Source organism: Trachypithecus francoisi, unplaced genomic scaffold, assembly GCF_009764315.1.
Source record: "Trachypithecus francoisi isolate TF-2019V2 unplaced genomic scaffold, Tfra_2.0 Lachesis_group12, whole genome shotgun sequence".
NCBI lineage: Eukaryota > Metazoa > Chordata > Mammalia > Primates > Cercopithecidae > Trachypithecus > Trachypithecus francoisi.
The window spans coordinates 116,598,978-116,650,480 of record NW_022681457.1 but is presented as its reverse complement, the minus strand read 5'-3'; the positions used below and the strand labels follow the sequence as shown (position 1 = coordinate 116,650,480).

Genomic DNA, 51,503 nt, shown 5'->3' with positions numbered 1-51,503 from the left:
CCTCAGTTGTGTGACCTTGAGCAAATTTCTCAACCTCCTTAACTCCGTTTCTCCAAGTACATCTTACAGGTACAGAAACACCATACGCCTTCCTCGTTGAGTGCGGATTAAATGAGACAATGAGCATGAAGTAGGTAGCTCAATGGCTGGCACATAGTTCTCAAGAAAGTAGGAATTGTTAATGATCAGACTTACTGGTTTGAAATGTTCCTTCCCTACCTCCCACACTGATCATCAGCAGAGAGACCACAGGGCAGGTCATGACAGAAAAGGAGAAAAATGCATGAGCTGCCTACAAAATGTGTTCCCAAATACTGACGGTCATCTGAGAGTCATCTTACCTGTGACATCTGTGGGATCCCTCCTTGCCCCACTTTGGCAGAAATTGGCTGAATGTGAGAGTGTCACACCATAAAAATCAGACTGCTGATCCCCTCCTAACACTTTGAAAGTCACCATCTAACCAAGTAACCCCCTCGTTTACATGTGGTACTCTGTTTAACATTGCAGTGTGACATTTAACTGGGCCGTATTTCATTTAACTAAATGCCAATCACTAATCTACGTTTTGGACATTCTGTAGGCAGAGACATTACTTCCTCTGCAAGTGACATATTTAGTTTCCCAGCACAGTAATTAGCTCACTTTCTCAGGCTTCCATGCCAGTAACATAAGAGTCTTTACTGAGCTAAAGGAGTCTCAACATTAGTTTTGCCAGCCCACAGTTAAAACAAAATCAACCACTTCAGAATTATGCTACTGAAGGCTATGCTCAACTTTAATCAGGCGTTTAAAAAATTCATGGCCGGGAACAGTGGCTCACACCTGTAATCTCAGCACTTAGGGAGGCTGAGGTGGGAGGATCGCTTGAGCCCAAGATTTCAAGACCATCTGGGCAAGATGCCCAGCCCCTGTCTCTACAAAAAATCCAAGAATCAGCTGGATGTGGTGGCATGCATCTGTGGTTCCAACTACTCGGGAGGCTGGGATGAGAGGATTGCTTGAGCCTGGGAGGTCGAGGCTGCAGTCAGCCATGTTTGCACCCGTGCACTCCAGCCTGGGCAACAAAACTAGACTGTCTCAAAAAAAAAAAAAAAAGGAAGAAAGAAAGAATTCATCTTACTGCATGCATTTTTGTGTGGTATAAAATCATCATAGTAAGCTAAGGCAAATTATATAGTTAACCAGATATACATATTATCTAAGCTAGCCAAAGGTGTAATACTCTTTTGGTATAATTTTCATTTGCTTTATAATATATATCATATTGCTTTATCCGTTGTAGCCCTGTAATCTTTCAAATGCAATGACATTTTTCTATTCCATAAAACCATTTCAAACTAAATCAGAGATGACCCCAACAAGACAGCAACACGTTAGCCGCATTAATAATACATTTCATTACATCCTAAACATCTCATTCTAAACCAAGAAATAGGCAGGGCGCGGTGGCTCACGCCTGTAATCCCAGCACTTTGGGAGGCCGAGGCGGATGGATCACAAGGTCAGGAGATAGAGATCATCCTGGCTAACACAGTGAAACCCCGTCTCTACTAAAAATACAACAAACAAACAAACAAAAATTTAACTGGGCGCTGTGGTGGGCGCCTGTAGTCCCAGCTACTCGGGAGGCTGAGGCAGGAGAATGGCGTGAACCCAGGAGGCGGAGCTTGCAGTGAGCCGAGATCGTGCCACTGCACTCCAGCCTGGGCCACAGAGTGAGACTCCGTCTCAAAAAAAAATAAATAAAATAAATAAATAAACCAATAAATAGATTTTATTTCATTTTGATTGACTATAGGTCTAATCTTGAATATCTCAAGCAGCTAAATACTTTAAGGCTAAACAGCATGAAGGCCCAACATTCTCAACAAGATAAAGAAGACATTTAGAAAGAGAAAGCCCTCAAAATAAGCTTCCTATAAAATATTCTTCCGTCCTTCCAGGGCGCATCTTAGAGCGAATCTCATCTGTGGGATATTCACTATTTATACTTGTTATCTGTCCAAAAGAGCTATTCTTTCAAGATTCAATGTCGCCACCCCTACCCCCAAACACCCAAACTAGTAGTCACTATTAAGACATATCTGGTGCTTGTGATGTCAGTAGGTGTTCTGAGGCCTGGGAAGGAGTACATTGTTTTTAAACTTGGAACAAAGAAAATGAGTAGGAAATCAAAGAGGAGGCAGAGTACGGAGAAGGAAGTACGAATCATAAGGAGAGGCAGGTGTCAGCGGTCGTCGACTTTGCTCACCTTTCCTCCTTGTTCTGCCCTTTCTCCAGGTGGCATCCACTCATATAATAAGGCTCAGCAACAGTTGTCTCCAACTTCAGACCACCTCCAACACTGTGCAATTCCCAGGACAAGAGTACAAACAGAGGCCTGCTTACCATGTGTCCAAATATTTAGAAATTGTTCATCAATCCAAATATGCTGTTAAGTGTGTTCTGTCCAGAGAAGAGACACACACACACACACGCAATGAACACAGAGGTGCATCTGTGACTGGGTGTCTGGTGCATGGTGCTGGCATAGGGACGCATAACTTGGCTCCATCTGCTCTCTGGACCCACACTGCCAGGCCTGGGTGAAGACTCCCCCGCATCACTAGATCCATGTCCTTGAAACTCCACTTGAGGGTGACTCCGTGCTGTGAGGGTTGTGGGCTGTGCTGTTGCCTCCAAGGACGGCAGGGAGTGTGTGAGCCACAGGAGTACCAGGCAGACAAAAGGCAAGTGCTGTGAGGGTTGTGGGCTGTGCTGTTGCCTGCAAGAACAACAGGGAAGGTGTGAGCCATAGGAGTACCAGGCAGACAAATGGCAAGTGGATTTGTCAAATCCATCTCAGATACTAAGGGTGTAACAGATTCTTGTATAATCTATCATAATGCAAGAATATCACAGTGGTATTTCCCAGCAGTCCCAAGCATCCACTTTTTTTTTTTTTTTTTTTTTGAGACAGGTTCTCACTCTGGAGACCTCACCCAGGCTGGAGTGCAGTGGTGCAATCTTGGCTTACTGCAGCTTCTGCCTCCAGGGTTCAAGGGATTCTTCTGCCTCAGCCTCCCGAGTAGCTGGGACTACAGGTGTGCACCAGCTAAGTTTTGTATTTTTTTGTAGCAAGGGGTTTTGCCATGTTGCTCAGGCTGGTTATCCACTTGCTTGATCCTATTTATGGTCCACTTGGCGGTTTTGGAAGTTCTTGTATATTGCCATGGAATTCACAGCAGCTATGCACAAAGTCTGAGGAAGCCTTTGTAATGTTAAACAATTCATATTATTCTTGAATATGCACATATGTAATATGTAGAATAAGAACTGCAGCATTAATTCTTTACTAGAATCACCTAGGACTGAGCCTCGGAATGACAATTTCAATTTTTATAAAAATATTTAAAACAATTTAAATTTCAAAAGGTTAAAAATCTCAGTTCTTTAATAAAAATAAGTTTTAAATACTTGATATTTATCCACTATAATTTGTTTTTAATTCTAATAATTTTGAAACTTTTAGAAAAATGAAAAAATGAACATAAAAACAAATTTAAAATTTTACATACTCAAATTCACATTTTATATTAAATACATACAAATGCTGTATATGTTAAGTATAACTATATTTTATTTCTTAATCCTTTAGGTCATTACTGTCCAAACACAAATTATGCGAAATTATCTATTGTAACAAATGAAAGCAAGAAAAATAAATTTTATGGGTAAAAATACGGTAATTTATGAACTATGTGTGTCTTTTTTTTTTTTTTTGCGACAAAGTCTCGCTCTGTCACCCAGGATGGAGTGCAGTGATGTGATCTTGGCTCACTGCAACCTCTGCCTCCTGTTCAAATTATTCTCCCCACTCAGCCTTCCGAGTAGCTGGGACTACAGGTGTGCGCCACCACACCCGGCTAATTTTTGTATTTTTAGTAGAGACGGGGTTTCACCGCATTTGCCAGGATGGTCTCAAACTCCTGAGCTGAGGTGATCTGCCCGCCTCGGCCTCCCAAAGTGCTGGGATTACAGGCGTGAGTCACCATGCCTGGTCCTGTATGCCTTTATTTACCACTAAGTTAAACATTTTCAGGTCATCAGAAAACATCTATACATCTGTAATATTAAACTTGGTCATCTTTGCCAACTTTGTCACATAAATATAATTGGTTATTTAGTTACTTTGAAGACTTCTCTGTGAAGTAGAATATTCTCCTTGTGTTTGATTTGCCACTATTAAATATTCAGACATGGTGTGTGGGTTCCATTTCTATATTTGCTGCAGGACCCAAAAGTGTTAGAGCCAGTGCTGAGAGACACGCACTTGGTAGTCAATAAACCTTTATCAAATGAACAAATAAATACACGAATGTGTTCACTCCAGTCCTGCAGTCTGCCTATCTCTTCATGACCTAACATTTCATTTTCACTCTCTTCCTGGGGAAGGCATTCTGGCATGCAGAACCCAACCTGAGCTGCCATTGTCCTTTCTCAGGTCTCATGTAAAATGCTTTTCCGATCACGGCTAACACTGGCTGAGGGCTTACTACGTGCACGGCACTGGTCTATGTGTCTACATGAGTTCCCACAATTATACCCTAGGACAGCCTTTGTCCCTATTTCACAGGTGAGGAAACAAGGGCACAGAGAAGCCAGGTAGCCTGCCCGGTGTCACCTGACTGGTAAGGAGACGAGAAAGGGTTAGAAACTTGGCTGTCTGGCTGCAGAACCCATGCTCTTAACCTGCCTGTGCCCAAGGCCCCATTCACTTGTGGGTCCTATGCTTGTGGAGCCCTCAGAATAGGATTTGTAATTCATAAAAGATACTACAAAAGATTACAAGAGAAACCAACTGAATTGAAATGTACCTGCCAAATATCTTAAAAGCCAATTTGTGATGCGCTAATGTATGGACTTAACATATATCTGGCATAATTTCAACTTAATCATGAGTTGACATGGTATTCTGGGATATCTGCAAGAACTGTAATGTGATATGAATGTGACTTTCAGTACTATTGGTCCCAAGCCATGAGTACTGTTCCTTCAGCTATGCTTTGTGAATTACTATATTCAAAATGGGAGGAAATGTTAGATTTCCATGAGAGGGTAGTGAAAATAAAGATGGAATTTTATATCTAAGTTCACAGACTCCCTGATTTTTATCTGTGCACTCTTGGGTGTCTGTGGACCTTAGGGTCACAACCCCTGTATGAAGTCTCTTTGCTGTCGCTCATGCGCTTAAACAGTTTGAGCTCTGGGAACTTGCTCTTACTCTAAGAGCAAGCTTCACTTTGATTATTTCTCCAGATGCTGTCATTGTATCTTAAGGCAAAAACTCTATGTCATTTCTGTCACTCGCCATCCTCACCAAGATGGCACGTGTTTATGGTGTATCACTTTCTGTGGTCCATTCCTCTGGTCCTTTCGTCACTGAATGTAAACAGATTGTGACTACTGATAAATAAATGTTTTCTAATAATGATAGCTAATAATTATGGGTGGCTTCCTGCATTGCAGATGTTATGCGAAACACTTTCAATGTTTTCTTTAGCCTCAGAAGACAGATTTTGTTTCCTTCTGAAGAGGCTAAATAAAATATTTGAAGTGTTTAGCACAGGCCGGGTGTGGTGGCTCATCCCTGTAATCCCAGCACTTTAGGAGGCTGAGGTGGGCGGATCACCTGAGGTCAGGAGTTTGAGACCAGCCTGACCAACATGGTGAAATCTCGTCTCTACTAAAAATACAAAAATTAGCTGGGCATGGTGGTGGGCGCCTGTAGTCCCAGCTACTTGGGAGGCTGAGGTGGGAGAATCACTTGAACCTGGGAAGCAGAGGTTATAGTGAGCTGAGATCACACCACTGCACTCTAGCCTGGGCAACAGACTGAGACTCCGTCTCACAGATGCACACAAAAAAATGTTGAGCATCACATCTGCAATGCAGGAACTCCATGAGGTAAGAATTATTGTTACTATTCTAATGTGAAGAAACAGAAGCCAAGGGAGTTATACTCCTGAGGTAAGGATTAAGGGCAGCATTTGAGGGTTTACTCCAGGCCAGTGTTCCAGTTTTACCTATATTAATTCATTTAATCCTCATAGTGACCCTGTGAAGCACACAGGCTCTGTGATCCCCGTTTTATAGATGGGGAACCTGAGGCATGAGGGATAACGCATTTGTTCAAGATTACTTAGCTAGCATGGGACAGAGCTGGGCTTACATCCAGACAGGCTGGACTCAGAGCGAGAACAGGCTCTGCCACCACACCATACTGCCACATTTAAGGAATGGAGACAACACGGATGGAAATGGATGTTGTCTCATTCCAAAGCTACCTTAACATCTGGCCAAGAGGTATGACTAACATAGGAGCTAACTGTAATGGTGCATTCCTGTGAATTAGTAACAAGATTTGTTGACTCAGCAACCAAGGGTAAGACTGTCAATTCAGTGGTTTAAGAGCTGAGTTGGAAACCACATCAGAGCTCACCTACATGAATGACTACCAAGAAACTGACGATCAATTTAAACTTTGAGAAATGTGATGAAGAGCAGAATGGATAGCCTCAGAGTAGTCACTTTTTGGAGGAAGTCAGACTCGCTTAAAATAAGAGCACATAATCAAAAACCATTAAGTAAACACGTGCTCTTTATTTTTAAATTCGGATGGAGAGAGAGAGTTGCTACATGCCATTAAGGGGAAAACTATTCTTTGGGGTGCAAGTGACAACTGTGATCAAAGCAGTATCACCCCAAAAGGCAACATTATCCTGAAGTAACATGACTTTGTACTGAAGGCCAGCTTCTGGCTGTGGGGTACTAGCTCCCCATCCCCAGCATTCACCTTAGCCCTTGGGAAGGAAAGTACTATTAAAATTAAGGAATACACAAATTCATCCCAACTACTGTCAATTAGCATTCAAGTGTTCTTATTCAACAAGTCAAAAGCAAGGCAACACCAGGAGATGGATTTTGTTTCCCTCTGAGCTTTTTAATGATGATCAGCATTTTCTACCAAATAATTCCACGCAAAAGTCGTTCTCCACAAGATCGTCTCCTGTTCTTCTGTGCTTCCACAGGCGGGAGCCACTGCACCCGGCCACTCCCTCATCTTATTTGGGTTTTCTCCTCAGAAAACAGCATTGTTTGACCAGTGTCTACACGAGCACCCTCCCCCCATCATTATTCTCCATTTTCTCTCCCTCCTTTGTTTTCCTTCATAGTACATACCACCACCTGGCATGCTATTTAATTGTGCTTTTGTTAATTGCCTGTCTTTCCTCATGGAACATAAGCTCCATGAGAGGGGACGCTGTTCACTGCTGCATCCCTGGCACCCAGAGCACTCCTGAGAACACATGACAAGCGCTCCATAAATACTTCTGGAATGAGTTTTACTGTCTTGTGAGGCATATATAGATAAAGTGCCATCCCAACAATCTTCCCAGCCTTGAGTGGAAGGAACTAAGACAAGGCCACACAGCCCTACAGATTCTATAAGAGGAGCGCAAAGTGCTACGGGAATAGAGAAAGTTTCCTGGAGGGATTGGCACTCTAACTGGGTAATATATTACCCATCCTGGTAAAAGGCTGATAAAGGCCGGGCGTGGTGGCTCACGCTTGTAATCCCCGCACTTTGGGAGGCTGAGGCAGGTGGATCATGAGGTCAGGAGTTCAAGACCAGCCTGGCCAACATGGTGAAACCCCGTCTCTACTAAAATTACAAAAATTAGCTGGGCATGGTGTTGGGGGTCTGTAATCCCAGCTACTCAGGAGTCTGAGGCAAAGAACTGCTTGAACCCAAGAGGCAGTGGTTGCAGTGAGCTGAGATCGAGCCACTGAATTCCAGCCTGGGCAACAGAGCGAGTCTTCGTCTCAAAAAAAAAAAAAAAAAAAAAAAAGCTAATATGGAAGTAGAGGAGGTATTCCCAGCAGAAGGAAATGCTTTTGCCAAAGCACAAAGGAAGTGAAGTTCCAGGAAGTTCCCGGAACAGAGAAACTGAGTGAGGGAGTGTTAAGAGGTACGAATGTGGTAGATAAGAAAGAAGGGATTTGTTGAAGCACATTGTAGCAGGATTCAAACTTTGAATCCCCTACATAGGAATCACTGCCGAATTCAGCAGATTCACAGAACTACGGACATATGAAAAGTCACCAGAATATAGTTCTCATCCTGGGTGTAGGCACTGCTTACCAACCTCCAGAGTAGGTGGGCCTCAAGATAAGGAAGGGATCTCCAGGATACAGTAAAGGATAGGGAGTCGGCCAGAAAAGTTTTGCTACATTCAAGTGTCCACCGCTGGGTGGAATATGGATTTTGCCTTGCCCGTTGAGAGAAATACTGGCGTAACTCCTTGATCACTGTATGTTTCCAAAGTATTGGACTTTGAAAGCATTATGGAAACAGAATTAGAGAATTATAACAGGAAATATTAAGGGACTCAACATGTCAACTCTTTTGAGTTTGGTGTTTTATGTAAGATCTCACTAGGTCCTCACTCACCTCTGGGCAGACATTGCTATTCACATTTGCAAGTAAGTTATCTTAAAAGGCTTTTTGATAACCCCTGACTGAAACCCTAAGTAATGGGATCTTACTCTCACTTCAAGAAGTAAGATGCTCGCTGGGGGCGCTGGTTCATGCCTGTGATCCCAAAACTTTGGGAGGCCAAGGCGGGAGGATCGCTTGAGTCCAGGGGTTCAATATCAGCCTCGGCAACATAACAAGACCCCGTCTCTACTTCTCAGAAAGAAAAGAAAAGAAATAAGATGCCATGGAAGGGATGGCAATAAGTGTTTTCCATAAACAACCGGAGAGAAACAAACAGAAAACGCTGTCCAAGCCACAGCCTTGCTTCCACACTGGGCTTTGCAGATTTTCCAATGAGCCACCGACGAGGTGGTTAAACCATCAGAGACTGCATCTGATTCCCCAAGACACCAAGGCTCTCGGGATGGGAACATGCAAATCATCGTCGTTCTTTGCTGGGCCTGTGGGCTGCGGTCACCAGGACGAATCTGGCCCCAGCAGGTGCCAAAGGGCTCGACCTCCCGCCTTGCATCCGGCAGGCCGTACCCACCCCTCGGAAGTCGGCGAGGTAGCTGAGGCAAAGCGACTCCAGGGTGCAGAGACCCACACGCGACGCTCTAAAGGAAGTGACCTTTAGGGGCTGTTACTCTCAGGCCAGGCCCAGCAGCACCCGGTGCATTTACGACGGATCTGACCTGCAAGCTCCGACGCGACCGCGATAGCGGCTGGGAACACGCGACAGTCCCGCCCACTGCCACCTGGCTCGGCCAATCCCGGGTGCCGCGTGCTGCGGCCGCCGGAAGTAGACCTACGACATGCAGGTCAGCCGCTCGGTTTCCGGCGTCCCGTGGGAGTTGTGTCTGGTAGGCCACGTCGGGGGTGCTTTTCACACTGGTGGGCGCAGAGGCAAAGCCGTTCCCGGGGCCTCTCACAGACTTCGGTGTCAGAATTTCCCCCTTGCGCCAGCGCCGCCTCAAATGTCAGGGCTCGCCCACTCTTCTCCAGTCTCTCCGACCTAACCTTTCGGGGGCTCCAAAGGGGAAATTCGCCGTTTCTGCCGGACCTCTGTGGAGCGTGCCTGAACCTGGCCTTTATGGGATGTTGTCAACTACCTTTATTCAGTGCCCCAGAGGGCTTCTTTATGCCCAGTAACTACAGTTCAAATTCCTCCTCTGCTTCATTTTGTAGTTCGGTGAGATGAATTTGACGTGAGAAATAAGATTAAAATAGGAATAAGAAATTAGTTGAAATCACATTGTAAACTGTAGAGTTCTGCAAATGTAAAATATTAATTTATAGCAATAAAGAAGGCTGTCAAATAATAGAGAGTAAAAGCAGGATAATACTTGGTCAGCATCTGCTGTGTGCCAGGGGCTGTGACAGATGCTGGGGATGCAGCAACTACCAAGACAAGAAGGTTCTCCCGGTGTTCACAGGACTGGGGAAGACGCAATAAATAACTAAGGGCAAAATGCTAGAATGATGCGCTCTCTCTAGATGAAATATAGAAAATGATTTATTTTTTATTTTTATTTTATTTTATTTTGAGATGGAGTTTTGCTCTTGTTGCCCACGCTGGGGTGCGATGGCGCGATCTCGGCTCACTGCTATGTCCACTTTCTGGGTTCAAACAATTCTCCTGTCTCAGCCTCACAAGTAGCCAGTACTACAGGTGTGCACCACCACGTCTGGCTAATTTTTTTGTGGTTTTAGTAGAGACAGGGTTTCGCCATGTTGGTGAGGCTGGTCTGGAACTCCTGACCTCAGGTGATCCACCCGCCTCAGCCTCCCAAAGTGCTGGGATGACAGGTGAGAGCCACTGCCCCGGCTGAGAATGATTTAGAGTGTTTACTTAATGAGATGCCAAATTTAAGAGCGACCCATGGAAAAATAATAACGTGGCAGCAGTTTTTTTTTTTTTTTTTTTTTGCCGCTAAGATCAGGATAATTCTGAGGGGTGTTGTTTTTTTGGAACGATGACCAGATGGCCGTGGGTGGCTATTAATAACACTGTCAACGCCATTTCTCTGTTATTGCCTTGTGACCTTCACAGGCAGAGCAATATTTCATCATTAAAAGTTGCAACTGCTAGGAGAAGCTACGTTCCTTGAAGACGGAGTTTTTGGCCAGGCGTAGTTGCTTATGCCTGTAGTTCCAGCTACTTGGGAGGCTGAGGCAGGAGGATCCCTTAAGCCCAGGAGGTGGAGGCCAACCTGGGCAACATAGCCAGGCCCGGTCTCTAAAAAAGAAATAAAACCGGCAGTTTCTTCCTTTATACCTCCCGCGATGCATAAAGAGTTGTCAAATGTTGAGTTAAAAAGGTAGTGGATAGGATGGGGGAGGTTCTGCCTGGAAATTGGAGACCGAACTAGGAAGCGTCTTCGTTGTCAGTACTACAGCAGTATTTTTTGGTAAAATTTTTTTCGGTTTTATCCTCTAAATGTGTGATGGGAAATATGCATGAACTGTAGAGTGTCTTGAGTGTAACTGACTTTTAATACTGACAGTATATGGTGGGTAGAGTGTGAAATTTAGCATCAGAAATCTGAATGTGACCAAGACTGCAGGACCTTACACAGTCATTTCACCCTTCTGGACCTCAACCTTCACATCCGTGGAAGGAAAATTATAAGACCTGCCAGGAAGTCAATATATAAGGTCTAAAGATGATAAATGAGAAATAAAATATTAGCATACTGTTTCAAAAGACTGATATACTACCAGAAGAAATAATTGAAAGAGTTGAAAATACTTGCTTCTGGGGAGCAGGGCTAAGGGGAAGGACTGAGTTAGAGGGCTGCTGCTGCATGGGTTCACTACTGCTCCGTAGCAAAACCTGGCTGCTACAGTTCACCACTGGGTTGTAGGAACTCTGCTTCAGGTTGTTAGCTGTGCAGGTTGGCTGGGGCCACTCTATTCCACATGTTCATTCTGAAACCCAGGTTGAGGGAACAGCAACAACTTGCCTGGGGGAAAAGCTCTTCCTACAGCAATTCAACAGTATAAGAGCACAACCTAATCATCAGGGCAGACTTTTCAAGGCTTTGTTCAGGTGTCTGTTCACATTCCATGGACCAAAACAAGGCCAAACCCAAAATCAAGGGACAGGACGTAGACTCCACCCATGCAGGGGGAAGGGGAGTGACTAATTCTAAAAAATAATCCAATCTGCCACAAGTAATACTTGACTTTTTCAAACCGTGCTGTGTATTCACTTGGTAAGAATCAATGCTGACTGTGGTCCATTTCAGGTCTTGATGGTGATGCATATGTCTCAGGAATGTTAACTCCAGTTCATTCTCTCTGGCTCTCACTGCTGAAACATCTGTCATCTTTACACTATTGTGGCTGTTTCATGCTGTAGCAGACCAGGAGTTGGAGCATTTCTGCTGTAGCAGACCAGGAGTTGGAGCTTGGTAAACTTTTAGGAGTTTACCATTACAGGCGCGGTAGCTCACGCCTGTAATCCCAGCACTTTGGGAGGCTGAGGCTGGTGGATCACTTGAGATCAGGAGTTTGAGACCAGCCTGGCCAACATGGTGAAACCCTGTCTCTACTAAAAACACAAAAAATTTAGCTGGGCGTGGTGGCGCTTGCCTGTAACCTCAGCTACTCAGGAGTCTGAGGCAGGAGAATCACTTGAACCCCGGAGGCACAGGTTGCAATGAGCTGAGATCATGCCCCCACACTCCAGCCTGGGTGACAGAGAGACTCCGCTTCAAAAAAAAAAAAAAGAAAAGCGTTTACCACGCGGACTGGATCAAAAAAGCCTGTCTTCTTTTGGTTTTCCTTCCATCTAACTGTATTCCTCCTTGGTTCAAGAAGCGCACATCTGACCACTTGTCTCCTCTCTCTGTCATTCCAATTTCCACACTCCTTCACAGCTGCTTCCTTTGCAAATAGCCAAAAGTGAAGTCATTCCAGAACTCCTAAAAGTTTCTTCTTAAATGTCATATGATTAAAGACATTTCAAACTTTTGCACAAGTTCAGTGTTCATCAGTTATTCACAATTTTTTTTTTTGAGACACAGTCTCACTCTGTCGTCCAGCCTGGAGTGCAGTGGCATGAGATCATGATCCACTGCAGCCTTGACCTCCTCAGCTCAAGCGATTCCCCCCCAGTCCCCCGTCAGCCTCTCAAGTAGCTGGAACCATAGGCATGTAATTTTTTAAGTTTTTTGTAGAGACAGGGCCTTGCCATGTTGCCCAGGCTGGTCCCCAACTCCTGGGCTCAAATAATCCTCCTGCCTCGGCCTCCCAGAGTGTTGGGATGAGCTGCCCCGCTCAGCTCCAATTTTTAAAATTAAACAAAATAAACAACACACTCACCGCCATTGTAAGAATCACATGAAATATACCAAAGTGCTTTGTAAACTAACAAAAAATTTATTTCTTGAAATAAATGTGCCCGGGCGTGGTGGCTCACACCTGTAATCCCAGCACTTTGGGAGGCCAAAGCGGGCAGATCACCAGGTGAGGAGATCGAGACCATCCTGGTTAACAAGGTGAAACCCCATCTCTACTAAAAATACAAAAATTAGTCAGGCATGGTGGTGGGCCCCTGTAGTCCCAGCTACTCAAGAGGCTGAGGCAGGAGAATGGCCTGAACCTGGGAGGCGAAGCTTGCAGTGAGCCAAGATTGTGCCACTGCACTGCACTCCAGCCTGGGCAACAGAGCGAGACTCCGTCTCAAAAAAAAAAAAAAAAAAAAGAAATATGGCCAGGTGCAGTAGGCTCACAACTGTAATCCCAGCACTTTGGGAGGCTGAGGTGGGCAGATCACTTGAGGTCAGGAGTTCGAGACCAGTTTGGCCAACATGGTGAAACCTTGTCTCTAATAAAAATACAAAAATTAGTTAGGCAGTTAGGCATGGTGGTGCACGCCTGTAGTCCCAGCTACTCAGGAGGCTGAGGTACGAGAATCACTTGAACCTGGAGATGGAGGTTGCAGTGAGCCGAGATGGTGCCACTACGCTCCAGCCTGGGCGACAGAGCGAGACTTTGTCTCAAAAACAAAAACAAAACGAAGAAAAGAAATGCAATTTTTTTTTTTTTGAGACAGAGTCTCACTCTGTCACCCAGGCTGGAGCATAGTGGTGCTATCTCAGTTCACTTCAACCTCTGCCTCCCAGGTTGAAGCAATTCCCCTGCTTCAGCCTCCTGAGTAGCTGGGACTACAGGCATGCGCCACCCTGCCCAGCTAATTTATATATATGTATATATTTCTTTATGATCTGTGGTTTTCTTTTTAATTATCCTTAGTCTTGTGATCACACATAATTTTAAAATTTGTGTATATCTCCGCTACTTTAATCCTTTTAAGTCGGCAAAAGCACCATTCCCAATCACAAATACACAGTTCTACAGTTTTATGTTTCTGAATGGCTGTTTAAAGACAATCCTAAATTATAACTTAGTTTGACTTAGATTGTAAAGAATTTGAGTGAAGTTTAACTTGCTACTATTTTAAAAGCATGTGACCTTATAGATTTATAAGATGTGAGAAGTGTTGAATAATCTTTAATATTACACATAAATCATACTAAAATGCCTTTCAGTAAGTAAAAGGAACCATTTTAAATACAGGGAATTATAATTAGATTGGCATCGTTAAGGCCAAAACTCTAGACATTGCTACCTTATTTATCTTCAACCCTTGCCTTTACGAGGCAAATGAACACAAAACACAGGTGAATCTTGCTTGGTTCTGAGACAGTGAAGGAATTTCCCCAGTATTTAAATATATTCACATAACCAGCTATATAAATGTAAATATAAAACCAATCTCCAGTTAAGTTTTAAGATAGCACTTACCATCTTAGTGAAAAATTGAACATTACTAACAAAGTCTAATCATATCTTTAGAAGGGGTAAACAGTGATAGCATTTACTGAATTGGAATTACTATTAAAATTCAAAAACTGAACATATTCATTTAACCACAAGCCAGTCTTAGTTTTAAATCAGGACTGCCCAACAAAATATTCTGTCAGTCATTCATGATCCGAATTTTGGTGTATGAGATCTATTAAAGTATGGTACACATAAAAAAGTCATGAGACATTTGTTTTGTAATAAATAAGGCAGTGGCCAATTACTACTCATTAGTAGCTTTTTTGAGATAAGTTATCAAGTCTGCCCTTTCTTCCTTCTTCCTAATGCCGACAAAGGTCATTTTTGTTCCAGGGATGTACTTCTTGGGATTCTCCAAATACTCCATCAGTGTATCCTCTCCCCAGGTGATGCCTTTGTTCTTATTGGCGGCTGTGTAAGAGTATCCAGGGGCCTGACCTGTCTTCTGCCTGAAGAGACCATGGAGATTTGGCCCGGTCTTGTACTTGCCTCCCTTTTCAATGGTGTGGCACTGGGAACACTTCATAAAAAAAATCTTCTTGCCTTTCTCAACATCACCCATATTTAATTCTCTTTTTAGTCGCTGGCGCAATGAAGATACCCGCTCTGAAGCAGGACATCCCCACTCTCTAATTTTTATATTTTTAGTAGAGACCAGGTTTCACCATGTTGGCCAGGATGGTCTCGATCTCTTGACCTCGTGATCTGCCCACCTCAGCCTCCCAAAGTGCTGGGATTACAGGCATGAGCCACCGCGCCTGGCCAGAAACGCAATTTTAATATCTAAATTGAAACCTTAAAAACACTGATGTATTTAGGCCAGGTGCTGTGGCTCATACCTGTAATCCCAGCACTGTGGGAAGCTGAGGTGGGCAGATCACTTGAGGTCAGGAGTTTGAGACTAGCCTGGCCAACATGGTGAAACCTCATCTGTACTAAAAATACAAAAATTAGCCAGACATGATGGCAGGTGCCTGCAATCCCAGCTACTCCAGAGGCTGAGGTGGGAGAATTGCTTGAACCTGGGAGGTGGAGGTTGCAATGAGCTGAGATTGCACCATTGCACTCCAGCCTGGGCGACAGAGCGAGACTCTGTCTCAAAAAAAAAAAAAAAGAAAAAAGAAAAGAAATTACTAGAAGAAAACACTGGGGGGCCAGGCGCCATGGTTCACGCCTGTAATCCCAGCACTTTGGGAGGCTGAGGCAGGTGGATCACCTGAGATCAGGAGTTTGAGACCAGCGTGGCCAACATGGTGAATCCCTGTCTCTACTAAAATACAAAAATTAGACAGGCATGATGGAGGGTGCCTGTAATCCCAGATACTCGGGAGTCTGAGACAGAGAATCGCTTGAACCCAGGAGATGGTGGTTGCAGTGAGCCACGATTGCGCCACTGCACTCCAGCCTGGGCAGCTGAGCGAGACTCCACCTCAGAAAAAAAAAAAAAAAGAGAGAAAACACTGGGGAAACATTCCAGGGTATTGATCTGGGCAAAGACCTCAAAGCACAGACAACAAAAGCAAAACCAGACAAATGGGATTACATCAAATTAAAAAGCGTATGCACAGCAAAGGAAACAACAAAGCAAGGAGACAACATACAGAATGGGAGAAAATATTTGCAAACTATCCATTTGATGAGGGACTAATGACTAATATATTAGGAGCTCAACAGCAAGAAAACAATCCGATTTAAAAGTGGGCAAAAGATCTGAATAGACATTTCTGAAGAGATGCAAATGGCAAGAGATATGAAAAAGGGCTCAATATCACTAACCAGAGAAATGCAAAGAAAGATAGTAAGATACCATCTCATCCCAGTTAAAATGGCTTTTATCAAAAAGGGAATAACATGCTGAGATGGATGTGAAGAAGGAACCTCATACACTGCTGGTGAGCATCTCAATTAGTGCTGCCACTAAGGAAAACAGTATGGAATCCTCAAAATATTAAAACCAGAACTACCATATGATCCAGCAATCCCAGTACTGGGTATGTATCAAAAAGGAAGGGCCAGGTGCAGTAGCTCACGCCTATAATCCCAGCACTTTGGGAGGCTGAGGCAGGTGGATCACTTGAGGTCAGGAGTTCCAGACCAGCCTGGCCAACATGGTAAAACCGTCTCTGCTAAAAATACAAAAATTAGCCAGGCGTGGTGGCACACACCTGTAGTCTCAGCTACCCGGGAGACTGAGGCACGAGAATTATTTCAACACAGAGGCGGAGGTTGCAGTGAGCCAAGATGGTGCCACTGCACTTCAGACTGGGTGACAGAGAAGATGGAGTCTCAAAAAAAAAAAAGGAAATCAATATATCAAAGAGATATTTGCATTCCCATGCTTATTAGCACTGTTCCCAATAGCCAAAATATGGAATCAACCAAAGTGTTCATCAATGGATGACTGGATAAACAAAATGTAAATATACACAATGGAATACTATTCAGCCATAAAAAATAAAATCCTATTTGCAACAACACTGATGGAACTGGAGGTCATTATGTTAAGTGAAATAAGTCAGGCAAATAAAAGTATCACATGATTGCACTCATAAATGGGAACTTGAAAAGCGGATCTCATGAAGATAGGTTGGTGATTACCAGAGGCCAGGAAAGGTAGCCAGGAGAAGGGGATGAGCAGGCTGATTAATAGGTACAAAAATAGGTAGAAGTGCTGGGCGAGGTGTCAAGAGTCCCAGCATCAGAAAGTGGTCGACTTGCTGGTTGGTAAGAATAATTTATCGATAGCAATATAGGTTTGAAAAAGGTAATTTTTATTAGAAAGAACGCTGCAGAAGACTGCAGCCTCAGCAAGAGAGGACTGAGCACGCCGTGGTGGATTTTTCATGTCCCTTTTCCAACGTCTTATCTTTTGCAAATTCAATCCAAGTTGGGTTCATTTAGCCAGGATCCTTCTAAGTTCATTTAAGAATTTTGGGCTCGGCCTGGCGCGGTGGCTCAAGCCTGTAATCCCAGCACTTTGGGAGGCCGAGACGGGCAGATCACGAGGTCAGGAGATCGAGACCATCCTGGCTAACACGGTGAAACCCCGTCTCTACTAAAAAAATACAAAAAACTAGCCGGGCGAGGTGGCGGGCGCCTGTGAGTCCCAGCTACTTGGGAGGCTGAGGCAGGAGAAGGGCGTGAACCCGGGAGGCGGAGCTTGCAGTGAGCTGAGATCCGGCCACTGCACTCCAGCCCGGGAGACAGAGCGAGACTCCGTCTCAAAAAAAAAAAAAAAAAAGAATTTTGGGCTCTGTTTCCTTTGATTTAACCTGGTACCAGGTGCCAACTTTAGATAACAGGGACATCTAATTCTAAATTCCTCAGATAAGGGGCCTGCTTGATGGTCACCAGGTGATCTGTGGTCTCAAGAGGGAGTAAGACCTAGTGTTGGATAGTTCTGTAGGGTGACTATAGTTAACAGTAATCTGTTGTATATTTAAAAATGTTATTATAGAAGAGAGTAACTGGAATGTTCCCGGTATAAACACAAATGTTTAAGGTGGCATCTCATTTACCCTGATTTAATCATTACACATTGTATTAAAGTATCAAAATAGCACATGTACTTAGAAAACACATACGTCTCTTACATATCAATAAATACAACTTGAGATTATGATGTAAATACATCTGACCAACTTGGTACTTATTAGACTTATGTGCTCAGCATTGCTCTAATCCTGTGGATGCGGCAGCATCAGGATCGTTAAAAAAAAAACAATGCTGAGGAAAAAAATTCACACCGGGTGAATGTCACACCGAGACATCCGGGTGTGAATAAATGCTCAAGAGTCTCGGGAGACCAGGCGTGGCGGAGAGGCCCAGGGAGGCTGGACCAGAGCCCTCACAGACCAGGGGCGAAACAGGAAGGCGCTCCAGAAAAGGAACAACGCAAAGGGAGCAGGCGTGCACGGAGCGCGAACTAAGGAACCCCTCTGACAACAACGCCAGTCCGTCGACAGCTCCACGGACCGGCTCCTCAGGGAGAGTGGCTGCCGAGACAGTTAAGCCCCGCGGGCGACGGGGCAGGCCGGACTGTGCCATTCGTGGGGGATTCCATGCGGGAGCGAGCCGCCTGGCTGTCCAACTAGAAACGCCCCGGCGTCACCCCCGCCTCAGTCGGAGGTAGGCTCGGCCGGACGTGACGCAGGTGATGCCACAGCGGCTTGAGTCTGCGCAGTGTGGGGCTGAGGGAGGCCGAGCGGCGCGCGTGCGTGCTGGCGTGCGTTCACCTTCAGCCTGGTGTGGGGTGAGTGGTCCCCTCCGGGCCGGGGCGCTGCGTCTGCAGGAAGAAGGGCGGGGTGAGGTCAGGGCCAGCGGGGGCGCGGCGCGTGTGTGGGCCGTGGCGCTGGGCGGCGTGGGGGCGCTGGGCGGCGTGGGGGCGCTGGACGGTGTCTCGCTGGCTCAGAACCGGCGCGGGGCCTGGGTCCAGGCCGCCCTCGCCTCCAGCCTCCCAGTTGGGCCCAGTCGCTGGTGTTGGACTTGACTGACCGCCAGCGTGGTGGCAACGCTGAAGCGTGCAGAATCTTCTGCCTAATCTCTCGCCGGCATGGAACTGGCTAACCGTTTTATGAAACTCTGTTTTGCCTGGACGGTGAATCCTCCAGATAATCTCTAAATAGGCAAAAACAAGATTGGGAACCTCGTTGAGTAGCTGTCGTTTGCAGGGAGAACTCTGCACGGAGAGACAGAATGTAGTTGGCTTGACTTCAGTGAGGGGATTTCCATCTTTCTCAGTCATAAAGTGCTCCGACATTTAACACTGTTGACCCCCACACACAATTTTTTAGTAGTTATTGGAACTGAGAAAACAAAAATCCCCTCCAAAAAATTACAGGTTAATTGCGAAGGACCCTATTTAAATTTTTGCCCATGAAATTCAGTTTAGTCGTTTCTCTGAAACAGTACTTCAAAAAAGACTGTCTCCCCGCATTGTGTGAAATGCAAGAGACCCACGTACTTTAGAAAATTCCACGTACGTTGTGAAATGCAAGAGACCCACGTACTTTAGAAAATCCCACGTACGTTGTGTGAAATGCAAGAGACCCACGTACTTTAGAAAATCCCACGTACGTTGTGTGAAATGCAAGAGACCCACGTACTTTAGAAAATCCCACGTACGTTGTGTGAAATGCAAGAGACCCCACGTATTTTAGAAAATCTCATTTGCAACATATTATTAAAGTTGGAATTAAGAGAACATGGTAGAAGAAAATCTAAGCAATACTACACTTTTGAGCAGCCTCATTGTGTTTTCATCTCAGAGCAATAGAAACTATACAAATCAACGTTAAGATAACTAAACTGCTGCTTTTTTCGTATTCAGTTGTCTGTGAGAACCATTTCCCTAGGAAGTACTTACTCTGCTTGAGTATGTTCCTAAACTTTAAATTTTGGGGTATCTCAGGGTTGCAGTGGAAGTTTTTTGAAATCTTTTTTTTTTTTTTTTAAGCCTTTTAAACATATAACATAAAAATGGCTTCCAAAAGAGCTCTGGTCATCCTGGCTAAAGGAGCAGAGGAAATGGAGACGGTCATCCCTGTAGATGTCATGAGGCGAGCTGGGGTAAGTCCCCCATCGATTTTTAGCCATTCCTGTTTTAAATGTTTTTGGATTTTTAAATCATTTTGAATAAAATAGGATTAAAAGTGCTTTATGAAAGATTTCAAATGTACACAAAATTTCAGAGATTACATAAGAATAAATACTTGTTGATCCACTGCCCCCATTTAGTGCTTGTTGATGTCTTGCCATGTTTCCTTCAGACCCATTTCTTTTTTGTTTTGCGCTCTGTCATGCAGGCTGGAGTGCAATGGCAGGATCTCGGCTCATTTCAGCCTCTGCCTCCTGGGCTCAAACCATCTTCCCACCTCAGCCTTCCAAGTAGCTGGAACTACAGATGCATGCCACCACACCTGGTTAATTTTGGTATGCTTTGTAGAGACAGGGTTTTGCCATGTTGCCCAGGCTGCTCTCCAACTCCTGAGCTCAAGTTGTCCACCTGCCTCAGGCCTCCCAAAGTGTTAGGACTACAGGCGTGAGCCACTGCACTGTCCTTAGACCCATTTCTTTCCTTTTTTTTTTTTTTTTTTTGAGATGGTGTCTCACTGTGTCGCCCAGCCTGGACTACAGTGGTGTGATCTCTGCTCACTGCAACCTCTACCTCCCAGGTTCAACAGATTCTCCTGCCTCAGCCTCTTGAGTAGCTGGGATTACAGGTGTCTGCCACCACACCCAGCTAATTTTTGTATTTTTAGTACAGATGAGGTTTCACCATGTTGGCCATGTTGGTCTCGAACTCCTGGCTTCAAATGACCCGCCTGCCTCAGCCCTTTACAGTGCTGTGATTACAGGCATGAACCACCATGCCCGGCCCCTCAGACTCATTTCTTAAAGAACAAATGCTTCGAAGAAACACAGTTGAAGCCTCCTTTGTAAATTTCTCCAGTCCTATGCTGCTTCTTCCTTTCTTAAAGATAACTGCTGTCCTTGCAATCTTGTGTATCCATGCATGCATGTCTTTTTTTTTTTTTTTTTTTTTTGAGACAGAGTCTCGCTCTGTCGCCCAGGCTGGAATGCAGTGGTGCGACCTTGGCTCACTGCAACCTCTGCCTCCTGGGTTCAAGCAGTTCTCTGCCTCAGCCTCCCAAGTAACTGGAATTACAGGCGCGCGGCACCACGCCTGGCTAATTTTTTGTATTTTTAGTAGACGGGGTTTCACCATCTTGGCCAGGCTGGTCTTGAACTCTTGACCTCATGATCCATCCGCCTTGGCCTCCCAATATGCTGTGATTACAGGTGTGAGCTACCACATCTGTCCCCACACATGTCTTTAAGGTAGCATTTGACCGTGGTTCTCATTTTGTGTGTTTATATATTCTCTGTCTCTCTAACAATAGTGAACACTGAAGTAGAACTCAGTCTGTGCCAGGCATCATTCTAAGTGCTGATATACCTTACAACAACCCTGTGAGTTAAATATCGCCATCCTCATTTTATGGTTGAAGAAACTGAGGTACAGAGACATTAAATAATGTACCCATGTCACACAGTAAGTCCAAAAGCCAGAACTCAGACCAAGGCAGCCTGGCCCCAGAGTCTGTTAACCCTATACTCCTCTGGTTCTCAGAAATGAAGATATTATGTCGATTTAGTTATTCATTTAAAATTGCTGCTTGGTGTTGCACTGAATGCCACAATCTACCCATTCCTCTAATTACAGCGTTACAATTCTGTAATAAGTATTCTTGTGTCGGTTTCCTTGTGCAAATATGTAGAAAAATTTTGAGGTTATATATCTAAAAGTAGAATTACTAGGCCGAAGGACAGCCCGTAGTCAGCATGACTAGGTTTTGCCAAGTTGCTCTCCAGTGTCCCGGTTTGTAGTCCCACCAGCAATGTAGGAAAATTCCCACTTTCCCACTTTCCCAGTGCCAGCTCTTGGTATTGTTGACTTTAAAAATTTTTGAAAGATAAAGCAGTATTTCATTGTTTTGACTTGCATTTCTATTTTACAAAAATACCATGAGGTTTAAATGGCAACAGTAAACTTGCAAGGTGAGTTATTAATAGGATGATCATATAACTGGTCACCCAAACCAGAACGTTTGTGGGAGAAAGGATGTCCAGTCACACAGAGTACAGGGCAGCAGCTATAAGTAGAGTCTGTCCAGGCAAACCAGGGCAGATCTAGTTATTAAATATATTTAGCCAATGTATTAGTTCAAATTTGGTATAGTTGTGGTGCAGTATTTCCTGCCATGTTACTTTCAAACACAGGGCAGCTGTGTAAATGTTACTCTAACTGGGTGTGGTGGCTCATGTCTGTAATCACAGCTACTTGGGAGGCTGAAGCAGGAGGATCATTTGAGCGCAGGGGCTGGAGGCTGCAGTGAGCTATGATTGTGTTACTGCCCTCTAGCCCAGGTGACAAGGTGAGACCCCATCTCTATTTTTTTTAAAGACAGTGTTACTCTGAATTTATGTTTCAGTGTTCTTAACTATGATAACATCTTTCTTGTAGATTAAGGTCACCGTTGCAGGTCTGGCTGGAAAAGACCCAGTACAGTGTAGCCGTGATGTGGTCATTTGTCCTGATGCCAGTCTTGAAGATGCAAAAAAAGAGGTTTGTAATCCATACATGGAGTTATTCCTTCATACGGCTTCTTTGTTTCTTGAAATGTCTAAGACTGTTATTAGCACAGACTCATTTTAGAAAATGATTTTGCTTGAATGTCTTCCCCTGACAGATTAAGAGGGTGAGGATTTTGTCTTTCTATTCTGTATCCGTAGAATGTGGCAATTGCTTGATACTGAATGTGCTCAGTAAGTGTGTGGCTGGGTAGATAGGTGGCCGGTAGGATGTGTGGCGAGATGGTTGGGTTGGTGCTTGGATGGATGGCTGCATTGTTCTCCCATCAGTATTCTTCTGGCTTACAGAGGCATCTTTGCCTCCTATTACACATTTTTACCTGCTATAAATCAACTGCCACATTTTCCCTTCTTTTTTTTCTTTTTTAGAGGCATGATCCCACTCTGTCCCCTAGGCTGGAGTCCAGTGGTGTAGTCACAGCTCACTGCAGCCTCAACCTCCCAGGTTCAAGCAATCCTCCCACCTCAACCCCCCAAATAGCTGGGACTACAGGTGTGTGCCATGCCCGGCCATTATTCTTTTTTCTAAAGATACTTTCAGAGTTCCACTTTAGTTGTGTTCCTTTTTCAGTATCTTTAGAATTATGACTCTTACCTTTAAGGACGATGGACACTTTTGGAAGCTAGCATCCCTTTCCTCAGAAACATGCTCCCCTACAGGCGCTTTTGCAGACTCTGTCGTCTGTCAGGGTGATAGGTGTGTGGACTGTACCCTCTGACAGCAGAGTCATGGCGGGAAAGGAGGCAGAGTTCGCTCACGAATGGCTGGTTGTGCACTGCTGAGGAACCTGGAGTGCGATTCCCTGTGCTGTCCTCAGATACATAGGAAGAAGTTTAATCCTTTCTAATAAGTTCAGATTTTTCATTACTGGATTGTAGAAAATTAGACTGTTGGTATTTACATATGATTTGTTGAAACAAATTAAAAATGACAAGCAGAAGTAAATATTCCAGGCCAAGTGCAGTGGCTCACCTGTAATCCCAGCACTTTAGGAGGCCAAAGTGGGAGGATCACTTGGGGCCAGGAGTTTGAGACCAGCCTGGGCAAGATAGCGAGACCCTTTCTCTGCAAATTAAAAATGTTAAAAGCCAGGCATGGTGGTGCACGCCTGTAGTTCTAGCTACTCAAGAGGCTGAGGCAAGAGGATCAGTTGGGCTCAGACGATTGCTTGAGCCCAGGAATTTGAGACTGCAGCGAACTGTGATTGTGCCGTTGCCCTCAGCCTGGGTGACAGAGTGAGACCCTGTCTCAAAAATAATAATAATTTTTTTTTTCATTTCTGTTTGTGTTTGTGTCATACAGTGTCTGGCCGTTTTAAAACAGTGGTTACCTTTATTTTCAATCGACAGATAATAAGTGTACATATTCATGGGATACGTGATGTTTCCATGCATAATATATAGTGATTGGATCAGAGTAATTAGCATATCCATCATCTCAAACATTTCTTTGTGTTGAGAATGTTCAGTATCCTCCTAGCTATTTGAAGCTATGATTGTTAACTACAGTCATCCTATAGGGATATAGAACACCAGAACCTATTCTTCCTATCTGGCTATAATTTTGTATCTTTTAACAAATCTCTCCCTATCCCCACTTTCTTCTATCCTCCCCAGTCTCTAATATACTCTGTCCTACATTATACTTCTATGTGATCAATTTTTTTTTAGCTTTCACATATGAGTGAGAACATGGAGTGTTTAATTTGCTGTTCCTGGCTTCTTTCACTTAATGTAATGTCCTCTAGTTCCATTCTTGTAGTCACAAATGACAAGATTTCATTCTTTTTTATGGCTGGATAGTATTGCATTGTGTATAAATGCCATATTCACATTTTCTTTATGCATTCATCTGTTGTTGGACCTAGGTTGATTTCATGTCTTGGCTAGTATAAGTATTGGTGCAGTAAACAAGGGGGTGCAGGTGCCTCTTCAGTATACTGATTTCCTTTCCGTTGGCTACATGCCCAGTAGTGGGATTCTGGACCATATGGTAGTTCTGTTTACTGTAGTTTTTTGAGAAAGTGGTGTTACCTTTTGTGTGTTTTTGTTTTTCAGTGCAGATTCTAAAAGGAGTAAAATGAATTCTATACTTTACACATTTTCTTTTGAGTTTTGAGCTTTGCTTGGTTTTGAATCAACAGTAGGATGTTTATGGTCTTAAAAGTGATTCTAAGCCAGCCACAGTGGTTCACACCTGAAATCCTAGCACTTTGTGAGGCTGAGGCAGGAGGATTACTTGAGCCCAGGAGTTTCGAGACTAGCCTGGGCAATGTAGTGAGACTCTGTCTCTACAAAAATAAAAAAAATTAGCTGGCTCTGGTGGTGCATGCCTGTAGTCCTAGCTACAGGGGAGGTTGAAGTGGGAGAATTGCTTGAGTCCAGGAGTTCAAGGCTATAGTGAGCTATGATTGCACCACTGCACTCTAGCCTAGGTGACAGAATGAGGCCCTGTCTCTCAAAAAATTTTATAGGTTGCACTAAATACATAATACATTTTTATTTTGTGATTTGTTTAATAACTAGATTTTTTTTAACCCATTTTGAAGTCCTAAAGTATTGTTGGCCGGGCACAATGGTTCATGCCTGTAATCCCAGCACTTTGGGAGGCCGAGGCGGGTGGATCACGAGGTCAGGAGTTCGAGACCAGCCTGGCCAAGATGGTGAAACCCCATCTTTAGTAAAAATACAAAAATTAGCCGGGTGTGGTGGTGGGTGCCTGTAATCCCAGTTGCTTGGGAGGCTGAGGCAGGAAAATTGCTTGAATCTGGGAGATGGAGGTTGCAGTGAGCTGAGATCACTGCTCTCTAGCCTGGACGACAGAGCAAGACTCTGTCTCAAAAATAAATAAATAAATAAATAATAACATAAAATAAAGATAAATAAATAAATAAAAAGTCCTAAAGTATTGTTAAAAACAATTTCCATTTTGTAATTTCAGGAAGTTTGAAATTAATTAGATTTCTAGGATTTTTTTGGGGGGGATACTCAAATTCTCCCCCATTACATTTTTCATAAAGTTAAAAAAAATTTTTTGTGCCTTTTACTTAAAATTTGTTTCTCTATTAATTTTTTTTTTTTTTTAGAGTCTTACTCTGTTGCCCAGGCTAGAGTGCAGTGGCGCAGCCTCAGCTCACTACAGCCTCTGCCTCCTAGGTTCAAGCGATTCTCCTGCCTCAGCCCCCCAAGTAGATGGGACTACAAATATGCACCACCACGCCTGGCTAATTTTTGTATTTTTAGTAGAGATGGGGGTTTCGCCATTTTGGCTAGGCTGGTCTTGAACTCCTGAACTCAGGTAATCTGCCTGCCTCGGCCTCCCAAAGTGCTGGGATTACAGATGTGAGTCATCGTGCCTGGCCTGTTTTTCTATTAATTTTTTAAGTTGCTCATATACATTCTTATTGAACAATATTTGAAACAATATAGACACATATAAAGTCAAAATGTTAAGTGTCCTATTCTCATTCTACCTCTGCCCCCTCCCGCACTACTCCTGTTAGCAACTAGAGTGCCTTCCTTGGTCCGTGACTACGTGTATACATAATATGTCAGGTGGGGGTGCTTGTGATAATTGTACTCATACACTCATACATCTACACACAAATACATACATCGTTGTCTTTTACAGGAAGGAGATTATATTACCCCTGCTACTCTGCAGCGTGGACATCCTTGCATGTCACTGTATACAGGTTTTTTGCATTTTTTGCTAGTTAAAACAACATTCCATCATATGGATACACCTTAATTTATTAGCTGTTCTATTGGCAGATATTTAGGCTATCTCCTGTACTTCCCACATTTAAAATAGGAAAGTGTTACTGGACTGTCACTTTAATGCACAGTTGAAATGAAATGTTTTTGTTTTCTTTATGTTTTAAACTGTTACAGGGACCGTATGATGTGGTGGTTCTACCAGGAGGTAATCTGGGTGCACAGAATTTATCTGAGGTAAAAATTCTACTCAATTATACCTCAAGAAAGCTGGGGGGAAAAAAACTAAAGAATTTCAGCATCTGCTTGTGTTCTGTTGATTTTGTTATTATTCAGATGTTTCAGGGAGGAGGCCGTGAAAAAAAATAGAAACAACTAAAATTAACAAAATGGTGTTGTAGCATTAACTCAAAAATTTCTTTCTTTCTTTTTTTTTTTCTTTTCTTTTTGAGACAAGAGTCTTGCTCTGTCATCCAGACTGGAGTGCAGTGGCCCAATCTCGGCTCACCGCAACCTCCGCCTCCTGGGTTCAGGCAATTCTCCTGTCTCAACCTCTGAGTAGCTGGGATTACAGGCACGCACCACCGTGCCCCACTAATTTTTGTATTTTTATTAGAGACGGGTTTTTATCATGTTGGCCAGTCTGGTCTCAAACTCCTGACCTTGTGATCCACCCACCTTGGCCTCCGAAAGTGCTGGAATTATAGGCATGAGCCAGCACACCCAGCCTCAAAAAAACGTTTTTAATATTTTCTCTGGAGGTCAGGCGCAGTGACTCACGCCTGTAATCCCAGTGCTTTGGGAGGCTGAGGCAGGAGGATTGCTGGAGGCCAAGAGTTTGAGACCACCCTAAACACATCGAGACCCCATCTCTACAAAAATTTTTGTTTTAATTAGCTGGGCACGGTGGTGCACACTTGTAGTCCCAGCTACTCGGGAGGCTATGGTGGGAGGACGGCTTGAACCCAGAAGTTTGAGGCTGCGGTGAGCTGTGAATGCACCACTGCATTCTAGCCTGGGCAGCAAAGCAAGAACCTGTCTTATCCCAAAAAAAAAAAAAATTGCCATGGAAGTAAGCTGAATTGGTGGAACCGTTATGAACAGATTTCGGTGAATACACTCCAAAGTAAGATGATTTAGTTTTTTTCCACCAGCAGAAGTATGATCAGATTTTGTGTTTTGGGAAGGGCAAATTGTCTACTCAGAGTCTGAACTGGGGGAGGCCGTGGGGCTAGGGCTGCCAGCAGGAATGACAAATGCCATCAGCAGAGACCACTGTTCCTCATTTTAAGTTGTATGCGAGGAGTCAGAGGCCAGGGTGAGGGGCACACCAGCAGGCAGAGTGGGGGCTGCCAGAAGCACTCCAGAAGTGGATTGAGTCAGACATGAGGGATCATTTCCTGCTAGATTCTCTTCCTCTCTCTGCCGTCTGAAAACACAAAACGCCACATTCCCTCCCTTCTGTTTCTTTCTCCATGGAGTACAAAATGGCGAGGGTCAAATTCCTTCTTCTGATCTTTAAATGTGGAGGAATGCATTTCTCTTATGAGAAATGCCTTGCTTGGGTTTAATAATATAATATAGACATTTTGATCGTTTTTATACCAATGATTTAGAAATATTATTGGAAAATAGGTCAGAGAGCTTGTGGTTTAAGCTAAAATCAGATTCTTCCAAAGTTTCCTAGTGAGTGATTGGTTAGTGGCTTAATGATAACTTGATGTATTTTTGGTTTTCTTTTCACTAGTCTGCTGCCGTGAAGGAGATACTGAAGGAGCAGGAAAACCGGAAGGGCCTGATAGCCGCCATCTGTGCAGGTGACGTGCAGGGGCAGCCTGTGTTGCAGCGTCATTGGTGGGTGGGGTAGCCTTTCATTCGGTGGTTTGATTTCAAATAGCTCTTGCCCTTCATAAAGCATGCAGGGCATCTGTGTTGGTGTATTTAGTTTGGGTGGCATGAAGTTGGTGTCATTTCAGAAATGAGGACAATTGTTCCGTTTTCTGCCTCTCCATGCCTTTGGTCTACGTGCTGTGAAACTTAGTGTTTTCCGTGTTTGGTTGACCTCGGAGGAAAATAAGGCCCTCTGGAATTCAGTAAACAGCTTGTTACAGCAAGTCTCTGTGCCAGAAAGTCTTTGTGCCAGCACACAGTCAGCAAGAATCTGTCAAACATCAACACAGCAGCTCTGCCCTGTGCTTGCCCTGCAGATTCAGAAGCGCCGTGGTGCTTTCTGCTGGCTTCCGGGCGTTTCTGATTCTCTCACTGTCGAGTGATCTTGAGCACCCCATTGTCTGCCACACAATTTAGAATAAGGACGTTTGTTGCTTCACAGGTGTCCCTCATCTTTATATCCTAGTAATAATTTATTTTCTCATAGCCATTTTAAATCCATTCTTGTTGCTTTCATATCAGATGATGTTCTGCCATCTTGGTTTTTTCCCATGCTACAATTTTTGCCAGCACCTTCCTTGTTGTGTAGGTCTTCATTAAATATTTGTCAGGGCCGGGCGCGGTGGCTCACGCCTGTAATCCCAGCACTTTAGGAGGCCGAAGTGGGTGGAACACCTGAGGTCAGGAGTTTGAGACCAGCCTGGCCAACATGGTGAAACCCCATCTCTACCAAAAATACAAAAATTAGCCAGGCGTGGTGGCAGGCGCCTGTAAGCCCAGCTACTTGGGAGGCTGAGGCAGAAGAATCGCTTGAACCCAGGAGGCGGAGATTGCAGTGAGCCGAGATTGCGCCGTTGCACTCCAGCCTGGGGTACACGAGCGAGACTTCGTCTCAAAATAAATAAATAAAATAAAATAAAAAAATAAATATTTGTCAGAAGAGTGAATGAATAAACGAATGAATGGATGATTTGGTAAACATCAACATCAAAACATGTTGCTATGTTGTTCAATACAGTAGGCTTTTTAAAAGAAGTTTTGGGCCAGAGGTCCTAGGGACTTGATACATTCAATCAGTGGTTCTCAATGTTCTTTTGGTGCACTTGCAAGGTCAAAGCAGATACTACTGAGGGACCAGGTGTGGTGGCTCATGCCTGTAATCCCAGCACTTTGGGAGGGCAAGGCAGAAGGATCTCTTGAAAGCCAGGAGTTTGAGACTAACCTTGGCAACATAGCCAGACCCCATCTCAACAAACAAACAAACAAACAATTAGCCGAGCACAGTGCTGCATACCTGTAGTCCCAGCTACTCAGGAGGCTGAGATGGGAGGATTGCTTGAGGGTAAGAGTTAGAGGCTGCAGTGAGCTATGATTGCACTCCAGCCTGGGCAACAGATTGAGACCATGTCTTTCAAACAAAATGTTTGCTTTTTTTCTTCTCAGTCTTTCAGGAGTGACATCAGAGTGGGATGATACCATCGTTTGAGCATCTATTACTGTGTTTTAAAAATTTCCCAGTTTTATTAGGTTGGTATAAAAGTAATTGTGGTTTTTGCCATTAAAAGTAATAATTGGCCGGGCATGGTGGCACATGCCTGTAATCTCAGCACTTTGAGAAGCCGAGGTGAGCAGATCATTTGAGGTCAGGAGTTCAAAACCAGTCTGGCAAACATGGTGAAATCCCATTTCTATTAAAAATACAAAAGTTAGTTGGGCATGGTGGTGCACACCTGTAATCCCAGCTACTCTGGAGGCTGAGGTAGGAGGATCACTTGAGGTCGGGAGTTCAAAACCAGCCTGGCTGGCCAACATGGTGAAACTCTGTCTCTACTAAAAATACAAAAGTTAGCTGGGCGGTTAGCTGGGCATGGTGGTGCATGTCTGTAATCCCAGCTACTCAGGAGGCTGAGGCAGAAGGATCTATTGAACCCAGGTGGCGGAGGTTGCAGTGAGCCAAGATGGCGCCACTGCACTCCAGCCTGGGTGACAGAGCAAGATTATCTAAAAAAAAAAAAAGTAATAATTTTTAATATGGCAGATGTTCATAGATATAACCCACATAAAAGCTAAAGGGATTCTGAGACCTAAATGTTTGAGAACCCTGGCATTAGGGGCTGGGAAGAACCACAGAGGTCGACCACCCTGGCAGGTCTTGTACGTGGGCTTGCTACAAGAGTCATCACTAGCCTTTTGACCTGCCCTGAGGCTCAGGTAATTATGTCTGCCAAAGGGCACTGCAGTCACTGCAGCCCAAGCAGGTGTACGCCTCTTTGGAGAGAAAGTCACAGATCCTTGAGTTTGGTTTTCTTTGGCTCTGCTGCTGTGAAGCAAGCCTCAGTCCTAGATGCTTTGACCAAAGGAAGAAAGTAAGAGTTTGGGCTGAGTTTGTTTCCTTATGATTCTGCTGAAAGTAAAAACCGCAAGTCAGTTTGTCCTGTGCCACAAAAGTAGCAAAATGATCAGCCACGGCCGGGCGGGGTGGCTCACGCCTGTAATCCCAGCACTTTGGAAGACTGAGGCGGGTGGATCACCTGAGGTCAGGAGTTCGAGACAAGCCTGACCAACATGTCGAAACCCTGTCTCTACTGAAAATACAAAATTAGCCGGGCATGGTGGCGCATGCCTGTAATTCCAGCTACTTGGGAGGCTGAGGCAGGAGAATTGCTTGAACCTGGGAAGTGGAGGTTGCGGTGAGCCAAGATTACGCCATTGCACTCCAGCCTGGGCAACAAGAGCAAAACTCCGTCTCAATAAATAAATAAATAAGGCCGGACGTGGTGGCTCAAGCCTGTAATCCCAGCACTTTGGGAGGCCGAGGTGGGCAGATCACGAGGTCAGGAGATCGAGACCATCCTGGCTAACACGGTGAAACCCTGTCTCTACTAAAAATACAAAAAATTAGCCGGGCGTGGTGGCGGGCGCCTGTAGTCCCAGCTACAAGGGGGCTGAGGCGGGAGAATGGCATGAACCCAGGAGGCGGAGCTTGCAGTGAGCCGAGATCGCGCCACTGCACTCCAGCCTGAGCGACACAGCGAGACTCCGTCTCAAAAAATAAATAAAATAAAAAATAAAAAATAAATAAATAAATAAAATAATAAAAACAAAAATTAGCGGGACATAGTGGTACATGCCTGTCATCCTAGCTACTTGGGAGGCTGAGGCAGGAGAATCGCTTGAACCTGGGAGGCGGAGGTTGCAGTGAGCCGAGATCGTGCCATTGCACTCCAGCCTGAGCAACAGAGCGAGACTTCATTTCAACAGCAACAAAAAAGATCAACCACATCTGGCTCACTGTTTTGTGCTGAGGCTAGATCGAATGCCATGCCAAGAAGCATGGGCCTTATAATAATTAAAATCAACATTAAAAAATAAACAGGCTGGCTGTGGTGGCTCATAGCTGTAATCTTAGTACTTTGGGAGACTGAGGCAGTAGGATCACTTGAGCCCAGGCGTTCAAGACCAGTCTGGGCAACATAGTGAGACCCCCATCTCTACAAAAAAATATTTTTAAAAATCAGCCTGGCGTGGTGGTGCACACCTGTATTCCCAGCTACTCAGGAGACTGAGCTGGGAGGATCACTTTGAGCCCAGGAATTTGAGGTTACAGTGAGCTGTGATGATCACACCACTGCACTTGAGCCTAAATGACAGAGCAAGATTCTGTCTCTTTTTTTTTTGAGACGGAGTCTTGCTCTGCCACCCAGACTGGAGTGCAGTGGCTGGATCTCAGCTCACTGCAAGCTCTGCCTCCCGGGTTTACGCCATTCTCCTGCCTCAGCCTCCCGAGTAGCTGGGACTACAGGTGCCCGCCTCGTCGCCCGGCTAGTTTTTTGTATTTTTAAGTAGAGACAGGGTTTCACCGTATTAGCCAGGATGGTCTCGATCTCCTGACCTCGTGATCCGCCCGTCTCAGCCTCCCAAAGTGCTGGGATTACAGGCTTGAGCCACCGCGCCCGGCCAAGATTCTGTCTCTTAAGAAAAAAAGTAAAAATAGGCCAGGGGCGGTGGCTTACCCCTGTAATCCCAGCACTTTGGGAGGCCGAGGCATGCAGATCACGAGGTCAGGAGATCGAGACCATCCTGGCTAACATGGTGAAACCTTGTCTCTACTAAAAATACAAAAAAATTAGCCGGGCATCGTGGCGGTCACCTGTAGTCCCAGCTACTCAGGAGGCTGAGGCAGGAGAATCACATGAACCCGGGAGGCGGAGCTTGCAGTGAGCCCATATCATGCCACTGCACTCCAGCCTGGGTGACAGAGCGAGACTCCGTCTCAAAAAAAAACCAAAAAAAAATATGTATATAAAGTAAAAATGGAAAACACACTAGCAGTGTGTTTATACCATTGAATATCCTGCACCACTGTTGTGGGCACTACACAAAAAAATAGGAAAAAATGTGATGATGAGCTGAACGAATTGAGATGAGGGTTTTGGGAATGGAAAAGAGGAGTGGGAATGGAAAAGAGGGAATACAGGTGTGCACCACCACGCCAGGCTGATTTTTAAAAATATTTTTTTGTAGAGATGAGGGTCTCATTATGTTGCCCAGACTGGTCTTACAGATTCTTACAGATTCTTACAGATTTCTTAAAGATTTGGATCTTTTAAATTGGCAAACAGAAAAATAAGATTTTTTTTTTTTGAGACGGAGTTTTGCTCTTGTTGCCCAAGCTGGAGTGCAATGGTACAATTTCGGCTCACTGCAACCTCCACCTCCCAGGTTTAAGTGATTCTACTGCCTCAGGCTCCCAAGTAGCTATAATTACAGGCGCCTGCCACCATGCCTGGCTAATTTTTGTGTTTTTAGTAGAGACGGGGTTTCACCATGTTGGCCAGGCTGGGATTCGTGGGAATCTCGAACTCGTGATTTCGTGATCTACCCACCTTGGCCTCCCAAAGTGCTGGGATCACAGGTGTGAGCCACCATGCCCAGCCAGGATTATTCTGAAGTGTTGCAGTTAGGAATTGGAAACATTTTGAACACAGAATATTATCCTAGTCCTTAATATTGAGTGAATGAGGAAGGCAAATTGGAAGGGAGTCTATGTTGAGAAGAAAATTAAATGAGATTTACTTTGAGTGGGGGAGGGGGAGGAAGTGCGGATTTGGAGGAGTGGACAATTGTCAGCTGAGATGCCCAGGTCTAGGAATAAGGCCTCTGGAAACAAGGTCTTGGCCACCTGGAGGAGCTGGGGAGTTGGCAGAGGTGGTCATTTTGCAAGTCACCACAGGGTGGCGCTCTTGGCTGCAGAAGGGGACGTGGTCTGCAGCGCCCTTTGCACTGTACTGCAGGGTGCAGAGCGTTTTCATCCATCAGAATCCCAGGTCCTAGGAGAGTGAAACATCTCTTCTCCAATATTCCAAATAGGGTTCTGAAGCCCCAGAAAGCAGTAATTATGAGCTTACCATGATGAGTAAGAAAGACATCAGTAAATTCCTGCATCCAACTGTAACGTAAATGTATGCACATCATTGTAGCAGTGATTTTATTATCACATTGAAGGGAGCAGCCTAAAAATTCTCACTGATCCCCTTCCTCACTGTACAATCATCTATTAAAGTTTACTTTAAAATACAAGATGATGTAGGAATTTCTTCTTAAACTCTTACCAAATAAAAATTAAAAGCCATTTATAAATCCATTCAAATAAAAATTATTATTCAATATTTACAGACTTTAAAAATATGCTACCATACATAGCTGTCTTGTGTGTAAAAAGTAACGTGGAAAAGAGACATTTGAGGCTTTTGATTGAAGAGCTATAAATCAGTACTTGGTCTGAAACTGACACCTGATATTAGGCAGAAAGCTTATGTAATTAGGTAGTACTTGTGTAATCTTCCTGTTTGTAACAGTTACAGTCTGAGTAGCCTGTGAATATATTATATAACTCCTTCCTTGGAGTCTTGTTGAAAAATGAAAGGTCAGTAAGACCAAGGCCTCTCAAGTTTGCTGACACTAAGAGGGTACAGACTATGCCATAGGATCTTAGCCATCCAGGGCACCCTAAGTGTTTCCAAAGTCAAGGTGCTGTTCTGAAACATCCTTCTAAGTGTCGTGTGAGGCTTTAGAATGTTTATATGTGTGGCTTAGAGAAAAAAGGTAGAATGAATACTTTGTAAAAAGCTTTAAGATGAAATAACAATTAAAGGTATATAAAATCTTTGTTTTTAATCCTTATTTGAGGACCATTACATACGCAATATGCTTGTGACCCTCCCTGAAGTTGGCCATTTTCAGTGAATACATTTAAATACAAATCTCAAGTTAGGACCTGTCAATTTGGAAAGACTTCATTAACTGACACTTCCATGTGGTTCTTTGCTTAAGTAGCTTTCATAAAGTGATGCTAGTGCCTTTATATCTCACACTTCCAAGCACTTCACAGGCTATCTCCTTCAGGGACAGTGTGCTGTCGCTTTTAATCCTACCACCTGGTATACCTGGATGGATAGGTGGATGAATGAGTGTTAATTTCCCATTTTCTTTTTCTTTTCTTTTTTTTTTTTTTTTGAGACGGAGTCTCGCTCTGTCACCCAGGCTGGAGTGCAGGGGTGCGATCTCGGCTCACTGCAAGCTCCATCTCCTGGGTTCATGCCATCCTCCTGCCTCAGCCTCCGGAGCAGGTGGGACTACAGGTGCCCAACACCACGCCCAGCTAATTTTTTGTATTTTTAGTAGAGACGGGGTTTCACCATGTTAGCCAGCGGTCTTGATCTCCTGACCTCGTGATCCGCCCGCCTCGGCCTCCCAAAGTGCTGGGATTACAGGCATGAGCCACCGCGCCCGGCCTAATTTCCCATTTTCACATAGAAAATAAAACTATAAAAGAGCAATAAAATCCGGAAGTTCAGAGAGTACCAGTTGCCTTTAGGATGTAACTAAGTCTTTCCTTTTACTAAGAGTGAGGTAAGACGTTCAGCCTGCCCCACAGTAATCCTCCCTTTCCTTTGGACTCCTGGTATATGTGGTCCCTGTTCTGGGGGTGGAGGAGGTGAGAGAGGTGAGCACATTGTTTATCTGTGTATGCTCTGCTGGTATCAAGGTCAATCTTCTTGAGTAAATGGTTATTGAGGTATTTTGAGTTTCTGTGCTTTTGCCAGATGTGCTCAGCAAATTGTTTGTTATAAACATACTTTATCTCTCGTACTAGGAAGTGTTTCATTTCAGAATCGTAGCTGTATGTTTGGTAAGAGCCTCTGGATTTTGAAGAATACTTTGCTATTGCAGTTTTTGTTGTTAGAGAAGGGGTCTGTGTTGCCCAGGCTGATGCTGAATTCCTGGGCTCAAGCAGTTTTTCTACCTAGGCCTCCCCAATTGCTGGGATTACAGGCATGAGCTACTGTACCAGGCACTATTGCAATTTTTTAAACGTGGGGTTTTTCTATATCCGCACTTAGATCTTTTTATTTTTATTTTTAGGTCCTACTGCTCTGTTGGCTCATGAAATAGGTTTTGGAAGTAAAGTTACCACACACCCTCTTGCTAAAGACAAAATGATGAATGGTGGTAAGTATATGCTTGTTTTTGTTTGTTTGTTTGTTTTTTGAGACAGAGTCTCGCTCTGTCGCCCAGGCTGGAGTGCAGTGGTGTGATCTTGACTCACTGCAACCTCCACCTCTCCAGTTCAAGCGATTCTCCTATCTCAGCCTCCTGAGTAGCTGGGATTACAGGCGCATGCCATCACGCCCAGCTAATTTTTGTGTTTTTAGTAGAGATGGGGTTTCACCATGTTGGTCAGGCTGGTCTCGAACTTTTTTTTTGAGACAGAGTCTCGCTCTGTCACCCAGGCTGGAGTGCAATGGCGCATTCTCCGCTCACTGCAACCTCCGCCTCCCGGGTTCAAGCGATTCTTCTGCCTCAGCTTCCTGAGTAGCTGGGATTACAGGTGCGCCCCACCACTCCTGGCTAATTTTTGTGTTTTTTAGCAGAGATGGGATTTCTCAATGTTGATCATGCTGGTCTTGAACTCCTGACCTCGTGATCCACCGCCTCAGCCTCTCAAAGTGCTGGGATTACAGGTGTGAGCCACCACGCCCATCCTTGAACTCTTGACCTCGTGATCTGCCTGCCTCAGCCTCCTAAAGTGCTGGGATTACAGGCATGAGCCACCACGCCCGGCCCATATGCTTGTTTTTTTTTTTTGTTTGTTTGTTTTTTTTGAAATGGAGTCTCTCGCTCTGTTGCCCAGGCTGGAGTGCAGGGGCACGATCTCGGCTTATTGCAACCTCCGCCTCCCAGGTTCAAGGGATTCTCCTGCCTCAGCCTCCCAAGTAGCTGGGATTACAGGCATGTGCCACCACAAGTTTTTTGTAGACTGGGCGCAGTGGCTCCCGCCTGTAATTCCAATACTTTGGGAGACTGAGGCGGGTGGATCACTTGAGCCCAGGAGTTTGAGACCAGCCTGGGCAATGTGGTGAAACGCCATCTCTACTAAAAATACAAAAAACATTAGCCAGGCGTAGTGATGCACACTGGTAGTTGGAACTGCTCAGGAGGCTAAGGTGGAATGATAGCTTAAGCCTGGGAAGTCAAAGCTGTGGTGAGCTGTGATCTCACCACTGCACTCCAGCCTGGGGAACAAAGCAAGACCCTATCTCAAAAAAATAAAAAAAGTTTCTTGTATAACTATAGAATTTTATCTATATACATACTATCCTTTTTATTTTAACTAAAATGAGATCTACTAAATGTATTGTTCTGCAGCTTGCTTTTTTTTAACTTAACATTATATCTTATATTATCTTTTAACAGCACATGTAGATTTAGATTTGCTTCATCCTCGTTAAGTGCAGCTGCTAGTCCACTGTTAGAATGTGCCATGCTGTATGTAACCTTCTCCTGGGGGTGGGCATGGAGGTGGTTTTCTGCTTTTGCCCTTGTAAACCATGCCGTAGTGAACATCCTTGAATGCCGTTGTGAGCATATCTCAGCTCCTTTTTAAAAGTGATGCACTTTTCATTATACTGCATGTTTTTTAATTACTAAACTTTATTTTTTTAGAGCAGTTTTAGGTTCACAGCCAAATTCCTGTCTACCTTCACCCACTACCCACTCCCCAGCCACCTGCCCCTGGCCATGCATAGCGTCCCCTACTATCAACATCCTGCACCAGAATCTGCACCCACGTTGACACATCATCACCCAGAGTCCGTAGTTTACGTGAGGGTTCTGTCTTGCTGTTGTACATTCTACATACACTTACATTTGATCCAGAGCAGTGTTTTCCTGAAAATCCATGGTTTGTTAATTTATTTAATTTATTTGAGACAGAGGCTTGCTCTGTCACCCAGGCTGGAGTGCAGTGGTGTGATCTCAGTTCATTGTAACATAACCTCCACCTCTTGGGATCAGGCAATCCTCTCACCTCAGCCTCCCAAGTAGCTGGAACTATGGGCATGAACCACCACACTTGGCTAATTTTAAAATTTTTTTGTAGAGACAGGGTCTAACTATATTGCACAGTCTGGTCTTGAACTCCTGGCCTCAAGCAATCCTTCTGGCTTGGCCTCTCGAAGTACTGTGCCCTGCTCATGGTTTCATTTTAGTTGCTAGAAAGATACTGTGTTATCATTATAACTATCTGAAAATTGGTACTTTTTGCTGGGCGCGGTGGCTCACGCCTGTAATCCCAGCACTTGGGGAGGCCAAGGCGGGTGGATCACGAGGTCAGGAGATTGAGACCATCCTGGCTAACACGGTGAAACCTCATCTCTACTAAATATACTAAAAAAATTAGCCAGGCGTGGTGGCGGGTGCCTGTAGTCTCAGCTACTTGGGAGGCTGAGGCAGGAGAATGTCATGAACCGGGGAGGTGGAGCTTGTAGTGAACGGAGATCGCTCCACTGCACTCCAGCGTGGGCAACAGAGCAAGACTCCGTACCCCCCAAAAAATAATAATAATTAGTACTTTTTTAAAAAGGCTCTGGTTTCTGGGCATTTTAAATGTAGGAATTTAATTTACTTTAAGCTCATGGAAGGATTTTAGAGGGTTGAAAGAAGTAGAAAGAACAGAACTGGGCTCCCTTTGTGATGTCTTCAGAGAGAAGACTCAAGCAGAGCACCCTCCTGCACTACCTGAAGGTGTACCTGTTGCATCTGTTTTCCTTTAGTGCCTCAAAAACATTGAGTTTGGTCAGGCATAGAAAAATACCAGATTGTTGATGCTCACACTAGGACTTTACAAAGCACGTTCCCCTACGTTATCTTGGTGGAGCTTCCTGGTCCCCAATGCCCAGCAAGGCAGGTGGCATCATCCTGGCTTCACAAACAAGGAGAGACTGAGGCCAGATCTCAAGCCCAGCCCTCTGCCTTGCATCCAGTTTTGCCTTCCTGCCCCTCCCCTGCTCTGTGGTAGCAAAAGGCTCCCACACACATTTAAGTTACCAGGTGTTGGATTTAGTCAGTAACCTCTATTATAAGAAGTGGATACTTGAAATGTCTACCCCTTCAGGACACTTTGAGAGGTAGGGCTGCAGGCATCACCTGGGAGTCTGCTCTGGGTGAGGCCCTTGTCCTCATTGTCCTCAACTTGAAAGATCAGTGTGACAGTTTCTCCTCAGATAAGCAATCCCATCTGAAGGCCATAGTCTTTTTTCTTTTTTCTTGTTTTAGGTAGATTCAGGGTCTCACTGTGTTGCCCAGGCGGTACTTAAACTCCTGGGCTCAAATGACCCTCCCACTTTGCTCTCCCAAAGTGCTGTAATTACAGGTGTGTGCTACCAGCCCCAGTCCCCATAATCTTTTAATTCCTCTGATTTTAGAATAAGTTGGTTATAAGTGTAATGTGTGATTCCGTTTCTCATTTGTCCACTGTTTGATGGCATCCGCATGCCTGGTCCCATACCTGAGCACTGAAGAGCAGGGTTTCTGGAGCCTGGCATCTTGGGGTGGCCCTCAGCTTCCCTACTCACTGTGGGAGGTTTCCTTAGTTTCTCTGAGCCTGTTTCCTCATCCGTTGCCTGAGGATAAACCTGCTTCCGGATTGTTGGTGAAAAAACTGCCCTCACCTAGCCTCTGTAACGCCACTGCATGCCACCACTGCTGAGTACTGTTTGTTTGCTAGGTTGATGTCATTCTCATTTTACCAAAAAGTGAAGCTCTGAGAGGTCAGACAGCCACCAAATGGCAGACCTGGGATTTGAACCCAGAACTCTGCTCAGGGGTCAACCGAATGTTCCCCGAAGGCCAGGTGGTAAATATTGCAGGCTTTCTGGGACTTCAGCTCTCTGGCAGCTACTCTACTGTTGCAGCTCCACAATAGCTACAGACAGTACTAAAAACGCAGGGTGGCTTTGTGCCAGTGAAGCTGCATTTGCAAAAACAGGCAGTAACCTGGCCTTGGCCCTGACTCGTAGTTGCTGACCTGTGTCCTGTGCCCTCCCATTGTCTTTTTTTTTGAGACGGAGTCTCGCTGTGTTATCCAGGCGCTCACTGCGCTCACTGCAAGCTCCGCCTCCCAGGTTCACGCCCTTCTCCTGCCTCAGCCTCCCAAGTAGCTGTGACTACAGGCTCCCGCCACCACGCCTGGCGTATTTTTTGTATTTTAAGTAGAGATGGGGTTTCACCGTGTTAGCCAGGATGGTCTCCATATCCTGACCTTGTGATCCGCCTGCCTCGGCCTCCCTGGGATTACAGGTGTGAGCCACCGCACCCAGCCCCCCAATTTTTTTTTTTTTTTTTTGAGACGGAGTCTTGCTCTCTCACCCAGGCTGAAGTGTAGTGGCGCATCTCAGCACACTGCAACCTCTGCCTCCCGGGTTCAAGTGATTCTTCTGTCTCAGCCTCCTGAGTAGCTGTAATTACAGGCACTGGCCACCAGGCCCAGCTAATTTTTTTTTTTTTTGTATTTTTTAGTAGAGACAGGGTTTCACCATGTTGGTCAGGCTGGTCTCCAAGTCCTGACCTCAGGTGATCCACCTGCCTTGGCCTCCCAGAGTGTTGGAATTATAGGCATGAGCCACTGCGCCTGGCTTCCCATTGCTTTTTCTCTAAAGAGTCTTTAAGACTTGGAGTCTGGTTTAAAAAAATAAAGAAATAAAAATCAATGCCTTCTGCTGGTTGGAACGGGAAGTGTAAAATCTGAATTCACTATAGGGTCACAGTTCCACCCTAAAGTTTGCACAGTGCCTTCCTGGCGCTGACGGGTGCGTATTCTGTCTTCGCCACTAGGTGGATGCAGGTGGCAACCTTAAACCTTTTGCTTTTCCTGGTAAAAAGTCTGACAAGAACCGTAGAACCTTTAAGCATATTTAACCAGTTTAAACCCTATTTGCACTGTTTTAGCCACAAAGATACTGTTCAGTGAACCATTTACAGTTGTGCCTTGTGTTGTCCCACTCTCAGCTGTGCATCTCACCGTCGCTCTGGAAGACCTGGCCCAGCCAGTTTCTAGGTTAGCATTTGAAATGGTCTTGGCCTGGTTTAACCATCAGTAAATGAGGCCAGATTATGATAAACCTTTTCCCCTCAAGCTAGGGATCCTCTTTTTCTCTACAATAGTTAAATTGGAATTTTTTAATGTACTCTATTCATTTATTTTGGTGGGTGACCTGATTTTAAAAATTTTTTAGATTAGTCAAGCATAGTAGTGAGAAGAGGAGAAAGAGAACAAGGAGTAACTGCCTGTGAACGATCAGTTGAGATAACTCACTGCCTTCGACCGGCGGTGGCTTCGTTTCTAATGACAGTAAGACAAGTTCCTGTAGCCATTGTTAATCTCCTTGGAAAAGAAATGAACATTGTGTGGTTTCAAAAGCTCATTAATACAGCAGAAGCACTCTGCTTCTGTTTGAAGGGAGGTTTTCGGATGAATTTTTATGTGTGTCCATTGAACAGACGTTTCCTAAGCTCCTCCTTAGTACCTGGCACTGGGAACAGAAGAAGGAAGAAGAGAAAGCTGTGCCTTCGGGGTGTTCTCAGGTCTGCACTGAGCTCTAGTGGCCAGAGCCACCCGCTTGCCTGTGTGGCTGGTGCATCAGGATAGAGCAGGAGTTCACAGAGGAGCTTTGTCACTTCCCCTCCGCTAAATCTCTTCTGTGTCCCCACATCACCAAGTGCTGTCACCATCATCCAGTCACCTGGGATAGGCAGCTGGGAGTCATCCTTGAAGCCTCCTCACCTAGGCCTTCATTTCAAACCTCTGTTTCCTCTGGATCACTGTCACCAGCTTAGTGTAGGCACCACCAGCTTCTACCCAGACAGCAGGTTCCTTTCCATCTCCCTTCTGGTCCCAGCCCAGTCTCTGTGCAAAGGCCGGATCGTAGAGGGCTCCATGCCCTGTGACGTGGAGTTCAACGTGACCTTCAGGTGCTGGAGAGAGTTGGCAAGGGCTTTCCATGGGGAACTGGCTGTGCCCTGCTTTGCACTCTGGAGAGAGAGCTTTGGGTGCTGGGCATGGGTTGAAGGAGTGCACAGCCAGAAGGGAGAGCTGTAATCATGCAGAGATCCTTCCTCTTTAAAGCAGGGGACAGGTGGAGAAAGGAGATCAGTCGAGAATGGTGTTTGGTGCCTTTGACCTCACACTTCAGGGGTACCTCTTGTGTGCCATGGATATCATTGGCCAGACAGGGACTGATGAAGGCCCAGCCCTTTTAAAGAGTAAGCAATAAACAAGGAAATGAAATGTTTATAGATTGTGATAGATTGTATCAATGCTGGGAGGGCAGTAAATAGGATGTGGTGATAGAGTCAACAGAGGAACGTAATTTGGGGAGATGGGGGTGGTCACAGATACCCTCTCTGAGGGATTTTTGTTGATGCTGAAACCAAAGGGGCAAGAAACTGGGAAGAGCTGATCTGTGGGTGAAGGGAGCAGCCCTTGAGCTCATCCTGGAGCAGGAGAGAACCTATTGTATTCAGTAAGGGAAGCTCCAGGTGGGAGAGTGGTAGGGATGGGTGTAGCGGGAGAGGTTAGGCTCTGTGTGCAGTGGAGAAGCTGGTGACTACCTGCTGTGGAGGGGCAGAGCTCAGGGCATCCATGCTTAAGAATCCCAGTTTTGATGTTATATTTGCCAAGAAATAGCCAACTGGTTGGCACAGGGGTGGGGGATGCAGAAGGAAAGTAGTCCTTGAGAGTGCATGTGCTTTCTACCTGCACACGCACACACACATGCATACCCACCTCCATTGTGTTGTGCTGTGGTTGTTTTTGAGGCATCAGAGGGTGTGCGTGCCGCCACATGTTGATCAGGGTGGCTTCTGCCTTCAGCATTGCCGCATCCCCTCACCCTTCCCCCGGCTGTTCAGAATTGGAGCACTGGAGCTTTGTTGTAGAATAGTGATGTGAGTTAACTGTCATTCACTGACATCTCCCCCAACACTTAAAGTCTTAGCAGCTGCATTTAACTTACACATATTTGTTTCATTCTAACAGTGGTTTCTCTCACCCTTTGCTCTGCAGTTTTAAAAATACTCTTGTAGGGGGCTTCTGAGAGCTTGGAGTGCCAAGTAAATGTTTTTGAATGGCTAGCCTACAGGTTGGGTTTATATGCTGTCATAGTGAATTGAATTGGTAAGTAATCGTCTTTCTCATCACATAGCCCATTAGGATGTCACCTTTTCTGTTTCTACTTTGCAGGTCATTACACCTACTCTGAGAATCGTGTGGAAAAGGATGGCCTGATTCTTACAAGCCGGGGGCCTGGGACCAGCTTCGAATTTGCACTTGCAATTGTTGAAGCCCTGAACGGCAAGGAGGTGGCGGCTCAAGTGAAGGCTCCACTTGTTCTTAAAGACTAGAGCAGTGAACTGTGACGATCACTTAGAGAAACAGGCCGTTAGGAATCCATTCTCACTGTGTTCGGTCTAAACAAACAAAACAATGGTAGGTTAATGTGTTCAGAAGCGGCTGTTACTACTGCTTTTGTGGAAGTATAGTTGTGAAGTCACAACTACACAGAGATTTCTCAGCCTACAAATTGTGTCTATACATTTCTAAGCCTTGTTTGTAGAATAAACAGGGCATTTAGCAAACTACTGATCATTCCTTGTTTTGTCCCTCATTTCTTTTGTGAAATTAAATTCCGTATCACCTTCATTTGCAGCTCTTAACTCTCCATATAGCACTGAAATAGAAGAACAGTGAACACATTTTACACAGCAAGGAGGAAAGGCATATAAGCAGAATTTTAAGAGGCTTATGATTTTCTTTGCTTATTAGCTGTGTGTTTTTTTTTTTTTTTTTTTGAGACGGAGTCTCGCTCTGTCGCCCAAGCTGGAGTGCAGTGGCCGGATCTCAGCTCACTGCAATCTCTGCCTCCCGGGTTCACGCCATTCTCCTGCCTCAGCCTCCCGAGTAGCTGGGACTACAGGCGCCCGCCACCTCGCCCGGCTAGTTTTTTGTACTTTTTAGTAGAGACGGGGTTTCACCGTGTTAGCCAGGATGGTCTCGATCTCCTGACCTCGTGATCCGCCCGTCTCGGCCTCCCAAAGTGCTGGGATTACAGGCTTGAGCCACCGCGCCCGGCCCTAGCTGTGTGTTTTTAATGTGCTATTAAAAAATACCTATGAGGGCTGGGTGTGGTGGCTCATGTCTGTAATCCCAGCACTTTGGGAAGCCGAGCCAGGAGGAGTGCTTGAGGCTAGGAGTTCAAGACCAGCCTGGGCAACATAGCAAGTCTCTGTCAGTCCCAGCTACTTAAGAGCCTGAGGTGAGAGGATCACTTGAACCCAGGAGATCAAGGCTGCAATGAGCTATGATCACACCACTGAACTCCAGCCTGGGTGACACAGCAAGACCCTGTCTCCAAAAAAACAAAAAGAAAAAAGAAAAAAAAATTGGTTGTACTGGTGAATTTTTATACACTAGTTCCTTTTTCCATTATGGAAAGAGTCCTTGGATAAAAACTTTTCAAGGTTAGCCCAATATCTCTTTTCCCTTCCCCAGGTAACAGCACCCAGCATTCCTTGTGAACCACTGAGTTCCTCCTGGGTGGGCACATGACCTAGACCCAGCCAGTCAGAGCCCTGTTTACCACCGGCCGTGTGACCCAGGTGAGCTCAGTCAGTCCACAAGACTCCATCTGAGGGTCTCACAGCTGCTGTACTCTCTCTGCTGGAGTGGCCGAGGGGATATGCTGGTAACCCGGAGCACTGGCAGCCTTCTTGTCACTGGCTGCTTGGGAGGGCCCTCAGGCCGTGGGTGGCTGACCCTGGTCCAGAATGCTGGGCAGATGTTAACTTTTACAATGCAAACACACATGTAATTGTCTATTTTAGTAAGCGCTTTAACAGATGATAATGCTAAGGGAGAGAAGAGTTACATGGTGGGGAGTGGGGAGGGAGGCTTCTGAGGAAGTGACATTTCAGGTGTGGGGTAGGAGCAGAGCTTAGGTTTTCATTCCTTCCCCAGCTGTGTGCTCAGTACCTACTGTGTGCCAACTCCTGTTCCTGGTATTGGGAATATGCCAGGGAGAAACACAGCCTTTGTCCTTGGGGTGCTTATATTGTGGGCACCGGGGAGAGAGGAAAGCAAATACTCAAATACCCACATTCTATGAAGAAAATGAAGAAGGGTAAGGAGGCAGTGACGGGGAATTGTATGATAGGAAGCAAAGGCCTCTCCAAAAAGACATCTTAGTGAGAATCTGAGGACTTTTGGGTGTGAAAGAGACAAGTAGGTATCTGTTCAGAGCGTACCAGGCAGCAGGAGCAGGGAGGGGTGGGTTATTGGAGGTACACAGTAGGAAGTGAAGTTGGAGAGGTAGCCAGGGCCATGGCGAGGGGTCAAGACAGAGACAGCCACCAGAGAGAGATCTGACCCACCTAGTTCAAAGACCGGCCCCGCTGAGAAGAGACCCTTCTGGAGCAGGCGTGCAGGCGGCGGGATGCCGAGGCCAGTCAGGTGGCAGCGTTGGGCACCCACTTGCTGTGAGAGGGTGTCCGGGACAACCCCCACTTTTTTTTTTTTTTTTTTTGAGACAGAGGCTTGCTCTGTTGCCCAGGCTGGAGTGCAGTGATGTGTTGCTCTTGGCTCACTGCAACCTCCACCTCCCAAGTTGAAGGGGTTTTCTTGCCTCAGCCTCCCAAGTAGCTGGGATTACAGATGTGCATCACCATGCCTAGCTAATTTTTGTATTTTTGGTAGCAATGGAGTTTTGCCGTGTTGGTCAGGCTGGTCTCAAATTCCTGGCCTCAAGTGATCCACCTGCCTCAGCCTCCCAAAGTGCTGGGATTACAGGCATGAGCCACTGCGCCCAGCCACAACCCCCACATTTCCTGACTTGAACACAGATCATGTGGAGATTTCAATGTCCTGAATTTGTGAAGGAGTCCTTGGGGTAGGGGCTGGGATGAATTTAGAGTTCAGATTGGTGAATATGAGGTAAAGTACACTTTTGTTTTGTTGTTTTTTTCTTCAGAGACAGGGTCTCACTCTGTCGCTCGGGCTGGAGTGCAATGTCTCGGTCTCGGCTCACTGCAACCTCTGCCTCCTGGCTTCAAGCAATTCTCCTGCCTCAGCCTCCTGAGTAGCTGGGACTACAGGCACGCGCCACTGTGCCCAGCTGATTTTTAGTATTTTTTGTAGAGATGGGGTTTCACTATGTTGCCCAGGCTGGTCTCAAACTCATAGCCTCAAGTGATCCGCCTGCCTCGGTCTCCCAAAGTGCTGGGATTACAGGCATGAGCCACCATGCCTGGCCTTGTTTTTTTTGAGACAGGGTCTCACTCTGTTGCCCAGACTGAAGTGTGGTGGTGCAACTATGGCTCACTGCAGCCTGGACCTCCCCAGCTCAAGTGATCCTCGTGCCTTAGCCACCCAAGTAGCTGTGACTACAGGCACACGCCACCATGTCCAGCTAGTTATTTTTTTGTAGAGATAGGGTCTCACTGTGTTGCCCAGGCTGGTCTCAAACTCCTGGGCTCAAGTGATCCTTCTATCTCAGCCTCCCAAGTGCTAGGATTACAGCACGAGCCACTGTGCCCAGCCCACTTTTAATAAGGAAAGAAAACTGGATACCTGCTGTTTGTTTACTGGATACCTGCTATTTGTTTTGTTTGTTTGTTTGAGACGGAGTCTCTCTTTGTCTCCCAGGCTGAAGTCCAATGAATGGCCCTATCTCAGCTCACCGCAACCTCCACCTTTCAAGTTCAAGCAATTCTCCTGCCTCAGCCTCCCAAGTAGCTGGGATTACAGGTGCCCGCCACCATGCCCAGCTAATTTTTGCATATTTAGTAGAGACTGGGTTTCACTACATTGGCCAGGCTGGTCTTGAACTACTGACCTCAGGTAATCTGTCCGCCTCAGCCTTCCAAAGTGCTGGGATTACAGGCATGAGCCACCGCGCTTGGCAGATACCTGCTATTTGAAAGTCACAGGCTGGGCGCAGTGGCTAACGTCTGTAATCCCAGCACTTTGGGAGGCCAAGGCAGGTGGATCACAAGGTCAGGAGTTCAAGACCAGCCTGACTAAGATGGTGAAACCCTGTCTCTACTAAAAACTACAAAAATTAGCCGGGCATGGTGGCAGACGCCTGTAATTCCAGCTACTTGGGAGGCTGAGGCGGGAGAATCGCTTGAACCCGGGCAGCAGAGGTTGCAGTGAGCCAAGATCACGCCACCGCACTCCAGCCTGGGTAACAGAGTAAGACACTGTCTCAAAAAAAAAGAAAAAGTCAAATTGATGATCTGAAAACCATTTATTACTAATAGTGAACATCCGTAAACTCTCTCAAGTTTGCTAGGTGTTTTGCCAGCATCCCTTACCTCTGAAATTTAGAGATATCTACAGGAAGGGAGATATTGAAAGGAATTGGCTCTTTGAGTTTTTGTGCCCTCAGGGAAGCAGGAAAAGGTGTTTCTAGATGAGCATTTCTCAAAGAGCATCTCTAAGAGAAATCACTGTTACCAGAGCCAGGCACTGCAGTGGAGATTTACCTCCCTTTCCCTGACAGTGCTTGGGATGGGGGGGCTCCCGGAACCAGCTTTATCCAAACCTTGGGCTTTTTCTGGTCCTTATTGAATGACTAGCTTTTGGCATGTTGATAACATTTTTAAAACCTCCACCCTCTCTTATCTGCCTGCTTCTTTCCCAGGCTGAACAAAATTGCTTCCTAACTTCTAGTAGGTTAATGGGGAGGGGACAAACAAAAATTGGGAACTTAAGTGGGAGGGGCGCCATCTACAGTTGAAAAGTGACCTGGAGTCAGAATTCAGATGTGTGGCAGTTGGCTTGACTGTGCTCCTCCTGAGTTGGGGGTGAGGGTAGGGGGTCTCTGCCATCTTAGACTTACTGTCTCTAAGCTGTTTTGAGAGCCCAAGTGGCCTGCCCAAGACACCGGGAGAGTTAGGAAGAAGACCTAAAACTTCCTCTTGCAGGAGGAGCACTGGAGCCTCCAACTAGCTCGAGGCCACAGCTTGTCCCACTGAGCAAGGGGCAGCCAGGTGCCCATTAACTGAATTCCTGAGGCCAAAGACGGAATGTTGCTCAAGGCCTGTGATGGCCCTGCCCTGCACTTCTGAAGGGAGGTTTGCATCCCAGGTGCCAACTGGTTTAGCAAGGAAGGGGCTGGGCTTACCACCTGCTGTGTGGCCTGCACTGAGCTAGGAGGTTAACTTCGGGGGTTGGGGCTCATGATTTGAAGACATGTTTTTTTGTTTTTGTTTTTGCTTTTTGAGCCAGTCTAGCTCTGTCACCCAGGCTGGAGTGCAGTGGTGCGATCTCGGCTCACTGCAAGCTCCGCCTCCCGGGTTCATGTCATTCTGCCTCAGCTTCCCTAGTAGCTGGGATTACAGGCGCCCGCCACCATGCCCAGCTAATTTTTTTGTATTTTTAGTAGAGACGGGGTTTCACCGTGTTAGCCAGGATGGTCTCAATCTCCTGACCTTGTGATCCGCCCGCCTCGGCCTCCCAAAGTGCTGGGATTACAGGCGTGAGCCACCGCGCCCGGCCGATTTTCTTTCACACTTTATACAAAAGGATTGAATTCGATCCAAAATCCCAAGAGAGGTTGCATTCTTCTGCCCCTGCTTTTTCAGTTACCATATCTTCGAGAGTTTCTCTGTACCAGTATGTGGACATTTATGTGCTACATCTCCAACTCTGTCCAACTAGTAACCCTAGAAAGTAGTCATTGGTATCATCCATTACAGAGAAGAAAGTCTTTTTAGAGGTCAAGAGCCTATGCCATAGGATTCATTTCTATAACTGCAACATTAAATGTAAAGTATGATTTTAGTGTAGCCAACTGTATCATCTGAGTCTGCTTACTTACTCTATATTCTAGGGTGTTGGTTTCCTAAGAAATGAGGAGGACATTATATTCTCCTGCAGCCAATTCTCCTGCAGAATCATCTGGCTGTTTTTTTTAAAAAAAAAAAAAACACTCTCCCTTTGCCCTTAGTAAGGGGAAGCAGCAGCAGGGACCTGGGCATTCAAGGAGCGCTGGGTGGGTCTGGGTTGCTCTCAGACTCTTCCCTGTTTATTCACTACAGCATCTTCCCTATGCACACAAGGGGTCTGTCAGCACGCTGCAGAGGAAGGGGTTGTTCCTTTTCACGTCTGTGCTGGACACACTCTTCACGGTTCCAGCATGAGGCCCTTCAGGAGCTGGCTGTTTCCCCAGACCCTAGCTTGAGTCCCAAGGCATCCAGGCTGAGGCCATGGGCTCTTGTGGGGCTGAGTGCTAAGGAAGGTCTTTAGCACTGGGAAGAATGTGAATGATGGATTCATCACCATCACCATCACCATTGTCACCATCACCAGCAACATCACCATCTCCATCATCATCAACATCCCCACCGTTGTCACCACCACCACCACCACCACCATCACTATCACCATCATTACCATCACCATCACCACAATCACTATCACCATCACCACCCTCACCACCACCATCACCAGCAAATCACCATCATCACCATCACCATCACTATCACCATCATTACCATCACCATCACCACAATCACTATCACCATCACCACCCTCACCACCACCATCACCATCAAATCACCATCATCACCATCACCACCACCACCATCACCCTTGCCACTATCATCACCACCACCACTATCATCACCCTCACCACCATCACCCTCACCACCATCACCATCATCACCACCACCATCACCAAGACCACCATCACCACCACCATCACCCTCACCACCACAACCATCACCATCATCACCACCACCATCACCCTCACCACCACCACCACCAGGACCACCATGACCCTCACCACCACCACTACCACCATCGTCACCACCATCACCACTCCCTCACCACCACCATCACCCTCACCACCACCACCACCAGGACCACCATCACCCTCACCACCACCACTACCACCATCGTCACCACCATCACCCTCACCACCACCACTACCACCATCGTCACCACCATCACCCTCACCACCACCACTACCACCATCGTCACCACCATCACCACTCCCCCACCACCACCATCACCACTGCCACCGTCACCATCACCATCATCACCCTCACCACCACCACCATCATCACCATCATCACCCTCACCACCACCACCATCACCCTCACCACCATCACCATCACCACCACCATCACCCTCACCACCATCACCCTCACCACCATCACCATCATCACCACCACCATCACCCTCACCACCACAGCCATCACCATCATCACCACCACCATCACCCTCACCACCACCACCACCAGGACCACCATCACCCTCACCACTACCACTACCACCATCGTCACCACCATCACCACTCCCTCACCACCACCATCACCACTGCCACCGTCACCATCACCATCATCACCCTCACCACCACCACCATCACCACCATCATTACCCTCACCACCACCATCATCACCACCATCACCCTCACCACCACCATCACCATCATTATCACCATCATCATCATCTTTTTCACTTCCTGCAGCTTGCAGGTTCCCAAACAAGTCCTGGATGAGCTGATCAGATGGGACCTTCCCACAGGGCTGCATACCTGCTGGGCCTCAGAAACTCAGCTACTTCAGAGAGCTGCTTTATTTTGCTTTGCTGTTTCAATTCAGCATGTGACCACATTCTCAGGTTTTCTTTTTTCTTTTCTTTTTTTTTTCGAGATGGAGTCTTGCTCTTGTCGCCCAGGCTGGAGTGCAGTGGCACAATCTCGGCTCACTGCAACCTCCGCCTCCCGGGTTCAAGCGATTCTCCTGCCTCAGCCTCTTGAGTATCTGGGATTACAGGCATGCACCACCACATTTGGCTAATTTTTATATTTTTACTGGAGACGGGGCCAGGCTGGCCCCAAATTCCTGATCTCGTGATCCACCCACCTCAGCCTCCCAAAGTTCTGGGATTACAGGCGTGAGCCATCGTGCCCGGCAAGTATTTTGTTTTTAAATTCAGCCTGCTCCTGGAGGTTTTTACTTGGCTTAAAAATAACATTAGACTTGAAAGTTCATTGTCTTAAAAAATAAAGAAGAAAAGACAACACTGTGGCTAATGGAGGCGCAATCTCCAGACACAAACCTTGGGTTGATGATGGTAAAATCTGAGAGCCTGTGTTGGAAGACAGCAAACAGGAGTGAGATGTTGGCCTCTTTAGATTCCACATCTTTGCTTCAGTGTTTTTCTTTAAAGCCAAGCAAAGGTAATTAACCCATAACAACTGTGCTTGGTTCAGATTTCTTCTTTCCAGAAGAGAAAAAGATTTCACAAAGTATACTGAAGAGAAAGTTATGTTTCCTTTTTTTTTTGAGATGGAGTTTCACTCTTGTTGCCCAGGCTGGAGTGCAATGGTGCAGTCTCGGCTCACTGCAACCTCCGCCTCCTGGGTTCAAAGGATTCTTCTGCCTCAGTCCCTCAAGTAGCTGGGATTACAGGTACGCACCACTAATTTTTGTAGTTTTAGTAGAGACAGGGTTTCACTATGTTGACCAGGCTGGTCTCGAACTCCTGACCTTAGGTAATCCACCCACCTCGGCCTCCCAAAGTGCTGGGATTACAGGCATGAGCCGCTGCTCCAGGCTGTTTCGTTGTTTTTTAGACCCAGATGGAATGTGGCCTGGCCACAGTCCTGTATTCACCCGATCCTGAAGATTCCTCCCTCCAGCCCTCTGTATCTGTTGTGTGGCGGTCTCAGGCCCTGCCTGCCTGGCGCCTGGGGCCCTACTGTGGTATGTAGTCACAGTCTTACAAAATGCAGAATTCTCTTTATTTGCATTGCTGAGTGACTAGCTGAGGCAGGTAGGGTGACTGGGAGGAAACTTTGTTACAGATAACTTGACAGCCAGGGGTGAGTTAAAGGATGATGGTAATAAAAGGATGGTCAGGCCTCACATTTGGGCTTCAGCAGTAAATCAGTGCAAGAATAAAACTTACAAAGGTCACAGGCAAGAGTGAGATCATCCCCTTTTCTAATACTTGCTTATG

The 51,503-nt window shown here is 45.7% G+C and overlaps 2 protein-coding genes across 4 annotated transcripts; one reads left to right on the top strand and one right to left on the bottom strand.

Annotated features, from left to right (window-relative positions):
* Nucleotides 1-13,760: 13,760 nt before the first annotated feature.
* Nucleotides 13,761-15,052, bottom strand: LOC117093380 (cytochrome c-like). The gene has a single exon (XM_033228514.1). It carries the CDS (start codon nt 14,937-14,939, stop codon nt 14,622-14,624), a length of 318 nt encoding a protein of 105 aa, XP_033084405.1. The 5' UTR covers nt 14,940-15,052; the 3' UTR covers nt 13,761-14,621.
* A 3,466-nt stretch (nt 15,053-18,518) lies between these two features.
* On the top strand, nt 18,519-43,122 carry PARK7 (Parkinsonism associated deglycase). 3 transcript variants are annotated; one of them, XM_033228512.1, is made up of 7 exons: nt 18,527-18,629; nt 19,833-19,945; nt 22,404-22,505; nt 26,426-26,485; nt 27,996-28,065; nt 35,564-35,650; nt 42,720-43,121. In XM_033228512.1, the coding sequence occupies exons 2-7, from the start codon at nt 19,856-19,858 to the stop codon at nt 42,878-42,880; spliced, it is 570 nt and encodes a 189-aa protein (XP_033084403.1). In that variant the 5' UTR covers nt 18,527-18,629; nt 19,833-19,855; the 3' UTR covers nt 42,881-43,121. The 3 variants fall into 3 exon arrangements, with proteins under 3 accessions (XP_033084402.1, XP_033084403.1, XP_033084404.1); XM_033228513.1 differs by having other exon boundaries at nt 18,557-18,686; XM_033228511.1 differs by lacking the exon at nt 19,833-19,945 and having other exon boundaries at nt 18,519-18,629; nt 42,720-43,122.
* Nucleotides 43,123-51,503: the final 8,381 nt, after the last annotated feature.

What these genes read in the sequence shown, in the direction of transcription:
- LOC117093380 (XM_033228514.1), bottom strand. Translation starts at nt 14,939, where the DNA reads ATGGGTGATGTTGAGAAAGGCAAGAAGATTTTTTTTATGAAGTGTTCC.
- PARK7 (XM_033228511.1), top strand. Translation starts at nt 18,534, where the DNA reads ATGCCACAGCGGCTTGAGTCTGCGCAGTGTGGGGCTGAGGGAGGCCGA. An exon ending in CACCTTCAGCCTGGTGTGGG is followed by an intron (nt 18,630 to 22,403) that starts GTGAGTGGTCCC and finishes TCTTTCTTGTAG; the next exon opens with ATTAAGGTCACCGTTGCAGG. An exon ending in AGACAAAATGATGAATGGTG is followed by an intron (nt 35,651 to 42,719) that starts GTAAGTATATGC and finishes TCTACTTTGCAG; the next exon opens with GTCATTACACCTACTCTGAG.